Source organism: Notolabrus celidotus, chromosome 8, assembly GCF_009762535.1.
Source record: "Notolabrus celidotus isolate fNotCel1 chromosome 8, fNotCel1.pri, whole genome shotgun sequence".
In the NCBI taxonomy this organism is placed as follows: Eukaryota; Metazoa; Chordata; class Actinopteri; order Labriformes; family Labridae; genus Notolabrus; species Notolabrus celidotus.
Window position 1 is genome coordinate 2,552,697 of NC_048279.1, and position 72,089 is coordinate 2,624,785.

General features: G+C 41.6%; 1 long non-coding RNA gene across 1 annotated transcript; it reads right to left on the reverse strand.

Moving 5' to 3' along the window:
- Positions 1-26,131: 26,131 nt before the first annotated feature.
- LOC117816859 lies at positions 26,132-26,469 on the reverse strand. The gene is made up of 2 exons (XR_004632036.1): positions 26,350-26,469; positions 26,132-26,271 (listed from the first exon to the last, which is right to left on the reverse strand). It is a non-coding gene; the product is annotated as an uncharacterized LOC117816859 (long non-coding RNA).
- Between the last annotated feature and the right edge of the window lie 45,620 nt (positions 26,470-72,089).

Here is a 72,089-nt window from a genome sequence, read left to right on the forward strand (position 1 = left end):
ATTTTTTAAAGTGTATCTAAATTTGTCAGTAGCTTGTTGTCTCTTCATCAGAGAAGAGATTTAGGGTAACCTGATCCAACACATCAATTCAGTCTGCGTGAAGAGTTCAGTGCATTTCACCTCTACCTGTTGACAGTGTGGCAAACAGTAGTTTCCATTAGCATGCTGAATCTTTTTTTTTTTTTTTTCTTCTTCTTTTTTTTTTTTCTTCTCTCTTGTCTGCATATATATTTCTGGTTTGTGTCATGTTTGTCACAAACTGTCAAATATTCATGCAATTTATTCTTGCAGCAAAAGAAAAGAAAGACTGTGTGTGCATGCAACCATCACCATCCCTCTTAGAACTCTGGCCTATCTTTTATTGGCAGCTAATATCATGTTCTGTAAAAGAGGGCGTGCACACCTAGGTGGGCCAAAAAAAAATAAAATAAGAGAAAGTAAAAGAAAGATTACATAAGGATATACAAAGGGACAGGGAGAGAGAAGGAGAGAGAGACCTAACACACTTAGATGGAGAGGGACCATCTCACCATGATGCCAAAAAAACACTGTGCGGTGATCCTAATGATTAAGCAACCCTTAGTGTCCACAATCATTACTGAAGCTTGGGTCGCAGAGGGTTGCCGCCGTGCTGTGTTCTATTTGTGTAACAAGACCACCACTGGTGCAGATGAAACCACTTGGGTCAGATCAGCCGAGCGGTTTGGCCCGGCACCCGGGCCGCGAGAGCAGTCAGTCCGAAGGACCCAACCCGTCGCGGGAGACCCAGGCCAGGGGACAAGCCAAGGACCCAGACCGGAAGCAAACAGGTTCCGCCGGAGCACCCAGGGCGACCCCCAGGTCACCCAGTAGGAGGAAAGGGGGGCGAGGGGGGAGAGATCCCGCAGCCCCCCCAAGGGACACCCCCACAACACCGCCCCCACAGCCCCCCAAGACGGAGCCAAAGGAGCCACCAGGGCCGAGGGGGCCCGTCACCAGGAGCAGACAGCCAGGCAGACAGGCAGGACCAGGATCAGAGCCCACCAACCGGCGCTCCGGAGCGGGGGGCGGCAGGGCCAATCCCCCCTGCCCCCCCCAGACGGCCCGACCACTCCCCCCGGCCACGCCCCCCACCCACGCCCTGCGACTGATGGACCAGGCCGCGGGGGCATGGAGGGACACCCCAATGGCTGCCGTAGTAACACCCCCCCAGCTGCGCACCACCCCACCCCCCCAAGAGGACCGCAAGGGAACCCCGGGAAACCCGGCCCCGAGGGCAGCCGCGGACCAGGCCCCCACAGGGGAGGGGGCAGCAGGGGGACGGAGGGTGACAGGGACACCAGCCACCCACCCAGCCCCGATGGACCCCCAACGAGTAGGGCCGAGCCAAACACTAAGGCCCCGCCAAACCTGAACTGTGTGTGTGTGATATGATTTGAATTTTGTTTTGTTTGTTTTTTTGTTGTATGTATGTTTGCTAGTGAGGTGGATTAAAATAGGGGGGGCAGGAAGGGAGGCGGGAGAGAGGGGGGAGAGCCGTAGTGCACTACTGCATCACAATCCGCCCCCCCCCCCCCCCCCGTATAAAACCCGCCCCCCCCCCCGACCCTATATCTTTACCTATATCAGTATCTAGTGAGGTGCATTAAAATAGGGGGGGGGGGCGGATGGGGGGGCGGGAGAGAGGGGGGAGAGCCGCAGCGCACTACTACACCACAATCTGCCCCCCCCCAGTATAAAACCGGTCCACCCAACCCACACCCCATGTCTTTACCTATATCAGTATCTAGTGAGGTGCATTAAAATAAGGGGAGCATGCTGAATCTGTTAACAACATGGATGATGCGTTTAGTATTGTGTTTCCTTTATTCAGGAAGACTTTTGATTGGTGGTTAAATGCTGACCAGTCACCTGCTAAAGAGAAAGAGAGGAAACCAGCTCAGGAACAGAGAGGGAAGAAAGCAATCCTCAAGCTGCAAACTCTAGGCCAGGGAGAGCCACAGAGCCAGAGAGTGAAGGGAGCCAGGAGATCGTTCAGTGCACCATGCTCAGGTGCAGCTCATCCAGCTGATGACCTCCAGCCAGGACACGCCTCCTCTGCAACACACAGCAGGCAGCAGCCAGCCAGACAGACTCCCAGTGGCCTGGGGGGCTGAACCATGAAGCAGGATTTGCAGTTATCGATGTAACTTCAGGGTGAACTCCGGGTTTTCAGGACTACGACAGTGGTTCCAGTCAGTGAGGAGGCCTCAGGGTCAGTTTGCAGCTCTGTGGGCTCAGCGTGAGGGGAAGAGGGACTACTGACCTGTATGATTTCACATGTAAATACACAGCATAAGAATAACTGTTAAAGAGAGTAAACAGGAGTCATGATGCTCACATCAAAGTCTTACTTTGTTTTTTCTTGTCTGTCAGTTCTTCTTTCACTTTGCAAATCCACCTTTGTTGTTTATTGCCTGGATGCCGTTTCACCTCATGTTTTTCCTAAATTAATAGCATGCTCTGAGATTCTTAAATATGACAACCTGATGAGGGCAGACTTACTCACAGTAATATCAGACTTCCGCCAGATCCGTGTCTGGTCTGTCTCTGACCCGCTGTACAGCTGGAGTCATGTGACCGAGGTTTTCCTGCAGTAATCACTGAATGAAGGATTCTCCTCCTCCTCTCCTCATCCATGTTGTCTTTCTGGTCCTCTGAAAACCTCTGACCTGTTGACTCCAGGCCTGGCTCCGCTCATCATGACTTTGGTTTGTTGTTGTAGTTAAGTGAAATACGATCTGGTGATAACACAGAGTGTTTTATTCTGAAAATTAACCGGATGTTTTCATTTTGTTTTGGTGAAACCTGACTTCCTGTCCCGCTCCATCTGCTCTGCTGAGATTGATGCGTCGTGCTCCGGCATCCGGCAACAAAAGAAGTCTTGTGTATCTGATCAGGAGGACTCCGACCTGCCGGATTAGAGACGCAGCCAGAACGCAACAGAGCAGATCCAGTGGAAGTTAACACATTGACTAGAACAGAAACCTATCAGACCAGGTGCTGTGACGGATCAGAGATGGACCGGACATGGATCTGGTAGAATAATGCTGTAACTCTTGGTTGATTTATCAGTTTCATAACCAGCTACGTGGGACGGCATAGCGTGATAGCTTTTGTCTGGGTTGATGAATCCAGATAACCAAAACATACTCTGTGTATGTTAAACTTTATTTGTGGTACAGGCTCCTGGTAGTGGGGTCAACACAACAAATGTAAAGAAAACACAAAACAGAACCAGGATGGACTTCAGCTGTGTTCAAGGTTGAGTGTCCACAGAACAAAAAAATCCAAAGGCCATGAGCAGGTCCATATGTGGAGTAACCTGTCAGGGTTACAACCAGCTCACTAAACATTGTACCTTACATCAGGGGTTTCCAAAGTGTGCATCAGGACCCCTGGGGGGTCGCGAGATGTCTTACAGACAGTTTTATCTAAAAATAGTACATTTACCCATTATAGTAAAATATATTGTTAAAAATAGTAGCTAAACTTGAAATAAAACCTTGAAAATAGAAAATGTAATGAGTTTTCTGCCTTTCTATGTTAGCAGATGTCTCCTAAATTTAGAGTTAGTGAACAGTTAATTATCTAAAGCATCAGTAGCAGCAGGTTAATTCATAACAGCACAGGAAACACAGACACATGCTCATATAGGTAGGGTCATTTTCTGCAGACTAGCTAAATGAAGCCACATTAAATCACTTTGAGGGACAGTGGGGGTTGCAAATCTTTGGCACCTATATTTTGGGGGTCAGGGGCTGAAAAGTTTGTGAACCCCTGCCTTAAAAATGTACCAAACTGCAGTGTTTTCCCAACGTTCACCATCAGGCTGTAAGGGTTTCCTCCTCCTCTCCCAGGTTCTTTTTTATTGGCACTGTCCCTAAAACCTCCAGAGAGCTTTCGGTAATATGATGTCAGCTTGGCTTCAAGTAACAGTTTTTTTTTTACTGGTCACACTGGAAACATCCTGTCAAAAACTAAAGAAAATACACAAAGGAGCTCTGCAAAGAAAGAAATGGGTCTAGAGATTTTCCATTTAGAAGTGTCCAAGGACGTGCAAACACCATATTTCCATGTTGGGTTTAAACACACAATCTCTCACACACACATACACAGACTCCCTCCAACAGCAGTGATTCAGAGGAGCAGACAAAAAGAAGAAATCACTCTCCCTGGCATCTAATTCTGCTGTTGGAGTATTACACAGATTAGTATATCTCTCATATGAACAAAGGCCTGTCGTTCAGGCTGCAGCTTCACCTCCCTAAACCCTGAAGTCTGCATCCCAGCCTCTGATATCATGTGACACCAAAAACTTCTCGACCTGCTTTCTCTGCCTGGATTTCTGGGTACAAAGCAGAGAGATGAGTAATGACTGACACACACTATTAAACTGAAAGATGTATTAGATGGGGGAAGCCAATGCAAATAGTTGGAATTATAAGCTGTAAAACAGGGAGCAGGAGGAGGAGTGAGGACTGGGGGAGGAGACGGAGCAGAGTTATAAGAGCTTTAAGAGAACAAAAGAGATGGAAGACAGGAAAAGGAGGTGAATCTGTGGGTAGGAATGTCCTTGAATGTATTATGTGCCACCAAAACGGCTTATACAGACGGTAAATCCTGATCAAACTCATGAACGAGGAATGACAGATATTACATTCGATAATTCATGGGTCATCCAACAGTCAGGGTAACAGAACATATCTGTGCTGCTCTGTCTAAAACTGACTCCTCTGCTCATCAAGGACAAATCTAAACATTCCTACTCTGCTGATCAGTGACTGTGAAGACAACGAGGAAATATTCATCCATTCGTTTGTACATCCATCCACGCATTATGCCTCAATTCATGAACCATTCATCCATCAATCATCCATCTATCCATCTATTTGTGGACCAGCCAGTCATCCAACTATTTATGCACCCATCCATTTGTGCACCCATCAATCAATCCTTCCATCCACCATTCATCGATGATCCATCATCTACCCATCCATCCACCATCATCTATCCATCAATTCATGCATCCATCATCTATCTATCAAATTGCGCAACCATCCATCCATCAATCATTGATCCATCAATTCATGCATCCATCATCTATCTATCAAATTGTGCAACCATCCATCCATCCATCCATCATCTATCCATCAATTCATGCATCCATCCATCATCCATTTGTGCATCCATCCATCCATCACTCATCTATCCATCAATTCATGCATCCATCCATCATCCATTTGTGCATCCATCCATCCATCACTCATCTATCCATCAATTCATGCATCCATCCATCCATCCATCAATTCATGCATCCCTCCATCATCCATTTGTGCATCCATCCATCCATCATCTATCCATCAATTCATGCATCCATCCATCCATCCATCCATCCATCCATCCATCCATCCATCCATCCATCCATCCATCCATCCATCATTCATTTTTGCATCCATCCATCATCTATCCATTAATTCATGCATCCATCCATCCATCATCCATTTGTGCATCCATCCATCCATCATCTATCCATTAATTCATGCATCCATCCATCCATCAGCGCATCCATCATCCATTTGTGCATCCATCCATCCATCCATCCATCCATCCATCCATCCATCCATCCATCCATCCATCCATCCATCCATCCATCCATCCATCCATCCAACATCCTTTAATCCATGCATACACCCATCTATGCATGCATACATCCATCATCTATCCATGCATTCATTCAGCAATCATCCATCCACCATCCATCCATCGACGCATCCATCAATACATCCATCCATCTATCCGTTCATGGATTCATGCATCTACCTATCATCCATCGATTTGTGCATCCATCCATCCATCATCTATCCACCCATCTATTCATGCCTCAACCCATCATCCATCCATCCATTTGTGCATCCATCCATCAATCCTTTTATCCCATCCATGCATCATCAACCCATCCATCTATTTATTCATCCATCCATCCATCCACCATCCTTTTATTCATGCATTCATCCATCTATTCATGCATCCATCCACCATCCGTCCATCCATGCAATCATCATCCATCCATCCATCAACCATCTATCCATCCACCATGTATCTATCAATTCATGGATACATCCAGTTGCATCCATTTGTGCATCCATCCGTCCATCCATCTATCACTTCATGCATTCATCCATCCACCCATCTATTCATTCATCCAACCATCATCCATCCATCATCCACCATTGTATCCATCAATACATCCATTTTTGCATCCATCCATCCATCTATTCATGCAGCCACCCATCCATCTATTCATGCAGCCACCCATCCATCTATCCCTCCGTCCAGCCATCCATCCTCCCATGATGTAGCCCTTCCAGTGCCATGTCTCTGGACCACTCCTCCTTATTACCATGACAAAGAGACCGGTTGTGTGAATCCCGTGTGTTAACGCTGAGCGAGGACTCTGCGTCTCATTAGTGTTTATAGTTTGAAGCTCTGAAAGTGAAGCAGAAACACAGAGCTGCTGATTGTTTCTAGAAACAGCCCATGATGGCAGTGCATCCAAAGCACCTCTATAAAGAGATGTGATCTCAATTTCTTTCATACGAAGCAGCTAATTAGCTGACAGTGTTTCCAACATGGCTGAACCAGCGGGACTAAAGGATTTGTGACACCTACAAGATTTCACCGTGCACTACAGGCAAGTCTTAATTGTTTTTTGGCTGTCTGACTAACAGTCTTAAGTTTCTAAGAAGGTAAAGCTGTGCTGTACTGTGCTGAGTTGCTGCTGCTTCTCTCTCCTGCAGCTTTTTCTCTCTTTCATCTTCTCCCTGCCAGATACACACAAACATGTACACACATATAAATACACAAATGGGATGCAAACAATGTGAGTCCAGGTCATAAATGCTGCATTTCCTTCTCTCTTCTGAGATTTGAAGCAGTGTTTTGTTTGAGTGCTTCTCTGTCGTCTTTAGTTTTCGAGTGGGAGCCTGAGTGCCTGAGGGTTGTCCCTGTGTGTTTGCATGCCTCTGTGTGTATGTGTGTGTGTGTGTGTGTGTGTGTGTTTGTGTGTGTGTGTGTGTGTGTGTGTGTGTGTGTGTGTGTGTGTTTGTGTTCATGTGTGTGTATTTCATAAAGATCTTTGGGTAAAAGGTTGAGCACAGAACGCCTACTTTATAGAGAAATACAACTCTGGTGATGCACAGTCCTTGGACTTTCTGCCACCTTATCAGAACAGCACAAACTCAGACTCGTAGCTTCCTCCGTCTCTGCATCTCGCTGCTTTTCCATCCTGTTATTTTTTTTTCCTCCCCGCCCTGCGATCTTTGTAGACAGCGGGTACAGACAGCACAGAGAGAGGTTTGATCTTCTCTGTGGAGCTCTGCAGTGTTGTTGGCATTGTTTGACATGGGCTGGTCTCTGGATGGGACAGATGGCATCAGCTCTGGCTTTGGATGGAAGCTCAGCTGCCGGCGGGCGTCAGCATATCTGCAGGCTTCATGAATCTACATTTCACACTATGTTTCAAAGCTCTTTACTTTGAAGCAATCTGAGGAGCAGGCGATATTTCAACATATGCAAGTTAAAGAAATAATGAATCCCACTGCAAATAAGCACAACTTTAGGCAGATTTTCACCATGATGTTTATATATATTGAGTTCACTGGCTTTAGAAAAGACTGACTCAGAAAAGATGGATGATGAGCTACATCTGAGCCCCAAGAGGAGGTCAGGAAGGGGAAATAAACTCAGCAATGGCCTGATTATTAGAGACCTCATTTTAACCAGTTTTTACCCAGCTAAAATACGGTGGGGACATACAACATAGAATCAGCTGTTTACGTTGTGCATCCCTCTCACTCTCTCTCTCTCTCTCTCTCTCTCTCTGAATTACCTGCTTTCAGTCTGCTCTACTTCAGCACTTTGGACAGCTCCACATTTCACATCACAAATGCTCACCTGTACATCCATCCATCTATTCATGCATCAACCCATCATCTCACGATCATAAAAACATTATAATCGAAGAAAACGATTAATGTGCCGAACGGCGCAGCATGTATGCAAGTTCCTGTAAAAGCACCGTGAATGCACCGGTGTTGTGTGCAAAACTGCAGCACGCATGTCACATATGTGGATCAACAACACGGGGAGCGAGCGACTTATGACATGTCAGTCCCTCCAGGAAGTTGCGATTTCGCGATCGCAACTATCAACGCAAATTCAACCAATCAGCGTGTTTTATGCACGGCCTTGCAATTTTATACAATCACCGCAACTTTCCCGCAAATATAACCAATCACCTTAACCTCAGCCCCTGTACGTCATCGGTGTTGTCATCAATTTCACTTCCTTGGAACATAAACATAAGTCCTCACTTTATCTGCACTTTTCAACAGTAAAACACACACAGAGAACGGGTGAAGAGTGAGGACAGCAGGCAGGAAGAGTGACCATGACAACGTTGTTATTTATAGAATCTAGAGTTATTATCTGAGGGGCTCAGTGTTAGCTTGGTCTCTACCTGCAGCAGGTGTGCTTTATGAACCAGCTCTCCTCACCTCCATGCATCTGTCTCATCTTCATTGAGGATTTTTACCCCCGGTGTGTGTTAGTGACAAAGACACAACCGGGGGACGACTGTTTAATATTTGATGTTTGCATTTTTTGCCGCCATTACTGTAAAAAGCTCTGTGTCTACAGCTTGATTTAATCCAGTTTGGTGAAACATCAGACACATTTAGTAAGTTTGGATCAACTTGTCATCAAAGATGCAGATGCATTTCAGAGTGCCGTGAACTGACTGTCTGTCCAGTGCCCCTGTCACTGCAAGGTGCATTCAGGGACTGTCGTAAATGTTCAATACAGTCCTTTAATGGCATTTTTCTGTGAATCAAGAGAATCAAAATACAGTCACAGTGTTTACATCAAGAATGTTTTCTAAAAACAACTGTAATTTAGCGTATTTACTTGCCCATGACATTATTGGCCCATTATTGGGGGAAAAAAAATAAATCGCATCTTTCACTGCAAGTTTTTCTAAAAGCTGTCGCATAATCAGGCTTTTTGGGCCGCAACAATCACAAAGAAATCCTGCGGAATCCTGGAGGGACTGACATGTGCTGCTGACCTCTTAGCCAGGTCACCCCTGTGAAAGAGATCCTGATCTTAATGGGTTTTATCTGGTTAAATAAAGGTTTAATAATAAAAACATGGTTGAGAAGAAGGTAGGACAACTTCGGTCATCTGGAAACATTTTGGCTTCAAGTTGTCGGACGTCGAGCAGAAGGAAATTATTTACAATTTGTTGCTCTGTCGCGTCTGCACCCAAAGGCAACACGACCAATTTATTGAACCATTTAAAGTTCAGTCCTAAAGTGGTCTACGACCAAGTGCTAAAGGAGCAAAAGACCCAAAAAAGTGCAAGCTCGTCAACTTCAGCCAGCGCCACGACAACACAGTCCTTTATTAAAGACACTCTTCACAACGCCACTCCATATCCCACCAGCTCCCGGAGACATCAAGAGGCTGTGACGTTTATGCTAGCGGAGGGCATGTGCCCTATCAGTACCATAAGTAACCCAGGATTCAAGACTCTTCTTAAAACTTTGGACAAGCGTTACGTGTTGCCATCACATAAAAATTTCAGCAGAGTTGCATTGCCTGCAGTTAAAAAAGGTGTCACCACCGCCAAGTATTTTGCCACAACAACTGATCTGTGGTGAAGCCGCACGATGGAGCCGTATATATCCCTCACCTTGCATTACATCGATGCAGATTTCACCATGAAGACAAAATGTCTTCAAACAGCATTTTCCCCTGATGACCACACAGGAATAAACAATGCTGATGGTTTGAAGCAAGCTATTGCTGCACCGGATTTGAAGGAGGAGAACCTTTTTTGTTCTCAACACTAGAAACGCCAAAACGGCCTGGGGAGCCGTCAGGGATTTTGTAATGTAAATAACTTTCTGTGAATAAAAGCTACATGCCTGTCACTCTATGACTTCTCCTAAAGATGTGTACTGTTTGCCCCTGTATGAAGCTTTTATGGTTATCTAACAAAGCAAACAGGATATCAAAAGGTTTAAACTTTTTACTTCCTACCGCTGCTGCAGTTACACAGAGGGCTGTGCAAATATGATACATCATGATACATTTTGTGGGCTTTTTTTTTTTCTCTTCACTTTCTATTGTTTCTTTAAAGTCTATGTATTCATTTTGTATTTATGTGCGGGAATTATCCAAACACAGAGAGGAAGACAGAGATATACAGACAGACAGACAAAGACGGACAGACTTACACACACAAACAGACAGAGAGACTAATTAGCCTAACAAATACAAACAAGATGAAGAGAGGACCACAGAAAAGATTTTCTTTGGATGAGGCTTTGGCAATGATCCAGGAGGTGAATGAGGGGGACTCTGAAGGTGGAGAAATGTCCCACCTCAGTGATGTGGACTGGAGAGGAGAAGAGGAAAGTTTAGACTCTGAACCTGAGCTCCGGCACAAACGAAAGAAACATTTGCGCCGGCTGACTCATTTGGTGCTTCAACCCAAGGTAGGCATTATCAATAATTATGTTTTTTTTTTTAATACCGTTTTGTTCATTATTTCTTGTAGGATAAAGTTTTAAGAACACTGAAGTTAGCCAGCACCAGGCTTACTCCGAGCACCAGAAGCTAGTTTGGCTTGATGATGTAATGGCTATAGACTGTAAACAGTAAATAATGTGTTTTCTAAAATCACCCTCAGTAACAATGAATAGGAATTAATAATTTACCCTGATAAATGATCTCACCAGAGTGTCCTGATGCGCCGCCAGAAGCCTCACTGAACTTTGAACAAGCTCAGATTTCATATTCAGGTAGGCTACGGGCTAATCTAATTGTAAAATAGTTTTTCTTTATTTCTTCAATGTCTACTGCAAACTTCAGACAGTAAAAATATGTGTAACTTATTTTCCACAATGAAATGTTCATCTCAACAGTGACGACACCAGCGGACATTAGTGCGGCTGTACCACCTGTTGTGCCGTCTACAGAAACAGGTACAAATCCTGCAAAACTCAATCAAAGTACATCAAAACATTATTGTTCATTGCCAAAAAAAAATTTCAAACGAAAATATATATTAAAATAAGTAAAAATGTGATCCAAATGAAGAATTGTCCTCTGTTATCAATTTGTTGGGTTTTTATGAGTGGAAAGCTTCTTACTTGGTCCTATACAATTATTTGTGGTTTTTAGTCCAGAAGAAATGTGAGCAGGAGAAAGACGGGACCCTTTGGGAAGTTGTCCAACCTGGAGGACAGTCAGGGACACTTCAGTCCCCAAATGTCCTCACAGAATCATCTGGACCCACAGCGATCGCGAAAAGAAGCGTCAAAGACGCTCTGAGTGCCTTCATGTGCTTGCTGGACGGCACACTGCTGCAGCACATATTGGACTGCACAGTTGCAGAGGCACGCCACACCCAGGGGAGCTGGGATCTGTCCATTGCAGAGCTGAAGGCCTTCATCTCTCTGTTGTATGTTAGAGGGGCGTATAATAAGAACATTGAAATGGAGAGTTTTTGGTCAGAGGAGTGGGGGCTATCTTTTTTCAGGAGCACAATGCCACAGAACCGCTTCAGAGAAATAATGCGCTACCTGCGCTTCGACAACAAGGAGGACAGAAGCAAACGTCTTGAAAAGGACAAGTTCGCCTTGGTGTCCCATGTGTGGGATGGCTTCATTAAAAATTGTATTTCCTCATTTAAACCTGGACCAAACATCACGGTGGATGAACAGCTTAATCCAGTACTTGGCCAACAAGCCAGATAAATTTGGCATCAAATTCTGGCTGGTGGCAGACGTGGAGACAAAATATCTGCTCAATGGCTTCCCTTATGTGGGTAGAGATCCTACGAGGCCACCCCATGTACGTTTGGGAGACAGCATGGTGATGAGGTTGGTGGAGCCGTTCGGGGGAAAAGGCAGGAATGTCACCACTGACAACTTTTTTACCTCCCTCACCCTGGAGAAGAACATGCTAAAAGAGAAGACCAGCCTGGTTGGCACAGTCAACAAGGCCACGAGGGAGCTCCATCCTTTGGTCCAGCAGCAGAGAGGGGAGCTGGACTCAACCAGGGTCCTGAGAAACGAGCGATGCACCCTCACAGTGTATCAGGGTAAACCTAGGAAAAACATGGCTCTCCTCAGCACCGTGTACCCGACTGTCTCCATTGGGGGTGACAAGAAAAACAACCCAGAGACTGTTGCCTTTTACAATGTTACAAAGGTAAGCTTGTGGTTTTACATTATGATTGTTTGTATCATCCATAACTGTCATTTTAGGTCTTTACATTGTTTCATTATTTTGGTATTCATAAACATTGCAGGCTATGATAATACAGCTCTTCTCTCTGATGTGAATAACATTAACGTGATTTTTCCTCAAACTCTCTCTCCCTATTGGTCGGGGTTGATGTTTTGGAATCAGATGGCGAGGCAGTACACGGTGAAAGGTGCCACACGAAGGTCGTTTTCTATAACATACTGGACATGGCTGCAATAAACTCGCACGTGTTGTTCAAGGCGTGCACCTTGACCGTCATTCCAAGGAGGGCGTTCATATTGCAGTTGGAGAAGGAGTTGAGGGAGGACCATTTGGCCACAAAAAGCAGCCAGCAGTCCATGCTAGTGCAGTCACAGCAGTCACAGCAGCCACAGCAGTCACAGCAGTCACAGCAGCCACAGCAGCCACAGCAGCCACAGCAGCCACAGCAGCCACAGCAGCCACCAAGGAGGCAGTGCAGCAGCCACCAAGGAGGCAGTGCAGCAGCCACCAAGGAGGCAGTGCCAGGTCAACAGCCTCTATAAACAAAACAAGACCAGAGTCACCTGCAAGGGCTGCCACTGACCTGTGTGTGGGAAGTGCGCCGTGGAGAGCAGGTGGAGAGCTTTTGCCCCGTGGTGCTGATTTGTAGTTCTGATGTATTTGATTGTTTGTTCACTTATTGGTTTTTTTTTCTCAGGTGTTTTTCGTTTAAGTTGTAGTATTTCATTGTGATGGTTCTGTTTTTTTTAAGTGTTCTAGATTCATATTTATTTTTAATTTATCTTGTTCTGTTCGTTCATTCGATTCTGTGTGGGCGTATTCTTGTGTGTACCGACAGTATGTGTGTGTGTGTGTGTGTGTGTGTGTGTGTGTTTGTTTGCACGACTGTGTGAGAGAGAGAGGAGGAGAGCAGAGTTGTGTTGTGCTCAAATAAAAATAGTTTTTCCGTCACTTTGGTTTATCTCTTCTACCATGCAAAGTTTTCTTATGCAACATATCTGTAACACAGTAATAGACTAGTAACAACACAGTAAGGTTTATGTCAATTTTCCAATTAAACAGCAGAGGAGAGGCGGTAGTAAATATACAAGCTAAAATAAGGAAGTAAATATATAAATGCGACATTGTATATCGACATGACATGTTGAAAGGGTAAGCAATCACATTCTGCTTTGTTTGATACGTGATATCTTGTTTATTCTTTAATAATTTCTTGTAACTATAAAAAAAAATGCATTCTTGGAGTAATTCTAGTCACAGAGGATGAAATTGCCCAAAACGGCCAGACAGACCAGGGTGGCGCTACAGGGGGGCACTAGAATGTTGGCGGTCATAGTGTTAAAGACTTCAGAGTATTTTGGGGTTGTGTTTTTTGTTGTGTTATTAGTGTATTTTGCATGTTGCAAATTTGACAAGTTTTACAGGACTGCGTTCAGATTGGGTAATTATTTGTATTTGTTGTTTTTTATTGCTAGTATTTAATATATTATTATTATTTTACTAGTTACTAATTTATTTTTGATTGTTCTTTTAAGTTGTGTTTCAATAAATACTCAAGTTTTTGGTAACACTTTGTAATAAGGGTCCCTTAATCAGCATTAGTTAATGCATTATTAAGCATTAATTAACAGTTTGATAATAGTTTAATAATCGTTATAATGTATTACCTAACATTAACTAACACATTAGTTAGTGCATTAATAAGCAGTTAATTAATGTCCACTGCTCAGAGTTAATTAATACATTATTAAGCATTAATAAAAGTTACAAAACTTAGTTAACCATTAGTGAATGCTTTCTGGACCCTTATTGTAAAGTGTAACACATGCATCACTTAAGTAACACATTATAAATGCTAAACTGACTCATAAGCATCAGCATAAGCATAAAACCATAAGTTTTCTAAATGCTGCACATGTGTTGTCAAATTGATTAAGATGTTTTCTTAATTTTCTTGTGTTTTGTCTTTTTGCATGTGTTTTCTTAAGTTGCAGTGCTGTGAGCTCTCAGGGCCACCGTACTTCTCTGTGCCAGTTGAGATGTTATCTGTGATTATCTGTTTTATTCTAAATAAAATGTGTTGAATTCTTTATATGTGTTGCTTCAACTACATTTCAACTCATGTTGCTTCAGCGTATGTGTTACCTAAAGGATACATGTGTTACACTTTACAATAAGGGTCCAAAAAGCATTCACTAATGCTTAATTATGGTTAAGTAATGCTTATGAGGCAGTTTAGCATTTATAATGTGTTACTTAAGTGATGCATGTGTTACACTTTACAATAAGGGTCCAGAAAGCATTCACTAATGGTTAACTAATTAAGTTTTGTAACTTTTATTAATGCTTAATAATGTATTAGTTAACTCTGAGCAGTGGACATTAATTAACTGCTTATTAATGCATTAACTAATGTGTTAGTTAATGTTAGGTAATACATTATAATGATTATTAAACTATTATTAAACTGTAAATTAATGCTTAATAATGCATTAACTAACGCTAATTAACGGACCCTTATTGTAAAGTGTTACCAAGTTTTGAAATCAATGAATAATAGTGTTTATTAATTATGATTTCAATATCAATCAAAATAATCATGATTATTGTTTTTGCCATAATCGTCCAGCCGTCCACATGTGTTTGTATAAATTGTCCTTTACTAAAATGAATGGTTGCAAGTTGAATAATTCTTCAAATGAATTAGCCTGACTGAGTTTCACATGCCCTTATAACATTATGACCTTTACTTTCTAAATTCACATTTAAATTGTAGGTCATCTTGTTCCCTGCCAAGCACTATGCAAAAAGTTGTTTGCCAAATTGCCTAGCATATGTGTCGTATCCACTACACCCCCGTTCCCTGGAAAAAAGCTCAGTCTCAGGATATTTTTTTTACTTGAAGCCCTGCATTCATGTCTGTGTGTTATGTGTGTACAGGGACAGATAGGTTTTTTGTTAGCATAGCATTCTGATTATAATCAAAGTGAATTGACTGATATCATCTGTTACCAGTGCACATTGTTGAAAACATTCATGTTGTTCTTCCACTCAGGGAAAACAGAAACGTTCATAGATCCTCTCTGATCTGAGTAATGTGCCAGGACTGGATCTAACAGGGTAGAAATCAGTTTTCATGTCCATCTGGGGATGAAAATTGGTGCTTTATGAGAAATCATCACATCAAAGTCTGATGATTTGTTTCATAACGCGCTGATGCTGTTTGATGTCAGATTCAATTTATTTAACAAGTCAATATTGGACTTTGTTCTTTGATCCGTCCGTCCAATTTCATTTAATTTGTTCCTCACGCTCCTGTGTATTGATGAATATTTGATCACACCACCACCAGCATAGATTGGCTCCACATTAACCTGCAGACTTAGAGAGGTGGTTCATTCATGAAACATGAAGCATCAATTCCTGCGGTCAACCTGAACCACTCTGGTGTTTTTCTCCCTCTTTTTCAGGCGGAGGGAGGGTCTGAAGTTTCTGATGAGGAAACTCTTCAAGGAGAGGAAAGTTTGATCCACTCAGGAAGAGTTCATGTGGTGAGATAAGATCCCCTGTTAGCAGGGTGTGAAGACAGGGACACAAGTAGAAACAATAATAATGATAAAATCTTGACTAATTCACACTCTGGAGGGTTACAAAAGGGGCTGAGAGTTAAAACATATGGAACACTAATAATATAATGTCTTTACTAATTACTTTAAATATATGGACGTAGTTTAACTGTTTGACTAATTAAACGCCAAATTTGAAGAGTCAAACCAGCTCTGAACCAGCGCAAGCACCAGCCTGGAAATACAACCCAGTTTGTGTTAGTCGAAAAGAGGTATAGGTGTTATCACCACTTAACTACAACAACAAACCGTCATGATGAGTGGAGCCAGGCCTGGAGTCAACAGGTCAGAGGTTTTCAGAGGACCAGAAAGACAACATGGATGAGGAGAGGAGGAGGAGAATCCTTCACTCAGTGATTACCATGGGAAAACCTCGATCACATGACTCCAGCTGTCCGGAGCATAGACTGTTACTATAATTCACAGCATCACTCCGCCTTGTCCCATTGTACGAATTTGAAGCTAAAATATCTCGTTCCAGAACGCTGCCATCTTGTACATATTCTGCAGCCAGAGTCTGTGCAGTAGGGAATTTGTGTGTTGCCACAGTAACAAGCTCCGCCCTACAGCGTACCGTCCCGAGGTCCTATGGAGTTTCTCTCTACAGCAGCTGTCAATCAAAGTTAACCCAGAAGCCAAACCCTGTTTTTTAACCTCTAATAACCTCTCCTTTCTGCTCCTCTCTTCCTTTCTTCTTATCCATATGGCATTAAACAGGGTTTGTGGTGCCCGGGTGCTATGGCGAATCCCCTTCGAGACTTCCCCAAAATCTACCGAAGCCCTAAAAGGACATGATTACATACATCTTATTCTTTGTTTTCTTGAGATAACAAGTCAATTTCACTTGTTTTCTCAAGATCGCAACTTATTTTTCTCGTTTTTTCAAGTTAAGGAGAAAAATAAAACGAGAAAGCTGAGAAAATAAAATGTATTTAATATTTTAGGGCTTCCATACTAAACAGAACAGGAGCACATTTATACATGTGGTAACCAAGTAACTTCAGGCAATAGGGAAGGCCTTTTATCAGTTCCTTAACTCATTTAGTTTTTTTCAAAACATTGTTTAGAACATTTTGCCTCATTAAGAATAAAAAGACATTTTGTTATGAAACATTTATCTTACAGGTTGAAGATTAAAAACACAAAAAACAAGCTTCATTCTGAATAAAACAAGAGAAATGATCCCACCATCACCAGAACAATCAGTCCAGATCTTGAGATAACGACAAACTGAACTTGTTATCATGAGAAAGAGGAGAAAATGTTTTTAATTATATCCTTTTATGTTTTCCGTAGTAATCAATAATCTTCCACTCAAATTCTTTTGTTGGTGTGGTTCCTTCTCGTGAAACAGGATCACAAAAACAGAGTAAGAGTCAAAGGGATCCGCTCTGCTTGCAGCAGACTCTGAATGTTTTTCATTCCCACAACCTGCAAATATTCAAGAAAGATGAACACAATGTTCACTGATTCTGAGACGCTGATACCGAACCCTGACATTTAACAGTGATGATTCAGAAACTCCCCAAACACTAACCTGCCACGAGTCTGTTGGTATCAGAGAAACACATCACCACACAGCATAAAGTCGCATTTATCAGCAGGATGTATATTCAGAGAAGATTCAGCACACCTGTCTGCATGTGAGCTCTGTTTCTCGGTGCACACCGTCAGGCCGATAAGGTCGCTCCCTGCACCCCTGCCTCTTCAAAGAGCTTCCGTTTGATTGGCAGATTGCGTGCAGTTGCTAATGTGCAATTTGTGTTGTCTGTGGTGAAAGGTCAGTGTGGGAAGTGAGTGCATGTGAGTGAGATTAGATGGATGACATGCTGACTGATTAAGTGAGAACGACTCCTCGCCAACCTCTGTGTCAGCCGACCTCAGATCAGGACACTTTGCACGCCGTCGCCAATTAGCACCAGCAGATGTACTTAACATGTGTCAATAAAAGAAACAAGCAGATGAATGTATCTGAGTGTTTGCAGCAGCTCCAAGGCTGTGCTGTGAGAGAGAGAGAGGAGAGAGAGAGAGGAGAGGAGAGGTAGGCGTATGAAGTGCGACACCCACACAGGAAACACATGCACACTCACAGAGAAACTCTCGCCCACTCTGGGTCGAAAAATGTGATAAACTGCCTCAGGGGCCTGAACATTGTTCAAGGTTTGCATCACGTTAATTAGGCTGTGTTAATTTAATAAAACACATTTCTTCTCTGAGAATAAGCAGCTCTCAGCCTGCGACTTCAGTGTGCTAATCTAGTCTTATTAAATAGCTGGTCTTTATTTTTACTGCATTGATTGGAACTGTCTTCTTATGTGCTGCAAACCAGGCTCTCCTATCAGACTGAACTGACATTTCTGTTGCATGCTGGGTAATGTAAGGTATCATCACTGAAATAAAGGTAAAACAGTGAGATAGGAAAACAAGGTAGTTTGTTTCAGAATCTGGTGGTAGTGAAGATTTTAGAGCTTAGAGAAAACGTCTTTAACTTCTGAACTCTCACAAAGGTGTTTGATTGAATTTGCAGCATGTATCACGTGAGGTATTGGTTACATGGTGGGTCATTCTTGGATAATTGCGATCATTGTCACTATGTTTAAAAAATCTTACACCAAATCTATATAATTTTAAAGTCACATAAGTATTAAATGTACATTTGAAGTATTCTCCATGATCGATCATTGGAAATGTTACCGATCAATTTGTTATGGTCCTGATTTGTTGTGTGATTTGCCCTAACCCTCTCTCTCTCTGCCTGCAGGTTGCATGGGTAGGGGCGGTGCCGGTCTCCTCAGCAGTGAGGCTCATCAGGCACACCTGTCCCTGATCTGCTCATCAGCACTGGCTTCTTAAGCCACCACCAAACACTCCTCCAGTGCCAGATTATTCCTCTAGCCGCATGCTCCATGTCCCGTTGTAGCCTTGCTCCTGAGGAGATTCAAGCCACGTTTTCTGTGAACTTATCTCGAGTGTTTTCCAGAGGATTGATTCCTAGTTTTTGTTTGTGAGTTTTTTGATAGAACCTTTTTCCCCTTTTGGGTGATTTTGTGTTACTCCTAGTTTTGTACTTTTTCTCAGTTGTTTTTACCCGCAAGGCGCTTTAGTTGAACCTTGGTTTTTGCTTGATAAATACTTTTTCCCTGTACTCTGCATTTGGGTCCTAGTCCTTTGCTCAAGCCGTAACACAATTTTTGATTAATCAATAATAAATAAAGGTTAAATAAATAAAATAAAAATAAAACAACACATTGATTTTTATTTTGTCAAAAATAAGGCCAAATACGTTTTTTACCCCCTAAATTATATTTTCCAAAGCAACACAATGCATATAACTGACAGTATTGAATACGGGTACAAAGTGTTTAACCAGCTGAATATCAACGATCAGGCTCATAACAATAATCTCAGAGGACTTGGTCTAATGTGACGTTCACACCAAACACGAAAAAAAGAATTTGCGCAAATGAATTTCATGTAAAGTCAATATAGAGACGCGAGCAGTGGTCTGGCGTTGCGAATCACGCAAATTGGGCACCTCGAATGAAGCGAACTCCAGCGAATCCACCGTGGGGCGATAAGCCTGTCAGCATGCAGATCACACGGTGAAGTGAGGTGTGATGTATGGACCAGTGGAGATTCCTTCATCTGTAATATATGGGACACTTTGATTGTATCTCTCTGTGACTCTACCTGTTTTTATGGGATCAGGAATAAACAGGAGCTCACTGTGAGGACAGAGAGGGAGGAGGATTGTCTGCTGAGTTGAGAAAAACTTTGTCTGTCACTTTAATCCAGCTATCATTTGTAGTAGGAAGATTCAAGATTCAAGGTTCAAAGGTTTTTATTGTCAATTTTCACTGTATATACGAGACATACAGGAAAAACGAGATGCTATTTCTCTCTTCCAGCTTTTAAATGTCTAAAATTTAAATATAAAATATAATAAAATACAGTTTTATAAAAACAGCCTATGTACACAGTGCAGGTAGTGCAGCGACAGTTTAAAAATGGACAGTATTCGAGATAAGTAAATGATTAAGTAAACGGTTAATGTGCAAAAAGCAGCTGAGGTAGAGTCCTTTTATTTAGTGTGTTTGTGTGTGTGTGTGTGTGTGTGTGTGTGTGTGTTACAGTCCAGGGGGCAGAGGGGGGAGGTAGTGAGTGGAGTTCAGCATCCTGACAGCCTGGTGGAAAAAGCTGTTCAAAAGTCTGGTGGAGCGGGCCCGGAGGCTCCGGTACCTTTTCCCTGAAGGCAGGAGACTGAAGAGGGAGTGGTAGGGGTGGGAGGTGTTACCAGCGATGCTGGTGGCTCTGCTGGTGAGGCAGGTGTGGAAAATGTCTGTGAGGGGGGGCAGAGGAGCACCGATGATCCTGCTGGCTGTGTCTTTTGGCAGGAGGCAGTGCAGCCACCAAACCACACAGCGACGCAGCCAGTGAGGACGCTCTCGATAGTACCTCTGTAAAAGGAGAACATGATGGGGGGTGGGACTTGTGCTTTCTTCAGTTTGTGGAGGAAGTAGAGCCGTTTTTGAGCCTTCTTGGTCAGCGATGCGGTGTCGTTTGTCCAGGAGAGGTCATCAGAGATGTGCAGTCCCAGGAACTTGGTACTGCTCACCCTCTCCACAGCAGCGCCGTTGATGGTCAGTGGGAGGTGCTGCTGTCGGCCTCTCCTGAAGTCCACGACGATCTCTTTGGTTTTCCCCACGTTGAGGAAGAGGTTGTTGTCGCTGCACCACTGGACCAGTTGGCTCGTCTCTCTTCTGTAGTTGGCCTCATCGTTGTTGGTGATGAGGCCCACCACTGTAGTGTCGTCCGCAAATTTGACGATGTGGTTGGTGCTGTAGGTGGGCACACAGTCGTGGGTCAGCAGGGTAAAGAGCAGCATGCTGAGCACACATCCTTGAGGGGCCCCTGTGCTCGGTGAGATGGTTGTGGAGGAGTTGCTGCCGACTCTCACAGTTTGTGGCCTCCCTGTGAGAAAGTCCAGCACCCAGTTGCACAGGGAGGTGTTGAGTCCCAAGTGGCCGAGTGTCTGGATCAGCTGTTGGGGGATGATTGTGTTAAATGCTGAACTAAAATCTAGGAACAGCTTTCTCACATAGGAGTTCTTAGAGTCCAGGTGGGTGAGGACTGGATAAAGAGCAGTGGAAATGGCGTCCTCTGAGGATCTGTTTGACCTGTATGCAAACTGAAACGGGTCATGGGAGGGAGGAAGGATGGATTTGATGTTGTGCATGACCAGCCGCTCGAAGCACTTCATGATGATGGAGGTTAGTGCTACGGGCCGATAGTCATTGTGGCTGGATGGGTGGGGGTTCTTTTGGACTGGAATTATGGTAGCAGCTTTGAAGCACGTGGGGACAACAGCTTGGCTCAGGGAGGTGTTAAAGATGTCGGTGAGGACATCCGTGAGCTCCTCGGCACAGTCCCTCAGAACGCGGCCAGGTATGTTGTCTGGTCCAGCTGCCTTGCGTGGGTTAATCCTGGAGAGGGTCTTCCTCACGCTGGCTGGAGCCAGATACACGACCCGTTCGCCAGGGGGAGGTGTTGTTGTGTTGTTGTGTGTGTCAAAGCGGCAAAAGAAGTTGTTGAGGCTTTTTAGCAGTTTAGTGTCTGTGAAGTTAGCTCCGCCCCCTTTAGTATAAAAGGCTTCCCCATTCGATGTCCGCGAGCTCAACCTTGTTTGATAACAACAGACTAGTATGGCGTGGGAACCCCTTCCTCTTGGAAAAATGGCACTCGTTTTGACGCATGAATTGAGAGAGTAAACACAAAACATTCTCCTGTTTGTATTTGCGTTAATAGCGCTATCGTTTGGTGCGTCTGGTGTGAATGCGACATTATAAAGTGAAGGCTCATTCACTTATTAGGATTTTGCTGCAACGAGAGACCTGAACAGAGAAGTATTTCAGAATCATGGTGTCCAGTTCTCTGCCTACTTATTCATATTCAGAAAAATAAGCATGTGTATGCGGCAAGGCGTCAGCTGGGAGAGCAGTTTCTGTCCAGCGTCAGAAAACACGCTCAGCTGGTCTGCAAACAAAGGGCCTGATCTACTAAGATCCCAAATAACGAGCGCTAATTTGCGTGTGCAAATAATAATTTTGCACGTGTTATTTCTGGGCGTGTTGCGGGTGATCTACTAAGACTGCCTGCGCAAATGATAATGAGTGCAAAAGTGGTGCGGACCGCCCTATTAGTGTGCTATCGGCTGTCACCATGGAGAGTTTGAGAGAACAGAGTGGTCTTAAGCGATAAATGAAGTTTGAAGACATGGAGTTGGAGGTCTTTGTGGAGGAGGGAAATAAACACATCGGTGAACTCCAGCAGAGACATCTCAGCATTAGAAACACGATTTGGGAGGCCATCTGTGAAAAGGTGAATGATGTGAGAAAAAACAGAAGATCTGCCGATGAAATAAACACATCTACTCTTCTCCAAAACGCAATCAGTGTTTTGATGGAGTTTAGAGAGCGATTTGATGAGGCTTAGTCTGCCACTCTTGCTCTAGAAAAGTTAGGCGTCACTTGGATGAAGACAGTCGCCTCACTGTCCCAGGGAGCAACTTTCGGGTGAATGTTTTTAATGCCTGATATCATCATCCAGCAACTGTCCCAAAGATTCACCAGCTTAAATGGAACTGGGAACATGTTTGAGTCAATTCACCCCAACACACTGCTGCAAGCACGAGATGAGGAGTTACGCAGAGCTGCCTGGCACAGCCCAGTGAGCGCTCATTCTCCAAGTTAAAACTAACTAAGAACCCCTTGATGAGCACGATGGGACAGAATAGACTGAGTGGACATGTCATGTTATCTATTGAGAATGACAGATCAAAGAAAATGGACATACAGTGCATCGTGGACAAGTCCACAGAGCTTAAGGCTCGTCCAGACAGTGGTGAGTAGGCCGAGTACTTCATGTTGATTTTGTGTTTGTATGTGAACATGTGGGCCGCTGTGCCAATTTGACTAACCTTTATATCTGTTGATACAGTGACCTACTGTGCTCTCATTATATGAAAAAGTCAAAGTGGGTGTCAGAATGATGCGGTCGCTATCCATGGTGCTGAACTGCTTTGAATTTGTGTTGTTTTATTATTATTATTTTGTTCTCTTGGTTTGATTGACTAAAACATTTAGTAATGCTTGTAAGCCCAGCTTTTGCGGGCATGTTGTAAAGCGATGTTATGATGAGCTTTACAGTGACCGCAGCCATGTGTGCGTAACGCTGTAACTTAAGCACATGAATATGAAAAACAAAAATGTAAAGAATTTAAAAATGAAAGTCTAAATATCTTCAAAAGTTGTACTCTACTGTACATAGATGAACTAAATATGACTGCTCAATAAAAATAATCATAGCAATTAAATATGGAATAACTGTAAATAATAAACTATGTGATGTAGTAAATGTATTTACACATTGAATAACATACAAGGAGGGAACTGAAGCCACACATGTGCTCATCAACACCCTGCACTGAACCCACCAAGCTGTTTACTGACCTTGGCTTGTTCAGAAGCTGATTTCATGTCCTTGACATCCAAAGACCTTCACACCCTGAACTACATTGAAATGAGAGAGTCTTCTGAACATCACTCCTGGGACACTGATGACCTGAGGTAGGTTTTTATTAGTCCTGAAGTTTCTCTCTGAAAGCAGCAGTGACTGGCAATGCTAAGGTTTCCATACACATCCAGGAGCTATATTCTTTGTTAATGTAATCAAACATGGATCAGGACAGTCCACGGTCAGGACAGCAGCCCTGACCTCTAGAACCAAATCATCTTCTGTACGTCATACAGAGTTTTCTACAGTTTCTCATACTCGTTCGCAAGTCTGTCACTCTGAGAAGCATATGATGTCTTCTTTTGATAAAAGAAAAAACATCAAGGTGATACATATCTTCAAGTTTGGAAACTTGCCGTTCAAGCTCCTGAGGGTCATGTCCAGTAGGGAAAAAAAAGGTATATTAAAGCAGCACTGCAGGACTTCACTGACATGGTTGATGCGATCAAATATGCTGTTCAAGATTACTAAACAATCCTTTTCTCCAAAAACAGTCACCTGAGTATAGGGGTACCTCCATTCAACACCTACTTAATAAGAAAAAGGTACTTTTGCTAATAAATCAATAGCACTGAACTAGGGCTAAATCCATAATGATAATTATCGTGATATAATTTTCTTCATATAAATATAACAAATGTTGGATAAAATTCATACTTCGCACCGGACCATGAAGGAGGCGGAGGACCAGCACAATCAATGGTTATGTGAGCTAAAGGCTCACCAGCTGCTTTCACCTGCTGCTAAACCTGCTTAAATACATATTTATGTGATCCCTAACTGCTTTGTAAAACTACTCCAACACAATAAGGTCACACTTCTATCACAGAGTACACCTCCTGCGCTTTCCTGGTAAGAACACACTTCAACATACAGTGGGGCAAAAAAGTATGTAGTCAGCCACTGATTTTGCAAGTTCTCCCACTTAGAAAGATGAGAGAGGTCTGTAATTTTCATCAGAGGTACACTTCAACTATGAGAGACAAAATGAGAAAAACAAATCCAGGAAATCACATTGTAGGATTTTTAAAGAATTTATTTGTAAATTATGGTGGAAAATAAGTATTTGGTCAATAACAAAAGTTTAACTCAATACTTTGTAACATAACCTTTGTTGGCAATGACAGAGGTCAAACGTTTTCTATAAGTCTTCACCAGGTGTGCACACACTGTAGCTGGTATTTTGGCCCATTCCTCCATGCAGATCTCCTCTAGAGCAGTGATATTTTGGGGCTGTCGCTGGACAACACGGACTTTCAACTCCCTCCACAAATTTTCTATGGGGTTGAGGTCTGGAGACTGGCTAGGGCACTCCAGGACCTTGAAATGCTTTTTACGGAGCCACTCCTTCGTTGACCGAGCGGTGTGTTTGGGATCATTGTCATGCTGGAAGACCCAGCCACGTTCCATCTTCAATGCTCTCACTGATGGAAGGAGGTTTTGGCTTAAAATCTCACGATACATGGCCCCGTTCATTCTTCCCTTAACACGGATCAGTCGTCCTGTCCCCTTTGCAGAAAAACAGCCCCTCAGCATGAGGTTTCCACCCCCATGCTTCACAGTAGGTATGGTGTTCTTGGGATGCAAATCAGCATTCTTCTTCCTCCAAACACGACGAGTTGAGTTTTTACCAAAAAGTTCTATTTTGGTTTCATCTGACCACATGATATTCTCCCAATCCTCTTCTGGATCATCCATATGCTCTCTGGCAGACTTCAGACGGGCCTGGACATGTACTGGCTTAAGCAGGGGGACACGCCTGGCGCTGCAGGATTTGAGTCCCTCTCGGCGTAGTGTGTTACTGATGGTAGCCTTTGTTACTTTGGTCCCAGCTCTCTGCAGGTCATTCATCAGGTCCCTCCGTGTAGTTCTGGGATTTTTGCTCACCGTTCTCATGATCATTTTGACCCCACGGGATGAGATCTCGCGTGGGGCCCCAGATCGAGGGAGATTATCAATGGTCTTGTATGTCTTCCATTTCCTTACAATTGCTCCCACAGTTGATTTATTCACACCAACCTGCTTGCCTATTGTAGATTCACTCTTCCCAGCCTGGTGCAGGTCCACAATGTTCTTCCTGGTGTCCTTGGACAGCTCTTTGGTCTTGGCCATGGTTGAGTTTGGAGTCTGACTGTTTGAGGCTGTGGACAGGTGTCTTTTATACAGATAACCAGTTCAAACAGGTTCCATTAATACAGGTAACGAGTGGAGGACAGAAGAGCTTCTTAAAGAAGAAGTTACAGGTCTGTGAGAGACAGAAATCTTGCTTGTTTGTGGTTGACCAAATACTTATTTTCCACCATAATTTACAAATACATTCTTTAAAAATCCTACAATGTGATTTCCTGGATTTTTTTTCTCATTTTGTCTCTCATAGTTGAAGTGTACCTCTGATGAAAATTACAGACCTCTCTTATCTTTCTAAGTGGGAGAACTTGCAAAATCAGTGGCTGACTAAATACTTTTTTGCCCCACTGTAACTGTAGGATCTACCTCAGCACAGTGTTGCCAACTTAGCAACTTTGGAATTTGTTCATAACTCTCTCTGTCACGTATTACAGTTTAACCCAAATAGCAGACTTAAACAGCAAGCCTTGTTTCTCAAAGTTTTATTACATAAGCGCAGGGTGAAGGGATAGCTGGTGGGGGATCCTGGGGTGCTGAGGGAGGGATCCAGACAGTGGTGAACTGGCAAGGGAGTGAGGAAGGTGGCAGAGATGGATGCAGATGGGTCCTGGAGACAGGAAAAACATGTGTCAGGTGGGTTGAAGTTCTCCTAAAAGAGCTGGACTTGGCCACTAGACAAACAAACCGTGTAGGCACAACGATCCGGCAGGGACTGGGGGGCAGTACAGGGTTCTTGTAGGCAGTGGTGATTGGATGATGGCTAGCAGGAGTGTTGATTGCAGATCAAGGGCAGGTGAGCAGAGAGTGAAGGAGAGGGAGGGGAAAACAAAAACACAGACTTACAGTTACAAAGAGATCACTTACGCCAAGTGCAGCGTTCCCCCCTGTAGCCTGTAGTATTACTGATGAACACGGATGTCATGGCCAAGGAAGGACTTGCTAGCATGTCCATCTCATTGTCCCTCTGGCTCAGGACTGTGGACAGTATGGATTCGTGTTTTCTCACCTTAGTTGAGGACAGTGTTTCAGGATGCTTGGCCCCACATTCTCCTTCAGTTTGTCAGGAACACCACAGGCCCATCGAGACTTCCTTCCACAAAGGCATGTCTGGTGTTAGAAGGATGGAAACTTTCCTGTTTCTCTTCCCTCTTATTTAAATTTGTAGGAAATGCTGGTACAGCTTTTGCTCCAGCTCTGAAAATCCAAGCGCCAAATCTGAGTGGACTCCAGAAGTGTCTCTCAGGGTGAACGCACTTAGCTGCATATTTGACACTTCACCCTCACATCTCCTATTAAAGAGGATGACTTCACACAGAGTCAAACTACCCAGCTTGGACCAGGTCTTCTTATTTGGTTCACTCTGTAGTCTATTGTTCTCTGCGCTTGTCAATAGATGTGTATATGTTCTTAACATCCTCAATGAAAGCAAGAAGCTGTGAGTGTCCCACTTCCCCTTTGGAGTTTGGAGGGTACTCGATGACGCTCTAGATTCTTTAGGAAGTCCTCGTTGTCATACTCAGCCATCTTAACTTCACTCTCGAGGATCTTCTTTAGACTGTGGCCGAGTTTGAGAGCCAAAGATGGAGTTTGGTACACGTGTTTGTCTCCATCAAAGCCCGCCAAAGTTGGAGACATAAAAGTCCTCCCCTACTTTGAGTTGATCAGTCTGCCAGCCTTTCGTGAGCTCAGAACAAGTCTTCCTATTACACGCATTTTCTGTCTGATGTACTTGTGTTTCGTCTCATTTTGTCCATGCTTTGAGTACAAATGTTCTCCAAGTCTCAGCATGCTCTCCTCCTCTCTGATGATGATGTTAGACTTCATCTTGGTGCATAACATTTACCAGCTCCCATTGTTTCCTACTGACACCATCAGAAACAGTCTGTGCATGGACTCAGACAGACTGGTCTCTTTCTTGTATATTCGTTGTGCTGCATTTTAGAGAGAGTCTGCACCTCGACATGTGTCTCCATTATGAAAGTCCTTTGAGTAGAGCCCTGCAGTTAATGCAATCCCTGTGGGTGGCTGTGGCTCTGTGGTTGAGTTGTTGTCTCTCAATCAGAGAGTTGGTGGTTTGATCCCAGTTCCTGCAGTCACATACAGTCACACACACCACTGTTCATAGCACAATAACTTTCAACAACACTCCTTAGTGATGTAGTGTATACTTAGCCAAATTTATGACATCTTAATTTCCCAACATGCATAGCTTCACTGTTAGCTCAGTCAGGCTTCCATCCGTTAGCTAACAGCATAGAGAAAGCTATTGTCTGGGTCAGCTGATTTTCTCTTGTGAATCACTACAAATACTAGAGTTACATGAAACAACAGATGAAACTTTACTCTAGAAATAGCAGACACCATATTTATGTCACTGACAACACTGAAAACTAAATTGACTGCTCATGAAGCTAACTACTAGCTTATTAGCACACTTAAACTTCTTATGGTGCACGATTACACATGCGTCCGTTGCTCATTTCCTGATCTGTGCCCAGATTAAAAGTTGCAAAGGACATTTAGTATGCTGACTGTTTTCCTCTTTAAACTACTAGCTTATTTCCAGTTCATTCAGACTGCTAGCTAAGCTAACGTGCGTTGCGCGGCTGCAGTGTCCCATCTTTCTCCTGGTAACACAGACTGGACTCGATCACAGCCAACACACTGGGCTGCTCAGCTAGCTCAAATGCTAATGCCAAATAATAAATGCTTTAATGTGATGCTAGTGGGAGTAAAGATATTCAGGTGTCTCTCTCCCCCCCAATACATATAACTAGACCAGCAGCATTTACAGCTGGGCTCATGATCTGGTTAACTTACCACTGTCTTTCTTTCTTTTCTCCTCTTCCTCTGTTCATCTCTCTCTTCTCACTCCAGATGGATAACTCCTCTTCACTATATTTTAGTGGCTTCGTTGTCACTGTTTACATTTACTGAATATTGCACGCACAGTGGGAGGGAGACCGTCAGGTGGGGCCCCCTGTGGGGAGGTCTCCTATTGTCAATGCTTAAATAAAATCACTGTGGATAAAGCACGTGTTCTGGATAATTAATCACTGTGCAGTAAACTATGGCGCGCCGTTTGTAAAGTTTTGCTCACCGAAAATAACTGCAACATTTCTCCACATTTCACACTATGTTTCTGTTCAGTTCCCTGGTTGAAGTCTGAGCCTTTACTTGTATGACTGTATGTCCACAGAGTTTATGAGCCTGCTCCTCATGGTGATATTCAGTGTGTTTAACATTTTAAACAACTCAATATGATCTGTAGATATTCAATACTGTCAGTTATATACACTGTGTCGTGAAGGAAAATTTGATTCAGGGGAAAAAATGCATTTAGCATTGATTTGGCATGGGTAACATTTACATTTTTTTTAATGATTAATCAATAATTGATCGTTAACATTTCCAAAGATTGATCAAGGAAAATACTTGAAATTTACATCCCTATTCTGAACCGTCGTGTTGGAAAAAAATTCAACCGGTACAGTGTGTGCCGATAGAGAAATTAGCTATGTAGATCCAAGCCATTTTTTGTACCAGGCTGTAAACATGTTTATTTCTGCTGTAAAGATCGTCTTCTTTGAATGGGTGTGTATGTGGTTTCTGGTGTTTCTGCAGCCAGCCTCTAGTGGACACTCACCAGAGGTTGCCGCTTGCTTCCGATGCATGGAGGGCCGCACAGCGAGAAGACGGAGACGGGAGCTACGGAGGCTGTATGCAGTGTACAGCACGCAGAGAGAGGAGTGTGACCTTTCCACTGGACCAAGGACAGTAACTGACTCAGGGAATGCTTTTACTGGACTTATTAGGGGATATTTTAAGACTTCTTACTTATTTCAACAACTACATTTTATTGGTTGTTTTACAGAATTAACTTTTAAGAATAGAATAGAATACATCTTTAATGTCATTGCACATTGTACAGCAAAATTGAAAAATCATTTAAAAGATAACTTCAGGCTGGCCACACTGTAACGACAGAAACAATGTCTAGGAACTATTTACCCTAATGATCTGAAAAACTGAGCTCAACCTATATTCTGGGTCAAGACTTTTAGATGCCAGTATCTGCTCACAACAGTGGACGTTGGACTACAGGGGCAGGGTTGCCAACTCCATAGTGAGGAAAGTAGCTATGGGCTGTCCTAATAGTCGCTAAATGACATCATTCAATTTGCATAATTTGAATTTTTTTTATTTTTTTATTTTTTTTGTTTTTTTCTTCTCTTGTCTGCATATATATTTCTGGTTTGTGTCATGTTTGTCACAAACTGTGAAATATTAATGCAATTTATTCTTGCAGAAAAAGAAAATAAAGAAAACCTTTTTCTTCTGTGCTTGTGACTGTGTGCATGCAACCATCACCATCCCTCTTAGAACTCTGGCCTATCTTTTATTGACAGCTAATATCATGTTCTGTAAAAGAGGGCGTGCACACCTAGGTGGACCAAAAAAAATAAAAAAATAAGAGAAAGTGAAAGAAAGATTACATAAGGATATACAAAGGGACAGGGAGAGAGAAAGAGAGAGAGACCTAACACACTTAGATGGAGAGGGACCATCTCACCATGATGCCAAAAAAAATCCGTGGGGTGATACTAATGATTAAGCAACCCTTAGTGTCCACAATCATTACTGAAGCTTGGGTCACAGAGGGTTGCCACCGTGCTGTGTTCCATTTGTGTAACAAGACCACCACTGGTGCAGATGAAACCACTTGGGTCAGATCAGCCGAGCGGTACGGCCCGGCACCCGGGCCGCGAGAGCAGTCATACCGAAGGACCCAACCCGCCGCGTGAGACCCAGGCCAGGGGACAAGCCAAGGACCCAGACCGGAAGCAAGCAGGTACCGCCGGAGCACCCAGGGCGACCCCCAGGTCACCCAGTAGGAGGAAAGGGGGGCGAGGGGGGAAAGATCCCGCAGCCCCCCCAAGGGACACCCCCACAACACCGCCCCCACAGCCCCCCAAGACGGAGCCAAAGGAGCCACCAGGGCCGAGGGGGCCCGGCACCAGGAGCAGACAGCCAGGCAGACGGGCAGGACCAGGACCAGAGCCCACCAACCGGCGCGCCGGAGCGGGGGGAGGGCGGAGGCAGCAGGGCCAATCCCCCCTGCCCCCCCCAGACGGCCTGACCACTCCCCCCAGCCACGCCCCCCAGCCACGCCCTGCGACTGATGGACCAGGCCGCGGGGGCATGGAGGGACACCCCAATGGCTGCCGTAGTAACACCCCCCCCAGCTGCGCACCCCCCCACCCCCCCAAGAGGACCGCGAGGGAACCCCGGGAAACCCGGCCCCGAGGGCAGCCGCGGACCAGGCCCCCACAGGGGAGGGGGCAGCAGGGGGATGGAGGGTGACAGGGACACCAGCCACCCACCCAGCCCCGATGGACCCCAGCCCCGATGGACCCCCAACGAGTAGGCACCCAGCCCCGATGGACCCCCAACGAGTAGGCATAATTTGAATTGTAATGGACGCTGCAGGAGAGACGTGTAATGTTAAGGGAGAGACAAAATGAGGTAAAAAAACACGCTAAATATGTTTATAACCACACTTAGGAGCCGTTAAAAAAATCAAAGTACAACATTACATTTTTCAACCAGAACATTTTCTACATGTTTATTGTATACAATCTACATTAACTATCTAAATGGACCAAAAGGAGACAGTAGGCGGGATCAGCCTAGAGCCGAGAGACACGGTGATCGTCCAGAACAAACAGACTCAAAAGTAGGCAGAGTTATTCAACAACTGAGGCGGAGCTATGGTGATGATGTTTAGATAATAGTTATCAATGCAGAAGGGACATTAAACATGAGATACTGAGCTGAAATATGGAGTCACAGGCAGTGATGTCTGAAGATGGAGAGACCAAAAAGAGTGTCTGAAAAATTCTAACAGTCAGAGAAAACCTGGTCCTGACTGTGGTCCTGAAAGTGTTCACTTCAAAAACTGACAGGAGAGTGTGTTACTGAAACACAGATTGAAGGTCTGTCCATGACCAGAGCCGTCATCCAGCTGAAATCACAGACATAACTGAGACAGGGGGACAGAGGCAGGCTTTATGACATATACTGCAGCTTGTCAGGAGGGGGCGCTCCAAATGTTTTGACTTCATCTTCTCCTGCAGTCTATGGTCAAACCCACCTTGTATATTTTAAAGTCATAATAGGAAAACAGAAGTCTATAACAGGATATACTGATGACATCATTTCTAAAAAAAAATCACAATCAAAGTCCATGTAATAAAACAAAACTCAAGTAGTCCTCCGTGAGTACCTGAAGAAACCTGAGCCCATCGTACACAGACAGAGTTCAGGTGGGGTGAGACAGGGGGGCTGCAGGGGGGCTGTTGGTGTTAGCCCTGAGACCCTCCAGCAGGTGTTTGCAGCCCTGCGTGCAGACTCAGACCGGTCTGAAGCTGCCACTCAGCGGGTTTCTGGTACGCGCTGGTCAATGAAGACAAAGGGGAATGATGAAATATTAATACAGGCTATTGTGTTCAGGCCTGCTGGCAGCGACTGATTGTCTCCTGTATGAGTGTGTGTGTGTGTGGAGAGGGGGGTGCATTTATGTATCTTAAAGCACACACACACACACACACACATACATAGAAATATCCCCATCTAAGCAAGCTGCAGCTGAGCTTCCGAGAAGTTCATGGCGCCGAGATAGATTTGGTTCAATATGACGGAGTAAACTGATCAGCTTTGAAAGGAAGATACGTGTGTGTGTGTGTGTGTTTGTGTGTGTGTGCGTGTGCGTGTGCGTGTGTTTGTGTGTGTGTGCATGTGCGCCCTGGAGACAGTGTGTAAAGATGTCCATGATAATTCATCCACTATAAATGAACCTCCATTTATAGATTTTAATGAAATCCTAATTGCCAGTTAATACACTCCCCTTCTTTTATGGAGACATAAGTAATAGGCAGGGGGACATGGAATTATTTTATTCTGATATTTATTACACCCATTTGACTCCTTTGCAATAAAGTTCAAAATTAGATCCAGGCTGAAAATTATCTAACAAATGATATCATTTGAATCACCTAATTAGCCGGGGCTGTCTGGCCTGCTTGACGGAGGAGTTTAACTCCTGTAATAAAGTTAAAATGTTAAATGTGATCTCTGATGGGAGCGTCTCTGCTGATGAACACGCAGATAGAGGAGGGGAGGTGTTTTTCACAGACTCAATTAAAGATACTGTACCTGTGATTGACTCTGTTATGACTCCGGGTAGTGGCTCTTAAATGTGCATGTCAGGGTTTTGAGGTTAATTAATATCACGGGAGACCACATAAAACCAGAGGTGGTTATAATTATAGACTTTTGGTATTTTATTTATTATAGGAGAAACTTAATGATGCTAGTAATCTACTGTTCTCTGAGGTGTTTGCTTTTGTTGTTGAGGCGAAACTACACAAAAAGAGCAAGGCAAGTTTATTTATAAAGCACCATTCATACAAAGAGCAATTCAAAGTGGTTTACAGAGTTAAAAACAAAAACCAGAACAGTAACAATCAACAAAAACACACAGCAAAACACTTCAAACATTTACATTTTATATGTGGCCAGTTATGTTCTCTTTCTCTCTCTCTCTCTCTCTCTCTCTCTCTCTCTCTCTCTCTCTCTCTCTCTCTCTCTCTCTCTCTCTCTCTCTCTCTGTACTTATGTAACTTAACTTACATAGTAAATAGTGTTGGGTCTTATTATGTATTTAAATTATGAGGGATCATTCTAAATAATCAGCCCCCTTCACTGCTCTGAAGTCTGTATCTTAACCCTTTAATTATAAATTTACCTCAGAACTTCTTCCTAAGGATTGTCGAGTCGCAGCCTGAAGCTGGCTCTGACCTCTTAACACCCCCGCAGGTTGCCTTACATCCCAACATTTAATTGATCCAATACCTTTTCAGGAAATACCCAATTTAAAATATTACATTAAACAAACATAAACATGAAAATATAAAATATTTTAAACTCTAACATCAAGAAAGAAAGAAAAAAAAAAAGAAAGTAAAATTACTTATAAAATGTCATTAAAACTCAGTTTGTTAAAAGAAATTAAAAGTTTGTAGTTACAGAAATAAAAACTAAGGTTGGAAGATGAGTTTGCATCTATTTAAGGGGTGGAGCAGGCAGATAAAAAGAGGCAGGTTTTTAGTCTTTTGGGTCTGTTTTTAATTGGGAGGGTTTTTTGTTTTTTTATTGTATTTAACCTTTATTTAACCAGAAGAGACCCATTGAGATCAAGACCTCATCTACAAGGGCGACCTGGCCAAGAGGTCAGCAGCACACGTCAAAATAAATAGCACAACTCAACAGCATGGAGCATTATTCTAAATAATCAGCCCCCCTAACTGCTCTGAAGTCCATAACTTGCAAAGAAACTACACAAACATAAAAAAAACTAATATTTTGTTTAATTCACGGTAGAGGAAGATGATCTCAAATCAGTGAACTTTTCACAAAAGTGATATTTGCCATTGACACACAGGAAGTTCCTCACAGGAGGATTAAATAAGTTCAACATTTATTTGTGGTTATTTATTTAATTTTTTTAATTAGTTTTTGGGACATTTTACCTTTATTAGTGAAAGACAGGAAATGTGGGGAAAGAGAGAGGGGTTATGTGACTGTGGCCACTCTACATGGGGTGCCTGCTGAGCTAAACCAACGTCCATCCATGACTCTTTAAACAGGAATATAAATCAGTCCTCTGGATATAGAGAGGTAAGGACTCGGTGAATGTTTAATAATGTTGATGTTATCCAACTTACAGCTTGTGCAGAGAAGTTAAAGTTTAGCTAGTAAGACTCTGTGGTCAATGGTGTCCAATGTGCTTTCCAGATCTAAAAGCACAGCAGCAGAACAACTTTCTTAACCAGGAAGTCTGTTCTGTCTTGAGGAGCATGGTGAGAGCAGTTTTAGCTGAACGGTGGGCACAAAATCCAGACTGTATGGGATCCAGAGAGGTGTTAATGTTGTTAGTGGTTTGGCCAAATATTTTTCTGTTAGTTTATATATATATATATATGTTTGTATGTATGTATGTATGTATGTATGTATGTATGTATGTATGTATGTATGTATGTATGTATGTATGTATGTATGTATGTATGTATGTATGTATGTATGTATGTATGTGTATGTATAATATCTAGTTAATTTTTATCATTTGTAATATTTCTGTACTAAATAAATCTTATCCAAATAGTGTCCTTTGGTGTCACAGGATGAAGAAGAGTCCAGAGATCCGGTCTCTGTATTTCCCCTCCCCCCCTCCCTCCCTCCCCCTCAGACCCTGAAAAACTCTGAGTCTAATCAGAAGTTACTTTCCATCCGCTGAGGCAACTTTGCCTCCATCCACGTTGTCAACAGCAGCAACCTTGAATGAAAATTGATTCACTTAATAGCTTTAAAAAGGCTCTGAATCACGGTCGGAGATCCGCTCCATCCATCACTGTGACGACTGTCATCAGCTCACTTCATTCATCTGAGCAGACTGTGGACGGTTCAGAATGCACGCTATGCTCACAGTGTTTTAAAAACTCATTAAGGCCCCTCTGCAGGTCTGTACAGCAGCTGATTAGTGCCGCAGCTTCAGGACCACCTCCTCATTTCAGACCAGGTGCCATGAAAACAAAAACCATCACACAGTGTCATGATGATGGTGAACTCTTAACCTTTTCCTCTGTGATGTTTTTATCAACTCTGACCCGGGGACACCTCCCCTAGGAAGAACTAGGAAACCTCACTGGAGAGAGGGACGTCTGGGTTGACTTACCCAGCGACCTGACTCCAGTGAAGTGGAAGCAGGTGAATGGATATGTCCTCTAACCTTTTCACCTGGAGCTTCATTTTCAAAATCTTGTAGCATATCAGTGTCATTTCTTGAGTATTGTTTGGTTCACTCAGGCTCTGTAGACCTAGCACCCTCTGATGTTTTATAAACTTGAGGTACAGAGGATAACACAACAACCACCAGGCTTTTATTGTGAAAGGTATCAGGATGTAGTGGATTTTTTTTGGCAGTAGCTTTAAGCAGCTCTCAGGCATTTTCATTGTTTGTCAAATTCAGCGTCCTCTCTGGTCAAAGCAGTGCATCGTACCTCTTTTGTACAAGCATGTGTTGAATCCTTTTTAAACCCAGAGCAGTGGAGACGTGAGTATAACCTCACTGTTATTTTGTGAAGGAAGAAGTAGCATCTTTACTTGGTACTGGCTCTAAAACGCCTATATATATATATTATTCTGTATCTTTTAACCCTGTAAAGCCTGAACCATCAAACAATTGCTAGAGAATTCTAATTATGTGTTTATTGGACCTTCTGACAAATAACAAAAAATATATATATATTTGATCTAGGAGTTTTAATTTGTATCATATTTGATAAATCAGGCATTTTGGTGCAAATCATTGCATCAATCCAGTAACTATTCCTCTTGAAGTTTCAGGAACAATTTGAATGTTTTTCTCATCCAAACTTGTTTCAAAATCTGTAAAAATATCCCTGAAAAACCTGGAGTGGGTCTTTGATCCACAGCTGACTTTTTGGATGTCTAAAGTGACGTCCTTCTGGTGCATGAATGACTCACACCTGGTGGATTATCTGTGCACTGCATGCATCTGATTGTATACATCAGGTTTTTACTGAAAGAATATATCACACTGATGTCATATATGATACGCTTGGCTTATATCTTTCTCTAACACTGTTTGAATCAGGGGTCTGTGATTCCTTCAAGCTGAAAACCTCCAATAATAAAGATTATTCTTCAAAATGTTCGGTCATTTCCTGAAACAGCCGCGTGTTGTACTTTCCTTCAAACAGGAAGTTTGTGCGCGTGCTGGGGACTATTTTCATCAGAGGATTAATCCACATTTGGTGCTTTGAAGAACGAGTCACCCGGTGCAGCAGTGTGGTTCAGTGATGTGCTTCTAATGGAGCTCTGTGCACAGACTATGGTTTATCAGGCGGTGAGTCACACACAATGCATGTTTATTGATATATATTGGATATGGTTTTTAAGGGGATTTGCTTAAAAGATGAGGAGGCAGAGCGGTGCCAGCCCTTCCTTTTAATCAGGCAGACCTTAAGAACATAATCTTTGTTTTAATAAACCATCATTTAAATAAGGTGAATGGTTAAACCAATGGTGAGATGCAAACTCTACCTCAGAAACATGTGTGTGTATAATAAGAGAGTCCATGATGAGCAGTATGGAAGTATAATTACATCAGACTGTTGTTCCTTCAGCGAGTCGCCTCCTGATTTTTAAATTAAATATTAAAGGAAGAGAACAAAGGTGGTGCATTCTGCTATAAAGACTCTGAGTCATTTTCACATCAATTAATCGTCTGTGTGTTCCTTATGAGCTGAATTATGCAAGGAGCATAATTGCTGTAAACAAATGAAAGAGGCGGCAGAAAGGTTGGCGGCCTCGACGAGTGTGGAGGCAGAGGGAAGAATTACTCACTGTGCTCAGGCTCTGAAACCAAAGACTGGGAAAAGAAAGAGATGAAAGAGGAAGGAGCAGCAGGGGGTTATGGGAAATGTTGTCAAGATTTGGACATCAGGGAAAAAAAATAAAACTGATGCTTCCAATGACGCTCACATCTTTTATTTACTGTAGAGATCTTAAAGTTAAAGTAATCGTTTTCTGCATGCTACACTTGCTAACTCGTGCCTAAAGGGAGTACCATCACTTATCATTCCTCATCTGAAGCCCTGTCTGAAATAGATATGGTTAATACTGAAATAACACTACTTAGAGGACAGTGATGCATCATGGCACTACGATATTTAACATATCCCTGAGCCTGAGGCGGGGTGTGTACCCTAATAATTGAGGTTGTTTGTGACCCACATTCTGAGTCGCAGCACTGATTTCAAGTCAGAACGAATTTCAGCTCATCTGCTGCGCGGTGCACGGAGGGGCACGAAGGCAAATTAATTCTGGTAAGCCCAAAATTTTGGTTGGCCGACTCCCGCACGGTGAAAACAGATACATGAGCAGATTCCTGGTTGCATCTGCACAAAATGACAGACTGCACCTACACAAAGTACAATGGCTCCCCTGGTGGATGTTAATGGAGGGATTAAAATATTAGACTCACCTTTCAACCTAATGCACTCTGGTACACCACCACCACGCTATGACTTCATCAATAAGTGTGAAGTAAAACTATCACCTTTCTGAGGTTTCAACAAATTGGCTCTGTAAAAGTAGAACCTATGGTACAGCTGATGTGTTAGATTGCATTAGTTTGCACAGGTGGTCATCAGGTTGTACAACCCTGTGTTACAGATACACTTATGCATTTTATTTGGTTGTCTTTTGAGTCTTCAATGGAAACTTTATTGGCAATGTTCAATACTTTGTCCTGATTTCATACGTGAGCACATCCTTCTTGAGCGTTGCTTTGACATCGTAGGCTGAATAAACTTGGACTTAGTCTCTATGATGTCAGCCATTGGTTCATGAAGAGGAGTGTTGAAGACAAATAATGGCAGTCACCATAATCAGTTATTGAATTTTCGGTTTTATTTGATTATTTTATTTGATTATTTACTGTTTAAATTTTTTTCTTAATGTCCCTAATTTATCATTTTAACTCTTTCTAATTTTCCTGATGTGATGTCGTCCTCTTTTATTGTCCTCTTAATGCTTTTATTTACTTATCCATTTTTATTTATTTTTACTATTTATTTTATTTATTTATTTATTTATCTTTGTCAAAGCTCTTCAACAATGATGTATTGGTCTATTGTCACAACACTTCATTCTGTTTAATTAGGGCCCTAGCACCACTGGTGGCGAAGGACCTATTGTTCTTCTAAGGATCGATTTTTATTCTTTGTCGCGCAACTTCAAACGCATTTTTGGCCCCCTGAACGTGAATGAAAGCGCGGATATTTTTGCACAGTCATCGGGCCTGGTTAAAAATTTACTAATTTATGGGTCTTGCAAAACAATTTGCAAAAATGTGCTCGCTAGCGCCCCCTAAAATTTTCAAAAACGCCTTCGTATTGGGGTTATTTTGAGCTACATGCTTGAAAAATGTTATGCATATTCATGGAATCAGGACGCACAAAAAAGCCTCTCACACCCATATCCGAAACTCAACAGGAAGAGCGTCACCAATTTTTGAAAATGAAAAATGGCTCCAAAAAGTGTCCAAAAACGTCCAAATAAGGGTGCATACTTTTGCTATTTACTCCTAGAGCTTTTCTCCAATTCAGTCCAAACCAAGGTCAACCTATAGTAAACCCATTTACGAGAAAAAATGATCAGAACAAATTCCGTTCAGACGAAAATTGTGGGCGTGGCAGACTTTGGGGCGGGGCATAAAAAAAGAAAAAACAGAAAATGGAATTTTGTGACTTTAAAATGCACCTAATTTCACCTCATCCAACACACTCATCAGTCCTGGGGAAAATTGCGACATTTTATGGGTTTCGCAAAAAAAGTCGAAACAATGTGCTCACTACCGCCCCCTACAGTTTTCAAAAACCCCTCCCCATAGGGGTTATTTTGAGCTACATGCTTGAAAAAATGTACACATATTCATGACATCAGAATGCACAAAAAAGCCTCTTGCACCCATATCCCAAACTCAACAGGAAGAGCGCCACCTAGCTTTGAACATGAAAAATGACGCCCAAATAAGGGTGCATACTTTTGAGAGCTCCTCCTAGAGTTTTTCTCCGATTCAGTCCAAACAAGGCACATTCTATAGCAGACATATTGACGATTAAATTATTGTTAAAGGAATTATGTTCAGACTAAAATTGTGGGCGTGGCACACTGACAAGTTTGGAGCTTTTCTTGGCAATCTGCCAAAAACTTGGAACATTTGCACCACCTAAGCCAGTATATACTTTCAGATCTAGCTCTCGCATCATGTGGTGGCAAATATCAGGCGGCGGTTTACATGTGGCGGCGGCTTGTGTAGGCGGCGGCCGCGGGTGTGCGAGGGCCCGTTCATCGCCGCTTGCGGCTTTAATTTACATGTATTCTTTTTAACCTATTGTATTGTAAACATTTGTTTTTTAAAGGTGCTGTATAAATAAAGTTATTATTATGAAGTTATTATTAATAAAATGCTGACTCCACCTAGCTTTCAGAGAACCTCACAGCAGACAAGGTGGTGTAGCTAAGATGGGTCTTAAACCTCCTGGCAAAGAGCTACATTGGGCCCACCCATAATGGATGCAGACATTAACTAGTCAGACCAAAATCATGTTGTGTTCCAGGCTGTAAACATGTATTTATGATGTAATGTTTGTCACTTCAACATGGATGTGAATGTAGATGTCTGTGCTTTTGACGCCAGCCCCCGGTGGACACTTGAGGAACTGCAGTGTTTTTCCCTTCCACATTGTCTCCATTTCTTAATGCTTGAGGTCCTCGCCTGATTGACATTCCTCCTTCACATTTATACAATTATACAATTATACAGTCCATGCCCCGCCTTAGGTTGACCACACTGACATTTACACAGTGGGTCAGTTTTTTGTTCAAATCAATCATTTTATGAATTAGTCAATCAATCAGTCAGTCGGTCAATCTTTATTCATATCACATCAGCTCGTCACAAATGTTATCTCAGGACACTTTGGAGACGGATCAGGTCCAGACTGTGCTCACTGAGACTCAACATTTATCCACCATGAGCCCTCACAGCATGATAACATGTGAAATGAGTCAATGCATTTTGTTTTCTGAGGCCTGGTTACTTGTTGCTTCATTATAATTATCAAAACTTGAACTTTGACCCCTGCAAGCGACAAACTGACACAACAGGGCAGCGTAGAGTGATTATGAAGCTGGATATGAAGAGGTGGGAAAGTGCAAAGTTACTAACTTTTACTCAGGCTGACTTCAGAAAGGTGAACAATTGAAATCATTACTTAAAGTCCACAATGACCTCCTTTCACCGTCTGTTCTGGCCTGTTGACCATGAGACTGCCTTCCTCCCTCAGCTGTTGGCAGTTTAGTCCTAATTAGTTGGCTTCTATTCTGAGTTTGTTGTGTTTTAATATGTTGTTTTTGCATGAAGAGGATGGAGAGAGTTAGTGTGAGGTCTGTGCTGTCCTCTGATTCTCTACCTGTGTGTTCAGGTGTAGAGCAGACCTTCTGTATGCAGCATTCAGAGCTGCTCCAGCTGCTCGTACACATTCACTCTCATCCTCATTGTGTTAAATACTACAGACACCCCGATGTACAAGATGAATATATTACACTACTTCCACATGCAGCATGTAATACAACAGATCCGGACGCAGCATGTAATACAAATGGGAAATAAGTGACTTTAATAAGTATTGAAATGAAAAGTCAGGTAATAAAAAGGAAGCTGAATATTAATCACGACAGTCATAGTCATATTTATTAATAACACATATTTCATAGAACAGGTGTGAGCACGCTTTATTCAAAGAATCAGATCAAGGAGGGGATGATGTCTTATGTGGTCCTGCTTACCCACACCAGATTATAACCCGCATAACTATCATGTTCATAATACGTTTTATTGCTCATTACCAACTGAAGACATGAAATATACATTAAGAGATGATTTAATTGATTTAAAAGAATACAGCTAATAAAAACAGTCACCCTGATTCTACTGTCAGTAAGGCTTCAAAGGAAAAATAATCGTCATCCAGCCGTCTTGCACCGCCGGGTTTCTACAGCAGCACAGAACGGACAGACTAGTAACAGCTATGTGAGGTTCTGTGTTCAATGGGAGGCCACACAGAGTCAGAGAGGGGGTGTGTACAAAAAAAATAATGTTTATTACGGTCGCCCAAGCAACAATGGTACACAGGCTCAATAGTGGGGACCGCAACATCCAAAAACTGAAGGTGCGCCACACAACGATGCCAATCAAACCCCCAAGCTTTATTTGAAATAGAAACCCCTCCCAAATTAAAGAACCAATGAAATCAAAAGAAATAAGGGAAACAATAAGGGACTGGAGACCCAAAAAGAACAGGTGGAAAGGTGCTGGGCCAGCCGCGCAATGGAACGTCGCTCCCAGCACCTAACCCTAAACTAAACTGAGAATTACAAGAATCTAAACATCAGGAGAAATGAAAACAATAACTACACTACCGGAAATCTCCAGCCCAAACTAACAAACAGAGAGAGAGAGAGAGAGACAGAGAGACAGAGAGAGAGAGAGAGAGTAACCCAAGGAGACGTAGATAACAGTATTGATCAACATTATTTTATATTAAAAACCATAGACTGTATAAAACTTGTATATGTCACAGTGACGTCACTCCTATGTTCCTGCAGTGCTGTTTTGAAGCCTATCAATGAAGGTCGCCACATTGGAAATGATGACTCAACTTAACTTTTGGAAGACCTAACAAGTGGCAGCCAGGTGGAGTTGAAGCGGGCCCAAGCGGCAACCTCCGGGCTCAAAATATGAAGCCCATGCGGAAGTGTTATAAACTGCAGTTCATGGAGTGTCCACTAGAGGCTGACTGCAGAAACACCAGAAACCACATACACACCCATTCAAAGAAGATGATCTTTACAGCAGAAATAAACATGTTTACAGCCTGGTTCAATAAAAGGCTTGGCTCTATGTAGCTCATTTGAGTTTTTGCCCAAATAAGGACATGACTGACTTGACTGACAAGCTGGAACACATAGCTGTGCGAGGAGGCTTAAACCCCGCCTCTTTACCTCACACTTTGACTGGTTGAGTGCAGCATTTCCAATATGGCTGCAGCCAACGATTGGCTTCAAAACAGCGTTCAGGAACAGATGGGTGATGTCACGGATACTATGTCCATTATTTATACAGTATATGAGCTGGCCTTTAGCCTCCTCGCTAAAAGCTGCAGCGTGCCCGCCTCTCAGTCAAGTCAGCCGCGCCTCTAATTATGCAAAACGAGTATATAAGTAAAAGTAATGAGTTATTAAAAATTCACCGCCGTACATTGTGTGTGCTGATAGAGAAATGAGCTATTCAGACTAAATCTGTTTTTTTGAACCAGACTGTAAACGTGTTTATTTCTGCTGTAAAGATCAGCTTCTATGAATGGGTGTGTATGTGGCCTCTGGTACTTCCAGAGCCAGCCTCAAGTGGACACTTGAAGAACTGCAGTTTTTTGCACTTTTACATTGGCTTCATGTTTGTAAAAACTTGACAAATTGAGAACCATACTTATCGCGCATCACAGCAGCTTTTTGACCTCGAAGGCCACCGTCGCCTCACGTTCCCATGTCCACACAGTACCTATAAGTCAGAAACAGATACTCATCACTGTCTTCATTGATACCAGACTTCACTGAAACAGAGAACTGTTGCCATGCTGTCAGTCTGTTTCTGTTATCTTTGACTTTAATGTTTGAAATCTAAGTTGATACCTTTCCCCTTTGATAAGTGTCTCTCTCTTTCCCTGAAACTAAATCTTTCTGCTACATTCAAACCAAAAAGGTGAATTTCATAAAAAGCATTTGAGGAAACAAATTCACACTTCAGAGGAATTACAACCTGCCAGTGTTTGGACCAGGATGTTCACACCATGATGTCCCAAACATGGAGAACATTTTTGGTCTGTCACCTAAGTGTGTTTGCATGTGTTACCTTTAACACTTTCTTTTTCAACTCAGTCCAACATTTCTTTATTTTTTCAATAAATGATCAGATCTGATTACGGCAAAGAGATGATGATCCTTAATTCTGCTCTATAAGATCAGTTTTGGTGCACCTTTTGAAAGCTCTATTTTATCTCAACCAATACATAACATAACATTTGTGAAGACATTTAAAATATATAGCAAAAACACAACATGTCTAAATTGTTTTTAAAGTAGATCAATCAATCAATCTTTATTTATATAGCGCCAAATCCCAACAAATGTTCTCCTCAGACTCTTTCCAAACAGAGCAGGTCTAGACCACTCTATGTTCTATTATTAACAAAGACCCAACATCAAGACAGGATAAGATCCAGTCCCATCTTACAGACAGGACTCAGTCTGATCTCATCTTAATCCACCATGAGCAGAGCACTTTGCAGCATTTAGCAAGTTACAGTGGCAAGGACAAACTTCCTTTAACAGGCAGAAACCTCCAGCAGGAGCAGACTCATGTTAGACACACATCTGCTGAGACCGTGTTGGAGAGAGGGATAGAGGGAGATGAAGAGAGAGAGAGATGGTAGTAGTAGGTGTAGAAGCTGGAGTCTGGCACGTCCACAGCAGCAGAGATCCAGAGGAACCTACGAGACAAGGGAGCTAAGGGACTCCAGAAAGGTCTATAGTTAGTGACTTTAATGGGACAGGAAGAGTTAAAGTAAGTGATGAGGGGGTTGGGGGAAGGGGTTGAGATAGGATCCCAGTGCGCCAGTTCCCTCGGCAATCTAAGCCTATAGCAGCATAACTAAGAGCTGGTCCAAGCCTGATCCAGCTCTAACTATAAGCTTTATCAAAAAGGAAAGTTTGAAGCCTACTCTTAAAAGTAGAGAGGGTGTCTGCCTCCCAGACCCTGACTGGTAGATAATTCCAAAGGATAGGGGCCTGATAACTGAAGGTTCTACCTCCCATACTACTTTAAGAGACTTTAGGTACGACCAGCAGGCCTGCATGTTGGGAGCCTAGTTTTCTAGAGGGGTAATAGGACACCATGAGCTCTTTAAGATATGAAGGTGTCTGATCATTAAGAGCTTTGTAGGTCAGAAGAAGGACTTTAAATTCGAGTCTAGATTTTAGAAGCTAACACGTGAGAGTTGTGCTCTCTTTTCCTTGCTCTAGTCAGCAGTTACAAATTAAAGTATAATTAAAATGATCATCTGGTTTGTTTAAGAAAGAAATTTGACTGATGTTTTATTTTCGTATGAGCAGTGTGTGTGTGTGTGTGTGTGTGTGTGTGTGTGTGTGTGTGTGTTCACTCTACCATGCACAGGACACGTTGTGTTCTTGTGTTTTCTGCTTCATGAACCGTCTTTGACACCCAGTGAGCCACCCCAGGTGCCCCCCCACCGTCACCGTGTGTACGACCCCGGGCAGTGGACGACCCGCTGGGTGCTGCCTCGTGTTAGGATCCCTGCGCTGTCCCCCGCCATCCCCCTGCTGCTGCCTGATCCGCACACACACACACACACACACACACACACACACACACACACACACACACACACACACACACGCACACAGTGAAACACACTGACCCAGATTCCTGCCCCCCTCCCCCCTTGTTGTTCTGTAAATAATATTTAATTAAAATGTGTTTCTCTCTTTATTTATTCATCAAACAAAATGACATTCAATGATTCAAGCTGCTGAAATAAAGATGAGGATGTGCTTCTTTTGTCTGTCGTGCTCGGTGCAGAGCAGTTTGTTGGTCGCACGGAGAGATTTGAAAAGGATTCTTCAGCCACTTTGAATTTAAAATTCAATTTGAGATGTTTAAGAAATGTATCTCGCCTCTCTCCTATCACATCGTCTTTCTTTGTCCTCCTCCACACGGCCTGAGAAACCCCTAAGCCTCTTAAAATCTTCCTGAGACACTTTGTGAATAACTTTTATCTTTTCAAAGATCTGGTTTTCACTTTAGGGGAAATATTTTACAAAACAGCATAACTCTAAGAATTTTCTTCAAATTTTGTCATGAGGAGCATCTCTTTGTAGGAAGCTTTGTGAGTCCGGCTGCTGGATCTCATTAGACAGTTTTTATTTGTATAGCACCAAATCAAAGCAAGACTCTTTTACAGAGAGAGCAGGTCTACACTACTCTATGTCAAATTATGAACAGAAACCCAACACCAAGACAGGATAAGACTCAGTCTGACCCCACCTTAATCCACCATGAGCATTGCACCTCACAGTATTTAGCTAGTTACAGTGGAGAGGAAAAACTTCCTTTAACAGGCAGAAACCTCGAGCAGAACCAGACTCATGTTAGACAGCCATCTGCTGAGACTGAGTTGGGTCTGGAAAGAGGGATAGAGGAGAATAAAAGAGAGAGAGGGAGCGGTGATAGTGATGAGAAGAGTAGTAGTAGCTGTTGCCCCTGGAGTCCAGTACGTCTGTATCAGCTGGAGTCTGGAACATCCACAGCAGGAGGACGTCTACGGCAGCTCAGAGGAACCTACGAGACAAGGGAGCTCAGGGACTCCAGAAAGGTCTATGGTTAGTAACTTTAAAGTGATTAGGGGGTTGGGGGGGAAGGGGGTGAGCTAGGATCCCAGTGTGTCAGTTCCCCCGTCTAAGCCTATAGCAGCATAACCAAGAGCTGGTCCAAGCCTGATCCAGCTCTAACTATAAGCTTCATCAAAAAGGAAAGTTTGAAGCTCTTAAAAGTAGAGAGGGTGTCTGCCTCCCGGACCCTGACTGGTAGATGTTTCCAAATGAGAGGGCCCTGATAGCTGAAGGTTCTACCTCAACTCTACTTAAATTCATGAAGTGAAAGACCAAAGACCTTTAAAATGTCAGAGCTGTATCCGCACTGAGAGACAGATAGCAGACCTGGGATCAGCTGAATGTGTGATGAGTGTATAACTTGAGATATCCACATCCTCTCAGTATGCAGACTCCATCAAGTCACCATGTTTCTGTTCCTATCAGCAGGTAAAGAGCTTGAAGTGACTCTCCTCTCCGACTTGAAGTCCTCTGCTCTCTGCACCCTCTCCACTAAAACTGTCTTTATCAGCTCAGAAGACATCACAAAGGTCAGACTCTCCTCGCCCTGTCGAATGCCGACAAGCTTATGCATGCCTTGCTCTCATGCAGACTGGATTACTGCAACGCACTCTCTCTGGCCCGGCTCGCAGATCAATAACAGACTGCAGCTTATTCAAATGCAGCGACTCACATCCGCAGCAGAAGCAGGAAGAGGGAAGACTTCCCCCAAGTTTCAGCTCTTCCAGTTTACCTCTCATTTATATTTCATTGGTTTTATTGAACTTCCTGGCGTACATTCTTGACATTTTAACCTGCCCGGGTCAGGACATGTTCATCACATCCTGACCCTTCTGCTCCAAATGTAGGCCACAGATGGAAGGTTTAATGTGAGACCTGTGCTAAACCTTTGCTTGACTTCAGCTCTGCATGATATCCCTCACACAAACAAACATTTTAATATTACATGATGCAGATTTGGGGTCTTTCATGTGGAAAAACAAAGGGCAGTTAAATGATTTAACACCTTGGCATTTTGGCTGTGCCAGAAAGGATGGAGGAGGATTTAAGTGCATCATATATCAGGGTTTCCAGATGAAGGATATCTGCATACCACTTTAAGCGTTTTATCTTTTTTTAATCTGATAAGATCATAAGTAGTGGTCCCTTCATTCTACACATCCCTACGTGTTAAGAGCAGGATCTGACACAGGTGCTCAGAGAAACAGAGATAGACTTCAATCCTGTATCTCTTGTGTAAATGCATTCATTGTCCCGTTAGGGATGAACCTTCTCGTATCATGTTATTAATCTGAGTGTGTGAACACTGAACAGGACTGCATGGCGGTGCAGAGGTGTGCACTGTCGCCTCACAGCAGAAAGGTTCCTGGTTTGAATCCAGGCTTGGGCCTCTCTTTGTGGAGTAAACATGTTCTCCTTTCCTTGTGCATGCATATACTCCAACCTCCTCCCACAGTCCAAAGACAAGCTTGTTAGGTTGATTGGTGACTCTAATGGCGTTTTTTGACCAGAGGAACTTTACCCCGGAACTACGTACATTTCGATCAGAGGAACCAGGGTCCAAATTTAGATCAGAGGTAGACAATCTCCCCCCTAAAAAGCCCCTGCTTTGAGGGTAGTACTTTTCAAAGGTCCCAGGACTTTCAGGGGGCAGGGCCTGCAATGCTGAACATGTCTGATTGGTAGATTAACCGCAGTGTTCCTCCCTCCGTCCACAATAACATCACACACATCTGTGATTCACTTGATTTCTCTTTCTTTCATTAGTTTTGATTTGTTCTATCTTTTTTGTATGTGTGTGTACTTTTCAAAAGAAGAAGCTGTGATTCTCTTGATTTAGCAGCTTGTAACAGTAGTCTTCTCTCAGCCCACCGTGAATGCGTCTCTCCCGGTGTTACGGTTTTAAAAGTGACCCTGTAAACTGGAGACCTTCAGCTGAACGTGTCAGTGTTTGTGGAGTTTACACAGCTGTTGAAACACAGAGGGAGTTCCTGGGAATGCAAACTAGTTTAGTTTTTATTAAGATTTCAAAATATCCTCATCAGATATTTATTGATGGTCTAAAGACGTTTATGAGGGATGCATCAAGCTGAAAGTCTCCAGTTAACAGGGTCGCTGTTTAAACCAAAACACCGGTCGATCTCTGCCACGGCTTTTTGAGTTCAAAAGGATTTTAAAGCCGTGTTGAAACGTCTTTGCTACTCGCGCTTATCTCCTCTCACGTGTTGATTCAGTGAATCCATCTGTGATGAAATATAGCACCATCTAAAACAGACCAGCTGAGTCTCTTCATGCTAACAGGCTAACTGTTGTGTTGCTCATAATGATACCTGCCTGTCCGTCTGCTTCTATTGTGTCATCTGTGATGAATGGCATTCCTCTTTGTGTTACTGCCCTCTACTGGTCTGGTGGTGTAGTGCATTTACTTTTTTTTTCTCCATACGTCACTGGCCTGATTTATACAATCTACCCTGGACTTCAGCCCACGGTCGAAACACAGACAACAATGGGGGCACAGGAACCTTTTAGTTCAGGGGAAAGTAGTTCTGGGGGCTAAAAGACTTCTTGGTCGAAATGCACCTGATGTTAGTGTGAGTGTCTGATTGTCTGTCAATATGTTAGCCCTGTGATAGGCTTACAACCTGTCCATGGTGGTCCAATCACAGCTGGGATAGGCTCCACCCCCCTGCAAACCTGAATGGAGTAAGTGGTAAAGATAATGGAAAGATGGATGGAAACCAAGCGTCAACCTCCGACCTCAAGAATTGAAGCCAATGTGGAGTTGTTAAAAACTGCAGTTCCTCAAGTGTCCGCTTGAGGCTGGCTCTGGAAGTACAGGAAACCACATACACACCCATTCAAAGAAGACGATCTTTACAGCAGAAATAAACATGTTTACAGCCTGGTTCAAAAAAGGAGCTTAGTGTGATTAGCTCATTTCTCGATCGGCACACACTGCACGGGGGAGGGGTTGAGGTTGAGTTCAGCATTTCCAATATGGTTCCCGCCAACAATCGGCTTCAAAACAGCACTTCAGAAACAGATGGGTGACGTCACGGATACTGCGTCCAGTTATTATACAATCTATGATGGAAACACTGGGCCGGGTATTTGTTGAGTTTTGGGAACACACACACTCTCTAGGATCATTCTGTTGTAGACCAGTTGTAGTGTTTCTGTTTGACTTGTTTACTTTGGTTTGATTAGTCACTTAGCTCGGTCTTATTCATGATTTTGTTCCATCTTAAGAAAGAAAAGTTGTTGGTCGTTTCAGCTCTAGTTTTGAGTCCTCTTGTGGTTTTATAGATTTGTTGATTGGAGTAGCAGCATCCACACGTCCTCTCAGACTCAGCCTGCCTCATTGTTTTGTTATTGTCTCTCAGATTTACTTCATAACTTGTGTTTTTACCAGAAACAGCTGTTTTTGGGTTGTTTTTTTTACCTTTCCTTTACATGCTGGGTTGTAACCACGTCTGCAGAAGCATGCTACTTGTTCACTCAGTGAGACTGTATTGGGAGAGGAGAGGTGTGAGAGTGTGTGGAGGGTTCAAGTGAGTAATGTGATCTATTTTGAAAACAAACACCCAAACAAGGCTGGGTATAAAGTACCAACTCATCTCTATTGGGTCTCCTCCCCTCCTCCTCCTCCCCCTCCTCCTCCTCCTCCTCCTCCTCCTCTTCTTCTGCTGAAGGTTGTGGGTTCACTCCCGAGAGATCATGACGTACAGGGAGGAAGAAACCCAGGGTGTGTGTTACCTCGAGATGTTTTAATTATCACTGACGGTGGTTGATGCTGATGGTTGCTGGTGGGCGGTTTGTGGTTCAGTCACAGGTTCGATGTGGTTTCTCCCCCCCACCACAGCGACACCCCACATCACCCGTTCCAGGAAACCCTGGTGCTCAACTGAATAATTGATCAGCGAGTCTCCCTGCTGTCTGTACGCCAGCTCAGTTAGTCTCCATGTCTGTCTGCCACTCTGTTTCCAGATCCACACAACCCCCCGGGGACGGACACACACACACACACACACACACACACACACACACACACACATAGTCTCCATGCACAAAGCTGAATCCGCTTCATTGGCACTGTATTTGTACACAAACAACAGATTTGACCCCAGTTTACAGACCTCTTTAATTACAGACACATATACACAATTAAAAACAAGAGCAGGGATGAGGAGAGTAAAGGTTAAAGTATCTCATCAGGAAATTAAAACTTAAGACTTATTGTTCGGGTCAGAGAAGACGTGACCTTTCTGATGTGTCAACAGAATCTGAAAACTAGATTCATAACACTGAGGCTGGTTGGTGTGTATCTGTGTGTATTTCAGTTTTCCACATGCTGCAGTGTGTTGCCATGCAGCTTTCAGATGCTGTCTATCACTTTGCTCATCAGATTGGTGGAATAGGTTGCTGTGTTTGTGGGTCATTTTTATGGATCATAGCTTCTAGTTTCTTCTCCACATCACTGTTTCTGAAACACTGCTGCCTTTATCCATGTAAGAGCGACTCCAAATCCATACATTAATATATTTATATTTATTGCTCAAGTCCTGCTACAATCCCAGACTCTGAGGGCTCTGAGGCTTGGCTGTCTGAGGCAGACACTGATCGGAGTTTTATGTGTTTGGCTCAGGACCGATTTCACTCACCAAATTAAAAGCTGTAAAGTGAGAACAAAGTTTCTTTGCATCGTCTCAGTCCAAACAGATTTATCGCATGAACGGCCAAACATTTATGTCGGCTTGTCGCTGGCAGGAACATGCGGATACAAACCACAATTAGTGTGTATTTGTATTTATCTGACATGAAATGTGTGTAACAGAGCTCCAAGTTTCCATCTGCAGGGTCACTGAACAAGTACAATATGCGGACTGAGGTGTGATTCACACATGGACACTTTGATCAGGAGCCATGTGTGTAGGTTGCTGGGATGTGTGTGTGTAGGTTGTTATGATGGGTGTGTAGGTTGCTGTGATGTGTGTGTGTGTGTGTGTGTGTGTGTAGGTTGCTGTGATGTTTGTGTAAAGTTTCATGTGATAAAGACTCTGCATGTGCACGGTGGATTAAATATTTAGGTGTAAGGGAAGTCACTGCTGATTATATGGTTTCCATTCTCACACACTAGAGTAAGAGTGATTGCCTTTCAACACACACACACACACACACACATGCTCTCTCATACACACACACACATGCTCTCACACACACCTCGACACAGGCTTGAAATGTGATTTATCAAACTTGGCCGCTGCCTGCTTCTCCTCAGCCCTCAGGTCTGAAATTGCTGAACACTTTTTTTTCTTTCTCTTTTTGCAGATGAAGAGCAGAGAGCGATTCTTTGAACTAATAAGTGTGAGGAGTCACCTGTGTCATCCATTTAATCCCCCTGCTGTCTCCTCCACGGGGCCGCACGCTGACAGGCTTTTTGGGTGTGTTTGGGAGCTGAGTGCTGTGATTAAAGCGGCTCGCTGAGAGGCATGAGCCTCGGCCAAAGCTGTTTCTGTGTTTGGCCGTGGAAATGGAATCAGTGACTTGATGGGCGTTCTGCCTCATTTGAACAACCACACAGTATTAGGCAAAGAGTGTGAATTATGCAGCACACACAGTTATTCAGTAAATAACAACATGCACATTTATGAGCCAAACACTTGTGACTGATTATGCTGCGATTGCGCTCACTAAATCAAGTTAAACTTTGCTTTGCAAGTCTTTTTGTGGAGCGCCTGAGGCCAGCTCAGATGTAATCTTAGGACATGCTACGTATTTAGTGGGGTTGTTATAATTACACTTTTATTGCAGAAAGCTCGGGGTCTCATATTTGAAGATGTTGTCAGTTATTTTTCTTTATATGTGCACTATTGTTTCTGTGTTTATCTGCCCTTTGTTCAGAGTTGGACACTTTACAAACACTGTTTGTGTGAAACTAGGAGAGCTGCAGACGTCTAAACCTGCCAAACTTCTCTACTGCATCCATCCTCTTTGAATCTACCCTCATCACAGCAGCTATGTTCTCTGTCACAGGTGCAGCTTTAATGCTTCCTGTTAAAACCAGTCAGGAGGTCAGTGTTGATTTTTGGGTTGAAAACAGTGAAATGAAGTAGGGATGGACATTTCAAGCCAAAATACTATTCGATAATCATTGGCATCTATTCAACGATTATTAGAATAATCCCCACCACCACCACCACCACACACACACACACACACACACACACACACACACCTGCTTTTTACAAAATGAACGAATATTCAAATATACAAATATCATTGTCCATCCCTAAAATGAAGTCCAGATGTCTGAGGATGCTCTCGTTGGAGTACCTCCTCTGTTTTGTGTTGTGGTAGCTATGTGAACACAGCAATCACACTCTGACGGGAACAAAACAAACCAGCCAAGCTTTTTATTTATTCATTTATTTATTTATTTATTTATCATCATTTCCAACATATTGCACAACAAATTACAGCAAACAACAAATAAAGATAAGGGATGCACGATATTATTGGCACATTATTGGGGAGCAGTAGCGGCATAGGGACTTGGCTTGGGAGCCGAAGGGTCGCCGGTTTGAGTCCCAGCATGGACGAAGTTTGGCAAGTGGACTGGTGGCTGGAGAGGTGCTGGTTCACTTGCCTGGGCACTGCTGAGGTGCCCTTGAGCAAGGCACCGAACCCCTAACTGCTCTGGGTGCGCTGGTTGACGGCAGTATCCTCACTCTGACATCTCTCCCTAAGCATGTTCACTGCATGTGTGTGCATTTGTATGTATATACCAAAATAACTGTATGTGTAGCATGTCCAAAATAGCATGAGTGAAAAAACTGAATTTCCCCCCTGGGGATCAATAAAGTACCTTTCTACCTTTCTAATTATTATTATTGGATATCGGCCAACATGCCAATATCCGCCGATATAATTTACCGATACAATAATGGGCTGCTGCACATGTTGGGCTCATGTTTTAAGTTAAATTTGAATTGAAGCAGCAGTCTGTAAGGTACATGTAGCTGACTGATTTAGGCACATTTACTGTCAAAGAGTAAAATGTTTTATTCAATTTGGGTTTAATTGCTGTATAGTTGCACTTTCCACATGTTCCCTGTGAACAGAGGTTAGGTTTACTTACTATGTCAAATGTGAAATTGGCCAAATTTGCCCTGGTTGTGGGTATTGTTATGATTGTCTCAGGGAGAGCATCATCCAAGTTTTTAGTAGGATGTATCTTTTTTGCTGAATTTTGTTTGCAAGCAATTGTCAGAAATAAATGTGCAGTTTTAAATATTAAGATTTTTTCTTATTTTGCACAAGAAATTAATATTACATAACAAATGGGATACGAGTATCACCATAACACTGTACGCTTATTCCAATACAGAAGAGAATTGAGGATCTCTGCAATTAGTTGTGCGGAAAAGAATATCAGTATTGGTATCGGTAATCGGCTCAATAAGTTGTAAAATATCGGCATATCATCAAAAAATGCAATATTGTGCATCCCTAATAAAGATAAACATATGGGCAAGAAGAGCAAATAGCTACAACAGCATGCTCACTGTAAAGACATAACACAAGTTCTGTTTGAGAAGGGATCAGGATGAAGAACAGAGCTTATATAGTCCTATCCCTTTCACCATTTTAAATGAGATCAGTAATCATAAGTTGTAGTAGTCCAGACCAAATGTAGGTTTAAATTTGTTCTTTTTTTTTAAACATGATTATTACCTGGCTCTCTTACTGATTTTCCAGCTGTGTAATATGCTTCATTCTGATTGGTCAAAACCCCTTGACGATGGTTATTAAAGGTGACATATCATGCAAAATGGACTTTTTAATGGTTCTCTACCTGAAATATGTTTCCCTGGCATGTCTACAAACCCCCCGAGAATGAAAAAAATCCATTCTGCCCCTGTTCTGATTTCTCCACCTTTCTGTAAATGTGTGTGAAACCAGCCGTTTCAGACTTCCGTGTTTTTGTTACGTCACAACAATATCCGGTCTGTCACGGAGTCAGAGCTCAGAGCTTGTTCAGCCCATAGACTGTATAAAATAATACTGAATCCCTCCCCCGTTTTTCATTACCTGCACAAATGTGTGCTAACAAGGAGCTTAGGAGGGAGGCATGCTAGTTGTAGGCTGTCTTAATAAACACAAAGGTCGGTTTTACTCCCCACGTCTGCAGATTTGAAGATCTAGTGGATGATTTTTATTTATCATGGATAAGTGCTAGCGCTAGTTAGCATAGCCACATAGCTATATGTTCGTAGCTGTAGCTGTAGCTGTAGCTGTAGCTGTAGCTGTAGCTGTAGCTGTAGCTGTAGCTGTAGCTGTGTACCAAGACACACGTCTACATACTGATAAATAAAACAACAAGAAACACTAAATCTATGACCAATCGTTCAGAAAGGTCCTGCTACAGGCGCCTTTCCGTCAGGATCAGATTCAGAGGGTTGAAGTAACGCGATCTCTGAGCAGCCGTATATATTCAGCCAACATGTAAACATTAGATCAACGTGCTGGAGAGCCGAGGCACATCCACTTCCGGAGGGGGCGTGGTCAGAGAGAAAACAGAGTGTTCTGAGGAGGACTGAAGAAGAGGGCTTTTCAGGCAGACCAAAATCTGATTTCAAAGTGTTTTTTTGAGCATAAACTTCAAAGACATGTTTTGGGGACCTCTTAGACCAATATATATTGATGAAAAAAGCGTGATATGTCCCCTTTAACTTTCACTAACATGATCAACACCAGAGACAAACTGATCACACGTCATGTCAAATCAATCTGTTTCTTTTTAAAGGTGTGTGAACCTCAGAGCTCAGAGAAGAAGGAGAGCTGAATGAGGACAGTTTCATGTTCAATCCACCACAACAGGCAGAGAAGAATCCATCACCATGGAACGATCACTGACGAGGAATCACTGGGACTATTTTTAAAAACTGTAAACATAAATCATTTAAATCAATAAAATCATCTTTAATGAATGTTTTTACCAACGTGTTTGAATCTGAAGTTAGTAGCTGGGTAATAAGTGGGATAATGTATGGTTAGCAGGTAGTTATGGTGGACTTGTCTCACCCTCAAAGGATTCTATTTCCCATAACTACCTGCTAACCAACCCACAACTCATGTTGTTGTTAGGTTAACTGCTTGGCGTTTGGAGCTGATTTCCCACAATGCAAAGTGTGACTTTTACTCAAGTTTGTCATGTGTTCCTTCCTGTACTCTGTGACGTGTGTTTGGACAGGTAATGTATCCAGCAGGTATTTACGTGTCCTTTATACAGGCTCATACTTTACGTCATGAAGTTGCTTTAAGTGTCTCCTCCTGAGAAACTTTGCTCTCAGCCTGTCCTCGCTCTGATGGATGGCGTTTAGTCCAGCTCTGTGATCTACCGCTAAACAAATCTGTTCAGATTGAGAGACGAGTGAGACGATGACGCATATGAATGGAGGAGCGGAGAATTGATGCATCATTAATGCAATCTGTGTTTCAACAATTGATGCTGCCTCCCTGGACACCCGCCAATATTTCTCCTGCTCTACCCCCTTTGCAGCAGAGACTTATTGCATTACAATATTACTCCTCCTGCAGGGCTCCATCATGAGCCGCCGCCATCCAGACGAGCAGTCACTCTGCTCTGGATTCATTTAGACTGCAGGATTGATTAGACCGCTTAAAACCACTCATGTTTACCTGTCGTCTTGTTTGTCTTTATCTCTGCACTGAACACTTATAAACAATTAACTCATACATGACTTTCAGGCATAGTCATTTTAAACGCTCGATTCTGATTGGTCAACTATAGAATTCAAAGGTCTGCTTCTTTCTCATAGCAGACTGCTGCAGCGAAGGACAGTTCTACCTGTCCCTTTAAAGTTACTAACCATAGACCTTTCTGGAGTCTGCTCCCTCTCTCTCTTATTCTCCTCTATCCCTCTTTCCAGACCCAACTCGGTCCAGGCAGATGTCTGTCTAACATGAGTCTGGTTCTGCTCGAGGTTTCTGCCTGTTAAAGGAAGTTTGTCCTCTTCGCTGTAACTAGCTAAATACTGTGAGGTGTAATGCTCATGGTGGATTAAGGTGGGGTCAGACTGAGTCTTATCCTGTCCTGAAGTTGGGTCTCTATTCATAATTTGACATAGAGTGGTCTAGACCTGCTCTGTTTGTAAAAGAGTCTTGAGATAACATTTGTTGTGATTTAGCACTATACAAATAAAGATTGATTAATTGATTGATTGATTGATTGATTGATTGATTGATTGATTGATTGATTGATTGATTGATTGATTGATTGATTGATTGATTGATTGATGAGCAGCGCACTTTGCAGCATTTAGCAAGTTACCATGGCAAGGACAAAACTTCCTTTAACAGGCAGAAACCTCCAGAAGGACCAGACTCATGTTAGACACACATGAGTGTGTCTGAAGAGACCGTGTTGGAGAGAGGGATAGAGGGAGATGAAGAGAGAGAGGGAGAGAGAGAGAGAGAGAGAGAGAGAGAGAGAGAGAGAGAGAGAGAGAGAGAGAACGTGGGGCCCAAGGGGCGCCGCCAGCGATTTGGGCCCCATGAAAAAATATCACATTGGGCCCCATCACCAAAGGCCACAAGAACCCTGTCCACCTGCTGTAACCACATCTCCAGGATCACCTTCTTTGCCCCTTCTTTTATTATGTTTTCATGGCTTAGCTATAGCTTTGTTTTTAGAGGCTTTAGTTATAGTACAGATAGAGAGAGAAAAGAGAGATTCCCACAGACCCCCTTCAGTAATGCTAATTGACATGCTACGTTGCTCACCTTATTGTTCATTGGGTTGGAGGGAGTTGTGGGGAGACAGTGCACCTGCTGACATATCAGCTGCTGAGTCTGGTAGGGAGGGCGGGGAAACCCATTTAATATAATTAGCTAAAACGCAGTTCATCTCATTGTGGACATCAAACTAGCAAACAGGTTTGCTAGTTTGACCTGGAGAAAAACTGGGTGACATGATGTCGCCCTTTCTTCTCTCTTTAGCTTTAACTTCTGTCTCACTGCGCAGCACAGCTGATTAGCGCAACTCAGGCTGGGCTGTAGGGGGGTTTAATGTGAATTTGCCCAAATAACGTAGAGATCTCTGATATACATTTTATGTACACAATGGGACCGTTTTTTTTTTATTACCTTATTCTGAATAAAATATTAATTAGGATTTTTATTATTATTATTATTATTATTATTTGTGCCCCCCTGTCAGTCATGTGCCCTTAGAATCATCCTAATTTTTCCCCCCTATACGGCGCCACTGGGTGAACCAACAAGGTTTATTTTCTTAACAGATACTCCTTCTGCTATGTTTGGATGGTTTTGATGTAATGAGGGAAAGAAGCTGTTGAAACTGCCGCTGCAAGCCAGGTCCCTGCCGCCAGGTATCCCATCATGCATTGCTCAGCTTGCAATTAACACTGAATTTTCAGCAGCGTCCCGTGCAGTGTGTCCATACCGAAGGAAGGCCCCACACCGCCAATGTCAGCAGCACGTGACAGTTGCAGGACTGAGCTGCTGCTGACTCACACCATCATGGTCTTCACACCAGCAGCATGTCGGCTGCAGCGCTGCATGGAGCTCCTGATGTCAGCCCAGATTTTCTATAAGTTTACCTCAATGAAGACCATTAACTATGGACACCTCTTTAAGGTCTTGGCCTTTTACACACCAAAAAAAGACAAAGATGATGTAATACTCTGTAAATATGAATACATCTATATAAATGAAATGTGTTATTTACTGTTCACTTTGTCTGGGATGGCTTTTGGATGTCTGCTGTACAGGTTTTGGTGCTTCAGCTCTCAGAAAACCATCTCTCTTTAAAGAAAGAGAAGCATGAAGCATTTAGAAGAAAGAGGCAGAGAGACTGCAGCTGTAGCATTTAACCTGATTGAGCTTCGGACATGTACTTAAGGCATACAAGATTTATGACTACTTTTAAAATATTTGATACATAGATATATGTCAGGACCCTGGCTGTATTGTATCTGTAATGCTGTGTATCATGCAGGCTTTGTCTGTGCGTAAGTGAGTGCTGTCAGTGTGAGACCTGTGGTTGGCTGGAGGGACAGATCTGTCAGTGGGGACCAAAGACTGTATAAATAATGGACGTAGTATCCATGACGTCACCCATCTGTTTCTGAAGCGCTGTTTTGAGGCCAATCGTCCGCAGCAGCCATATTGGAAATGTTGAACTCAACCTAACTACTGTCGAGCGAGTGTGAGGTAAAGAGGGGGGGTTTGAGCCTCCTCACCAACAGCTACAGTGTTCCCGCCTGTCAATCAAGTCAGCTGTGCCTCTCATTGGACTCGTGATCTCAATATCTTTGAAATTGCTGCATTAGAAACAAAATTCATCCTCCTCACAGTGTGCGCTGATCAAGAAATGAGCTATCCAGACTACACTTGTTTTTTGTACCAGGCTGTAAACATGTTTATTTCTGCTGTAGAGATCAGCTTTTTTGAATTGGTGTGTATGTGGTTTCAAGCCTCAAGCGGATCCTTGATGAACTGCAGTTTTTAGCACTTCCACATTGGACTCATATTTTTAGACCGGAGGTTGCCGCTTGGTACCAAGTCACAGCAGCAGTTTCCTCAAAAAAATGTCCATACAGGTCTCACTGAAACCATTTCATCCAAGCAGGTTTCAACTTCACTTCTGCAAAATGACATTGTCTTTTGTTGCAACAGCCATGACGATGTGAAAGCAGGATCCTAAGTACATTGAATGAAGGAAAACAAATTCATCCATATTTCATATCATCATGTGTTCCCCTGCTCCGACATGAAACACTGATATCAATCTCCACTGACTCAGCTTTGGATAATCGGTAAGCTGCTGGCAAAGACACCAAACAAGTTGGTGTCAGATATTATGCTGTCTGAAAAAATTGGGATGCACCATGGTACAGTGGTTAGAGCTGTTACCTTACAGCCAGAAGGTCACTGGTTTGATTCCAGGTGGAGAATGTGTGTCAATCAATCAATCAATCAATCAATCAATCTTTATTTGTATAGCTCTGAATCACAACAAACGTTTTCTCAAGACTCTTTTACAAACAGAGCAGGTCTAGACCACTCTATGTTAAATTATGAACAGAGACCCAACACAAAGACAGGATAAGACTCAGTCTGACCCCACCTTAATCCACCATGAGCATTGCACCTCACAGTATTTAGCTAGTTACAGCAGAGAGGACAAACTCCTCTATTATTTGGTGTAACATTGACTTTTGAAGGATTTGGTTCTTCCACAGAGCCTGCTCAGTATTTATGACCTGTCTGAATTGGAAGCATCTGAATAAGAGCGGAAACAATTCCATGAATACCTCGAGTACATCGATTTCCACAATGCCTCAAGGTAACTTATTTACCATGAGGCATTGTTTAAAACCGACTTTATATATCATTACCCTAGAGTAACTATTGGACATGAATAACCTTCATTTATCAACAATGAAACACTCAACACTACCCAAATAATTACATTTAAATTCATAAAGTAATTCATTATATCATTTATAAACAGATGAACTGAGCGACAACGCTAGCGCCATCCTGCTTCACCAACAACATTAACCCCAGAAGAGAAACTGTCAGTTCTCCTGGGGGAAGGGTCAGCAGCTCCTCATGCTGCTAAATATGTGTCTGCCTGTCACAGCCTGAGGGACGCACCATCTCATAATATCTGATTTTAGTTGAAGGTTTTATGTGCATACAAACAAGTGAGGCAAGTTAGGCCATTGAGATATGCTGTATTGGTGACACCATCGTTCATTAATGCACATATAATATGTAATGTATATAATATGTAATGGATATATATGTAAGGTATATATATATGTAAAGTATATATATGTAAGGTATATAATATTGAATGTATATAATATGTAATGATTATATATGTAATGTATATAATATGTAATGTATATATGTAATGTATATCATATTTAATGAATATATATGTAATGTATATAAGATGTAATGAATATAATATGTAATGTATATATGTAATGTATATCATATTTAATGAATATATATGTAATGTATAAAATATGTCATGAATATATATGTAATGTATATAATATGTAATGTATGTATGTATTGTGTATAATATGTAAGGGAATATATATTTAATGTATATAATATGTAATGTATATAATACGTAATGAATAAAATATGTCATGAATATATATGTAATTTATATAATGTTATGAATATATATGTAATGTATATAATATGTCATGAATATATATGTAATGTATATAATATGTCATGAATATATATGTAATGTATATAATATGTAATGAATATATATGTAATGTATATAATATGTCATGAATATATATGTAATGTATATAATATGTCATGAATATATGTAATGTATATAATATGTCATGAATATATATGTAATGTATATAATATGTAATGAATACATATGTAATGTATATAATATGTAATGAATATATATGTAATGTTTGTAATATCTCATGAATATATATGCAATGTATATAATATGTAATGAATATATATGCAATGTATATAATATGTAATGAATATATATGTAATGTATATAATATGTAATGAATATATATATAATGTATATAATATGTCATGAATATATATGTAATGTATATAATATGTCATGAATATATATGTAATGTATATAATATGTTATGAATATATATGTAATGTATATAATATGTTATGAATATATATGTAATGTATATAATATGTCATGAATATATATGTAATGTATATAATATGTCATGAATATATATGTAATGTATATAATATGTTATGAATATATATGTAATGTATATAATATGTAATGAATATATATGTAATGTATATAATATGTTATGAATATATATGTAATGTATATAATATGTCATGAATATATATGTAATGTTTATAATATGTCATGAATATATATGCAATGTATATAAGATGTAATGAATATATATGTAATGTTTATATGTCATGAATATATATGTAATGTATATAATATGTCATGAATATATATGTAATGTATATAATATGTCATGAATATATATGTAATGTATATATATGTTATGAATATATATGAAATGTATATAATATGTCATGAATATATATGCAATGTATATAATATGTCATGAATATATATGTAATGTATATAACATGTCATGAATATATATGTAATGTATATAATATGTCATGAATATATATGTAATGTATATAATATGTAATGTATGTATGTATTGTGTATAATATGTAAGGGAATATATATTTAATGTATATAATATGTAATGTATATAATACGTAATGAATAAAATATGTCATGAATATATATGTAATTTATATAATGTTATGAATATATATGTAATGTATATAATATGTCATGAATATATATGTAATGTATATAATATGTAATGAATATATATGTAATGTATATAATATGTAATGAATATATATGTAATGTATATAATTTGTAATGTATATATGTAATGTATATAATATGTAATGAATACATATGTAATGTATATAATATGTCATGAATATATATGTAATGTATATAATATGTTGTGAATATATATGTAATGTATGTGTATACATTTATATGTGTTTTGGCAACAACATGTCTTTGTTCATGCCAATAAAGCAAATTGAATTGAGTTGAATGGAATACTCCGCTGTTAACATAATCCTGTCCAATCCAGAGACAGTCTTCTCTCGTCCGACCGCTCACGCCCCAAAAAGTATTCTGTTATCCATTCTACTAGGTTTTATAATAAAAGTGAAAATTCAGTATTACCTGCAGAAGCACTCATTTAGTTTATCTTCTTAAATGCCTGTGTGGGTTTAGATATGTCGGCTAAACAAAGCTTGAATTTAGAGTCCGCATATCTGAACATAAAAGCAACATCAGAACCAATGACGTTAAGTCCCCTGTTGCCAGACACTTCAACACTGCTGGTCATGGTGTTTGCATGCTGAGATTCATGGGGATTGAGCCGATACAGCTTATTTGTATTCAAACGAAGACTTTTATTAACAACGTAGCACGAGCACAACATGTAGCTTACTGTGTCGAGACGTAGACAAACTCGCTAGTTGCCTTGACGTACTATACGTCCAAGCCCAACCGTACTCTGACTCTGATTGGTTCACTGGAGTGTCACTCAACTCGTATAACCATATACCTTGACAGGGGGGTCACAGAGACAAGAAACTCCTCCAGTGAGAGGCCCATTGGATCCATCATCTACAGATGGAGTCTCCTGGAGGCTTAAATGAGGAGTTTTCTTTCTCCAGTTTTCTATAATACTTGTAATTTTGTATTTTTTTAATACATTTTCTGATTTCACAGTGTTTCTTGTATTTATCATATTTTGTATGCATTTTTGTGTCTTTCTATTTTATTTTAATGTGCTGTTTTTTTGTATTTTTTTTTGTATGTTTTTGTTATTTTATATTTATTTATTTAAAATAATTCTGTATTTTTTCTGTGATTTTTGTGTTTGCCTTATTTTGTATCATTTTGTATCATTTTGTATCATTTTGTAAAAGGCGTTTTTATTTGTTTTTGGTGTCTAGTTGGTGAGACGCTGAAGAAAGCCCCAGGCTGAAACATGTTTGTGTCTTTCCTTTTTGCTGCTGTCAGATTATTGAGATTAAAAGTTTGTCAATTTAATTGCGAGTACTGACATTTTTCAATTATATTTTCCTTTAATATAATCCTTTACTTGTGTTTACAATGTAGGGTTATAATTTCACTGTATGTTTTATTTGTTATAATGAACATGTGTCACTGTAAATATATCCTGAGTTGCAGGATAGCGGCCAGTCTTGAACTTAAAGTATAATAATTTAGGCCTTGTAATAAGACAGGATAGGCTGAGCATGCACCATTACTTATTTGATTACTCGATTAATCATCAGAATAATCAGTTCAATACTCAATTACTTAAATATTTGGTTATTGCAGCCCTAATCTAAAATTATGTTTAGAAGGAGCCCCATATTTATTTATTTTTTATTATGCAAGAAATGTGCTTTAAAAGAAAAGGGTGACCAAGTGAGAGTAGACACAATAACAAGTAAACAAAGCACAAAATATGGAAAACATAAAAATATGATAAGAGAACTTATAATAATAATAATAATAAAAATAATAATATTAATAATAATTGTAACAGTAACAACAATAATAATAAGTGATAGTAATATTATTAATAATAATAATAATAATCGTAATAATAATAATAATAATAATGATAATAATAATAATAAGTTATGATAATACGAGGAAAACAACAGCAAAAACAAACAAACAAACAGAGAAAATTAATGTTAAATTAAAAATATACATAAATAAGTAAATTATGATAGATAATATTATTATTATTTCTCTTTATTTAAACTCGAAAATCATTGAGGGCAAGCCCTCATTTACAATGACGACGAGTATATAAAAGAAACATTAAAATGCATGACAAGCAAATAAAAGATATAACCCTAAAAGAATGACGATCAATTAAAAACAGACGACAGTTAAAAGTAATGTTACAACCATTGAAAAAATAATGTTACACAAAGTTAGTGAAAACAGGTACAATCAGAGGTTAAACATTTTAAAACTAATGATTTAAAATGATTAAAAGAAACCAGTGCATTTATTTTTAAAGTGCTTTGCAGGGAGTTCCATGCAGATGGTGCAAATACGCAAAAGGCAGATTTTCCCAGCTCAGAATGAACTCTGGGAACCTGGAGAGTGAGCCAACCAAGTTGATCTGGTCTGTTTTGCCCCAGAAGACCAAACTAGCATCGAAGATAAATATGACGGTAGCATTCCAATAAGTGCTTTATAAATAAACAAGTAAAAATGCAAATCACGTCTTTCTGCCAGAGAAGACCATCCCACCTTTTGGTAAAGTATGCAATGATGAGTGCTGTAACTATCACCAGTAATAAAACGTATAATAAACATGTATAAAAATAAATAAATGAACAATAAGTGTGGCTTGTGAAGGTTAATGTTTGTGTTGGAATATTTCTGATGAAGCTCAGAAACAGGTGCAAAGTTTCCTTCATACCTTTACAGTACTAAAGTTTAAATGTGTCGTCTTTACAAAATAAAATCTGTGGATTTTTCATGTTGAGGAATCTGGCATAATAATTTCAAACTGCTGATTTTGAGAGGTCGGGTAAGAACATGAGATACCCTGGATATTTCAGCTGTAAAGTGCCTCACTAAAGTATTTCCATCTTTGTGTGGTGAAAATTATCAGTAAGCATAACTCAAAAGCAACAAAATAAAACCTTCAAAGTGGAAGTAATTAAAGCATTTTTGCTTTTATTCCTCCCTCCGTTGTACAAACAATCATAAGTGCAAAGCATATGTTAATCAGCAATTCAAGGCTGTCTCAGAGAAACCACTCTAATGAAGATGAAGTCAGGTAAACAGTGAAACCTCCGCAGACACATTGAGCTGCAAACTGATGCACAGGCAGAGAGAGGTAGACAAAAGGAAGCCTGGAAGATGATGCATTCTTAGGATGCTGAGAGGGAGCGTCCAATCAGCCAATATATAAAGATAAATGGAAAATAAATCAAAGTATACATACACAAATATTGTAATGACTTTCTTACAGTGCATTATTGTCTTTTCTTTCACCGTATGTTTCAGATGAAGCTCCTCCAGTCCTGTCAAAGCAGCACAATGAAGCAGTTTCAGTGTCTCTCCTCCATCAGCTTCCATCCATCACTGCTAACGGTCGGGTCATGTCCTTCAGATGAGGTGTTCAATCACTCCTCACTCTGAAATACAGATTCTAGACAGATCTGAAGTGACATGCCTATGCAGTGGAAACCTAATCTAATAGCAGAAGCTCAGTCTGAAACAATATGTACTCTCCCAAAGATCCTCAAAGTGTGACTTTTTAGAAACAGATTGGGGACCTCTGCCAGGTAGAAACCCAAAGCAATAAACAATATATCTCCTGAAAGCATCTCAGGAGCCAGACGCACAGCCAATTCTTCAATCCCTCCTCTCTCCCATGTCTAATAAATTAAGGAATAAGCGGGGTGAGGGGAGTCAGATCAGTGAGTGCATTAGATTTGATTATTGCCTTTGCCTCTAACGCTGTATTATTGCTTTGGGATCCCCAGAGAAGGGCTCTCTGCACCAAAGGTGGAACTCACAAACTCAGGTTGGTGAAATTGGGCGTATGCAGGGAAAGTGAGGGAGCAAAGGAGGGCAGGGTGGAGGCGGGGGGTACGGCGGAGGGGCACGGGGGCTTTGGAGGAGTTCAGCTTTAATAAGAGCGCCTGGTTTTGTGCGAGATGGAGGCAGGAAGGCAGGAACGCCGGGTGGAAAGGCGACTGAAAGGTTGAAAGAGTGTGAGAGAGGGAGCGAAAGATTTCAGAAATGATGGCAGAATAACTTTAAAGAGTGACCTCAGTGAGGGTGAGATCCGGTTTCAATTGATCTAAAGTTAAAAACTACAATAACTGGAGCCTTCTTTTAGATAAGATAAGATAAGATATACTTTATTTGTCCACCGTTGGGGGAAATTTATTTTGTTACAGCAGCTTACAACACGGGACAGGGGAATACAACAATGTACTAACATAGTTAAAAAATATAATAACAGTAATAATAGCAATGACAAGGGTAAAATAAAATAAAATAAAATAAAATAGAAAAAATAGAATAAAATAGAATAAAATAGAATAAAATAGAATAAAATAAAATAAAGTAAAAATGAAATAAAATATGTCAACTATTACAGATATATACACACTATGTACACTTCTATCTAATAAATAGATAAGGTAAGTTATTGCATGATAAAAATTGCACCAGGTTATTTAAAAACAAACATACACAGTATGAAGAACAGTGTGATTCAGATGGATACAGTAGTTATTTGTGAATGTGCCAAGTCACATAGTAACTTCCATGTAGTGGAATGAAAGATGAGAACAGATGATTAACGGGACACAGCAGTGCTGGTGTTAAACAGTCTGATTGCAGATGGGATGAAGGACCTGCGGTTGTCTCAGTCTGCTGCTGAAGGAGCTGCTCAGGGACCCCACAGTCCCATGCAGGGGGTGAGAGGGATTGTCCATGATGGATGTCAGCTTGGCTAACATCCTCCTCTCACCCACCTCCTCTATGGAGTCCAGAGGACAGCCCAGGACAGAACTGGCCCTCCTGACCAGTCTGTTAAGTCTTTTCCTGTCCCTGTCTGTGCTCCCTGCTCCCCAGCAATATGCACTGCATATTTTAGCTACAGAGAGCAAAGACTGCCAAGTTTAGTGTCTTCATTGATGACATGGTAACGCTACGTAAGGTAGTGCAACTAATTCACCTTTAAGTTGGTGCAATCATGTTGATTGTTTTTTCTCTTGTGGGCATGACGAACCGTTCCAACTATCAGAGTTTGTTTCAATCATAGACTGTATAAAATATGGACGTAGTATCCGTGACGTCACCCATCTGTTCCTGAGAGCTGTTTTGAAGCAAATCGACGGCGGCAGCCATATTGGTAATGCGGAACTCAACCAGGCAGAGTGTGACGTAGTGTGAGCCTCTTAGCCAATGGCTGTGTGTTCCCGACCGGGAGTCACGTCAGTCATGTCCTTATTTGGGCAAAACTCGTAATCCTAATATCTTCTGAACCGTCACGTTAGAAAAAAATTCACCCCCTGTACAGTGTGTGCCATTAGAGAGATTAGCTTCATAGGGCCAAGCCGTGTTTTTGAACCAGGCTGTAAACATGTTTATTAATGCTGCAAAGATCGTCTTTTTCCCATTCATATCTATGTAGTTTCCGGTGTTTCTGCAGCCAGCCTCAAGCGGATTCTCGATGTACTGCAGTTTATAACACTTCCGCATTGGCTTCATCGTTTGAGACCGGAGTTTGCCGCTTGGTTTCAATTAGCCGGCCATCGGCTCACCTGTCTTCTTCGGCAGCGATAGATGCTTCCGATTCCTGTCTTCCAGGCGCCATCTAGGCTTCAGGGGTGTTATTACAAGTAGAAGCGGAGGGTATTCATATTCTGATGTTTTATGCCATTTATCGCCTGACTCTCCAGATTGTTTCCTGAGGGACGTTCACGGCTTCACAGGACACTGAAAAACAGGTGAGCGAACCAGAGGAGGGAATGCCGCCAGGTCAGGACCATAGACTGTATATAAGATGGACATCATCTCGCGCGGCTCGAAGTGAGGCCGCCACAAAAACTGCTCCCCCTGGTGGCTGGCTGAAGTATAGGTCAAAAACTCTGTCTCCCTATTCATTTGAATGGGGCTGCAGTCAAACTTTCAAAAATAAATACATGTGGTACGGATGTTTCTCACATCCTTATGCTGTGGTGATATGTAGTTATTATTTCACTGTTTTGTGTCCAAGGCCTCTTTTTGCTGAAAAGTCTCTTCTTTGTTAGTTATTAGAGGTTAAAAAACAGGGTTTTACTTCTGGATTCACTTTGATTGACAGCTGCTGTAGAGAGAAACTCTGTAGGACCTCTGGGCGCTACAATGTAGGGCGGAGCTTGTTACTGTGGAAACACACAAATTCCCTACTGCGCAGACTCTGGCTGCAGAAAATGTACAAGATGGCAGCGTTCTGGAACGGGATATTTTGTCTTCAAAACCGTGCAATGGTAGAAGGCGGAGCTACGCTGTCCATTATATATACAGTCTATGGTCAGGACCTGGGTTCCCTCAGGCCAGATGGGGTCAGGACATTTCTCTGAAATGTTTTTGTTAATCAGCCTTAAACAGAAACCTAATATTTACAGAATTCATACCTTTTAAGATTTGATGTCATCAGGTTTGGTTTTATGAGAACATTTGGGCAGCAGTGGAGCAGCTGCAAGCTTTCCATGGTAGATCATTGTTTGTGTAATCTTGACCCTGTGATACTCAGCATGACTCACACAAAGAAGTATTTCATTTACTCTGGTCATGAAAAAGAGAATATTTTAAATACAGATCTGAACATTTCTAGAGAGAGAGATAAAGAGAGATTTTGTTCACTATTTATGATCTATACAATTTCAGTACCCTCATTATTATGATGTTTTTTATATGCTCTGATTTGAGATTCATCTCTTGCAGCAATCAAAGGGTTAATGTGGAAGCAGAGATAAGGCAGAGCAGGAAGAGGATCATCATCTCTGTGAATGTGATATAAGAGCACAGTATGACTCCCGATCGATCATAATAATATGTGTGGAGGTATGGCGGCCTATTAGTCGTCTTTAAGTGAAGCCGGAGCAGCTGCAGTCTGTGGAGACTTCACACCCACAGAGAGAGAGAGGCAACGTCTGATGAGGAGCAGGAAGCCTCCTTAACTCCATCAAGATTGATTGTGTCAGTGATCCTCTTCATCATGCCCGTAAGGAGCACCACGTTAATGTGCATACGGTAAGCACCGTCAATACCATGATGTCACTTCGAGAAGAGGAGTATCCCTCGCATCATCTCCTCAAATAAACAAAGGATGAAACCATATTCAAACAAACAGGTTAGGGAGTTTACTGATTTGTTTTCCTCTCCTCAGACCAACCTGGGAATATCTATCTCCCTCGGACTGTCACATTAACTTGTTAACAAAGAAAGTGAAGGCCAGAGAAATGAAAAAAGAGATCTGCTCAAAGCAGTTTTTCCAAAACTGTTTTTAATGTTTGATTTAATTCCCAGGACTCCCTGTGTTTTTATTTGGCTTCAGCTTTCTTGAATCTTTTATTTAGTTTGACACAAACTCCTCGGAGCTTCTTGAAAGGTGCTCCACAAAGACTAAAGTGTCCCATTATTCATCAGCTGGGCTACTGCACTGTCACTCAGAACAATGTAGCCTCAGTTAATAGAGATAAAGAGCAATTAAGTCTGACCCGCACCGGAGGGGAAAACAAATCATCCTCTCTATTGACTTTGTTCTGCTTGAAGGTGAATTATTTTTATTTTATCTGCAAGTAAATAACAGAAAAATGTCTCATAGCCTCGCTGTGGTGGGATGTACCGCCAAAGGGAGAAAGATCACAGGTTTTTATAAACACTCACAGAGGAAAATTGAAGGACTTTCTTCTTAACAAGACTTCAGTGGATTTAGACAACAACATGGAGCCATCAGCAGGAGCAGCATTAGAAGATTGAGACCCTGACACTGGAACTGTATGAACCGTAGAGGCTGAAGCTAAGCTATGCTAGGCCTTGAATATAATCTCACCTGCATATACCATCAGATAGTCGTAGATAGTGAAGTAGTTATTTTGGTGCTTGGATAATTTCAACAAAAGAACAAGGTGAGGAGAAGAGACACTGAGACAGAAAGTGCATTTCCACCAAGTAGTTCCGGGGTCTTCTAGCCCCCAGAACTACTTTACCCTGAACTAAAAGGTTCCTGTGCCGCCATTACTGTCTGCGTTTCGACCGCGGGCTGAAGTCCCGGGTAGATTGTTCAAATCAGGCCAGTGACGTATGGAGGAAAAAAAAGTAAATGCACTACACCACCAGACCAGTAGAGGGCAGTAAAACAAAGAGGAATGCCATTCATCACAGATGACACCATAGAAGCAGACGGACAGGCAGGTATCATTATGAGCAACACAACAGTTAGCCTGTTAGCATGAAGAGACTCAGTTGGCTCTGTTTTAGATGGTGCTATATTTCATCACAGATGGATTCACTGAATCAACACGTGAGAGGAGATAAGCGCGAGTAGCAAAGACGTTTCAACACGGCTTTAAAATCCTTTTGAACTCAAAAAGCCGTGGCAGAGATCGGACGGTGTTTTGGTTTAAACAGCGACCCTGTTAACTGGAGACTCTCAGCCGGATGCATCCCTCATAAACGTCTTTAGACGATCATTAAATATCTGATGAGGATATTTTGAAATCTTAATAACAACTGCATTCCCAGGAACTCCCTCTGTGTTTCAACAGCTGTGTAAACTCCACAAACACTGACACGTTCAGCTGAAGGTCTCCACTTTACAGGGTCACTTTTAAAACCGTAACACCGGGAGAGACGCATTCACGGTGGGCTGAGAGAAGACTACTGTTACAAGCTGCTAAATCAAGAGAATCACAGCTTCTTCTTTTGAAAAGTACACACACATACAAAAAAGATAGAACAAATCAAAACTAATGAAAGAAAGAGAAATCAAGTGAATCACAGATGTGTGCGATGTTATTGTGGACGGAGGGCGGAATAAAAACACTGCGGTTAATCTACCAATCAGACACGTTCTAACTACCTTCCAAGCAGGGGCTTTTTAGGGGGGAGATTATCTACCCCTGAACTAAATTTAGACCCTAGGTCCACCGGTCGAAAAGCACGTAGTTCAGGGGTAGAGTTCCTGCGGTCGAAAAACACCTAGAGCAACACTCTTTGTTAGCTTGCTGATGAACTCTAAAATAATCCTCTGTCACTCTGATTAAAGGGCTTTCTGTTAGCCTTCATCACCCAGCTTCATATTCTTCCCCCTTTAAGTTTTTACATTGTGTCACACTCTGTCTCTGGGTGAGCCAACAGTAAACAGACCTGAACGATGCAATGGTCTGTTTACTTTAGGGATTTGTCTTAATTTCTACATCAAACATGCTATTATGAAGAATATTAACACAAGGTTGTTAGCCATTAGCATTAGATGACTTACAAATGGAAACAAACATGTTATGCACAAGCAGAAAAAAACATAAACCTGCAATTCCTCAAATGTCCACTTGAAGTTTACCCCAAGAGCACAAGAAACTACATACACAAAATTGACAGCAGAAATAAACAGCCTGGTTCAATAACGAGGATTTTTCATAGTTATGGATGTTTATTTTCACTCAGATTTGTGTTGATACCACATGAAATGTTGATATTCTATGAGTTTTAAATATCCCATTCATGTTTCCAGAGGCTTTAAGACAAAACACATCCATAACCTGAATTAAAGAACTCAAAACTTTACAAGACTTACCTAGGATCAGTTCACTACAACACAGAAAATAATGCAATATTTAAATCACACTCAAAAATTGATTTACAACTTGTATTTACATCTATCAGCGGAGCTTAACTTTACATTGACCTACCCCTGACCATGCTAGAATTGGCTTTGACCAGAGCGCACACCGCACATATGTATCTACTTCATCACGCCCACCCACACACACACTCCAGAATATGCAGGTAGGAGGAATAAAGGAAACCCAGAGTTAAAGTGGCGTTGAGCAACAGTCTGGAATTGGAACATTGAAGCACATGTTTAGGGCCTGCTCACTTCTAAACTCACACTGGACATTTATATTGACATCACAGGCATTAAGATTCCCACAGAGCCAAGAGTAACTCTGTTGGGTGATGTATGCTTAAAACACATCAATACAAATATACGTTTATTAGAATCAGTCTTATTACAGCCAATACATGTATAACCATGCAATGAAAGGATGAACAACCTCAGAGAACAAATAGATGGATTCATGAATTAACATGTAGCATTAGCATTATCACGTATACCAAATGAGAAGCTAATGTAGAGCCTCAGGGCCATTCAAGGAGAGTTTGGGGTGATTTTATATTATTATTGGAGACAGAATAACTCCTCTGCACTAACAACTGAAATGCACATAAGTCCAGCCTATTTTACAGTTACTTTGGACTTTCCTCCTATGGGATTTTGGACAATCTAGCAGAATATTTTATTTAAATTTTTTGCATTTGTGTTTTTTTTTTTTTTTTTTGATATCTGTAATGCTTTAACTGACTCCCATAAATGTATTTTAATTTGTTCTAAGTCCTTTTTATGTATCTATGTCTAATTCACTTTTTTAAAATGTCTTATTAATTGTACTGAATCAGGCACTAGTGTTAAAAGACCCAAGGTTTGGACCTTTCCAGGGTGTGTGGGGGCTGTTTTTATTTTTTTTAGCATTTATGGACTTGTATTGTCCTATATTGATCTTGACTCAGCCCTCTGTTAATAGCAAATCTTAATACAAATATTGTAAAAAGATGATAAAGAAATAAACAGTTCATGTTTTTGATAGCATTGTGGGTACTTAATTGTTTGTATAATTGTATCTTTATTTACAGATCATTAGTTTGGAGTAAATGCTTGTTTCCTGAAATGTATGCTTTATTTGTTTGAGATGCAATTTGTTCGTTGCCATGCTGCGTAAGCCAATGAAAGCACATGGAGACGATTATTAATAAAAAAAAATGCATGA